The sequence below is a fragment of the Urocampus carinirostris genome, chromosome 9, assembly GCF_059441175.1.
Source record: "Urocampus carinirostris isolate Australia breed hairy pipefish chromosome 9, RoL_Ucar_1.0, whole genome shotgun sequence".
NCBI classification, from domain to species: Eukaryota; Metazoa; Chordata; class Actinopteri; order Syngnathiformes; family Syngnathidae; genus Urocampus; species Urocampus carinirostris.
Window position 1 is genome coordinate 8,411,004 of NC_142357.1, and position 58,630 is coordinate 8,469,633.

At 38.9% G+C, this 58,630-nt stretch overlaps 4 protein-coding genes and 2 long non-coding RNA genes across 8 annotated transcripts; 2 read left to right on the top strand and 4 right to left on the bottom strand.

The window, feature by feature from the left end:
- Positions 1 to 1,083: 1,083 nt before the first annotated feature.
- On the bottom strand, positions 1,084 to 11,266 carry xiap (X-linked inhibitor of apoptosis). Its single transcript, XM_088344439.1, has 7 exons — positions 11,123 to 11,266; positions 6,390 to 6,651; positions 3,938 to 4,496; positions 2,995 to 3,094; positions 2,822 to 2,900; positions 1,708 to 1,747; positions 1,084 to 1,593 (listed from the first exon to the last, which is right to left on the bottom strand). Exons 2-7 carry the CDS (start codon positions 6,627 to 6,629, stop codon positions 1,400 to 1,402), a joined length of 1,212 nt encoding a protein of 403 aa, XP_088200565.1. The 5' UTR covers positions 6,630 to 6,651; positions 11,123 to 11,266; the 3' UTR covers positions 1,084 to 1,399.
- Positions 11,267 to 14,867: 3,601 nt separating this feature from the next.
- psmd10 (proteasome 26S subunit, non-ATPase 10) lies at positions 14,868 to 22,042 on the bottom strand. Its single transcript, XM_088344444.1, has 5 exons — positions 21,822 to 22,042; positions 21,608 to 21,706; positions 20,061 to 20,207; positions 18,501 to 18,667; positions 14,868 to 15,244 (listed from the first exon to the last, which is right to left on the bottom strand). Exons 1-5 carry the CDS (start codon positions 21,933 to 21,935, stop codon positions 15,091 to 15,093), a joined length of 681 nt encoding a protein of 226 aa, XP_088200570.1. The 5' UTR covers positions 21,936 to 22,042; the 3' UTR covers positions 14,868 to 15,090.
- Positions 22,043 to 22,256: 214 nt separating this feature from the next.
- On the top strand, positions 22,257 to 26,871 carry nxt2 (nuclear transport factor 2-like export factor 2). The gene is made up of 4 exons (XM_088344445.1): positions 22,257 to 22,420; positions 22,542 to 22,628; positions 25,222 to 25,366; positions 26,410 to 26,871. Exons 1-4 carry the CDS (start codon positions 22,406 to 22,408, stop codon positions 26,592 to 26,594), a joined length of 432 nt encoding a protein of 143 aa, XP_088200571.1. The 5' UTR covers positions 22,257 to 22,405; the 3' UTR covers positions 26,595 to 26,871.
- Positions 26,662 to 45,152, bottom strand: acsl4a (acyl-CoA synthetase long chain family member 4a). Of its 3 annotated transcripts, XM_088344443.1 has the most exons (16): positions 45,005 to 45,152; positions 41,733 to 41,898; positions 41,377 to 41,623; positions 41,113 to 41,290; positions 40,915 to 41,024; positions 37,634 to 37,772; positions 33,708 to 33,858; positions 31,963 to 32,086; positions 31,818 to 31,889; positions 31,607 to 31,746; positions 31,301 to 31,473; positions 30,207 to 30,281; positions 29,920 to 30,108; positions 29,718 to 29,832; positions 28,465 to 28,622; positions 26,662 to 27,516 (listed from the first exon to the last, which is right to left on the bottom strand). In XM_088344443.1, the coding sequence occupies exons 3-16, from the start codon at positions 41,602 to 41,604 to the stop codon at positions 27,359 to 27,361; spliced, it is 2,010 nt and encodes a 669-aa protein (XP_088200569.1). In that variant the 5' UTR covers positions 41,605 to 41,623; positions 41,733 to 41,898; positions 45,005 to 45,152; the 3' UTR covers positions 26,662 to 27,358. The 3 variants fall into 3 exon arrangements, with proteins under 3 accessions (XP_088200569.1, XP_088200566.1, XP_088200568.1); XM_088344440.1 differs by having other exon boundaries at positions 41,377 to 41,898; XM_088344442.1 differs by lacking the exon at positions 45,005 to 45,152 and adding an exon at positions 44,202 to 44,348 and having other exon boundaries at positions 41,377 to 41,898.
- An 840-nt stretch (positions 45,153 to 45,992) lies between these two features.
- LOC148359240 (uncharacterized) lies at positions 45,993 to 47,492 on the top strand. The gene is made up of 2 exons (XR_015851392.1): positions 45,993 to 46,388; positions 47,117 to 47,492. It is a non-coding gene; the product is annotated as an uncharacterized LOC148359240 (long non-coding RNA).
- An 83-nt stretch (positions 47,493 to 47,575) lies between these two features.
- LOC148359241 (uncharacterized) lies at positions 47,576 to 48,993 on the bottom strand. The gene is made up of 2 exons (XR_015851391.1): positions 48,752 to 48,993; positions 47,576 to 48,042 (listed from the first exon to the last, which is right to left on the bottom strand). It is a non-coding gene; the product is annotated as an uncharacterized LOC148359241 (long non-coding RNA).
- Positions 48,994 to 58,630: the final 9,637 nt, after the last annotated feature.

The following is a 58,630-nucleotide window of genomic DNA, read 5'->3' on the forward strand; positions in this document are numbered from 1 at the left end:
AAAAACACAGAAAAGACGGATACAAAGAAAAAATGAGATAGGCAGAGGAGAAATAGAACTATAAACTGAGGGAGGGGAAAAAAAGAATAACGAAGACAGAGTAAATGAGCGAAAAGAAAGAGACTTAGAAAAGAGGGAGATAAAAGGGTTTGCGAAAAAGAAAAAAGTGAAAGACAAAAGAGAGGAGACTGAGAGGAAAATAAGAGACAAAGTAAAGGTAAGAAAGGGAGAAATAATAGGGTTGAGAGAGGGCGAAATAAGAGAAAGAGAGAAAGAAATACAGCTACAGTTGGAGTGGCGCCTGGCTTTGGTGACATCCCGTCGACATTTTTAAAACTGCAGCTTTTTCTATTGTGCTTCTCAGTGTTGCCTCACCGGCCAGTCAATGTATTGGCGGGCCTGATAGGGCCCCCATGTTTGACGACCCTGATTTAGACACAAAACAACATATCATGAATTAACGAAAAGGAAAAAAATGATTTGCACAAAGCAGCTGTTGAATGTAATTAGAATACAGCACAGAAAGATGTGTTCTGGTCAAATGAGATCAAAATTGAACTTTTTGGGCTGAATGCAAAGCGCTGTTTGGCGCAAAAGTAACACTACAGATCACCCAGAAAACACCATCCCCACAGTCAACCATGGTGGTGGCAACTTTATGCTCTGGTTTTGCTTTTCTTCGGGGACAGTGAGGATTATAAGAGTTGGTGGAAAGATGGAAGGAGCCAAATACAGGGCTATTCTGGCGGAAAATCTGTTGGAGTCTGCTACACATCTAAAAATGGCGCACATGCTCATCTGCCAATTCTGGCGAGGAACTGTGCATTATATTTATTACCCCCAAATCTCTATCTATACAATAGCTTAAATTTGGCACTTTAAGTTGTTGGGATACTTTCTCTACTCTCCTCTTAAAAACCCAAAGTTTGATATGTAAACAAAATAAAAGTATAGTCAATGCCATTTTTTCGACCAATTTGTAAATTTCATCGCTGTAACTTTTCACATTAAGTCAAATTGACTTGGGAGTATTTCTATTATACATGTTTTTTTTTTAATTCATACCAAAAAAAGGCAAAGAAAAACACTTTAAAATGTATTTATTAACATGAGAAAAATCAAGCAAGAAAGTAAACAAAATATACAAGTGATTTTTTGCTGCACTAGGGACATAAAATACAAATAGCAAAGGCACCTCAGGAATGAAAAAAAAATAGTTTTAAGTAATTTAGTGTTCTGATCTTAATATTTACACATTAAAATACATTTTATCGTAATCTTTTGATAAGCTTATTCAACCTCTCTGGCAACGTCACAAGCTATCCACATTATACAAACACACAGTCATGAATTGCAGAACGGAAGCACAGTAAATGTAATCGGCAAAGGTCAATTTTTCTCAAGCTATGAAGGTCTTGACCTTCTGTGTAATGGCCCCACAACAAATTGGACATTTAATAAGCGTATTGGAACATTCCTCACAAGTGGCAAGATGACCACACGGGATGAAGACGATGCAAGTATCTCTGTCCATGCACACTTTACACAGTTTTTCCCTCTGTAGTTGCCGAAGCGTTTCCAATGGGTCCTCATCTGAAAAATGGGGGAAAAAAATCATTTTGCAAACACACTTAAAGTAGAATGGGCACATTTTTTGAAAACAAAAGTATTCTAACAAGAATAAGAATAAGAAAAATATTTGTTTACCATTTGTGTGCGTTGTAAATCCATTTTGATGACTTGTGATCTACAGAAAAAAAAAATTGTGTTTAGAAACATGGAAAAATCTGGACCATAGACTACATATGAATATGTGTTGCTGCAGTTATCGTCCTTAAATATAACAGCAATAGGGGCAAATCTTGGAAGTAATTAAACTTTTTTTATATCTATATTTATATAGTGTTATGGCAGTAAACCCAATCAGTCATATATCATACATACATTTTATTCATCCTGGCATTATAATTTTCTCACTTTTTTCCTTCTTTTGGCCAATGGTAAATCCTTGATTTAATTTAATTTCCAAGAAAATGTAAACGTGGTATAGTTGCTAAAAAATGTATGGGAAAAGATTTCACCCCAAAACTTTCAGGAACTGTTGGGAAAAAAACAATGGAAAGAACATTCTTGAGCAGATTAATAACATTATCCATGGTTTGAGTGCTTAAAAAAACAAAGAAAAAATATTTTCTCAACATATAAAATCTACCAAAGATCAGGATACAGTCTCAACTTATCTAAATGAGATTACCATTTATTGTTGCTGCTTAAAGCCCATGTAGAGGAAAATAGGCATTAATATCGTATTTATCGACTTCTTTTGTAAAGAAATGTACATCTTACCTATACATCCTATTTAATGATTTGTTTTGGAATTGTATTGCTTCTAAATGTCGTTGCACTATTTGTCCTTGCACTCTATTTACAATGCACTTGCAACTCGGGCCGATTGCCCATCACTGCCTTGTCAATATTTTTTGCCTCTTAATTCCGTACATTCTTTTTGTCTTATTTTTTTCTCTTTTAAGTCTTTTTTACATGTTTATCCTGGAGTGCAATGTCTAATATCACTTCACCCAAAATTAAAGCATTTTCCTACCCTTAAAAACACAACATTAAAATTCAAGTATTTAACGATTTCAAGCACCCATAGGAACCCTGCACTTACATGTTAAAAAAGGCTTGTTTCTAAAACTAAAAAGGAAAAGGTAAGATTGCTTGAAAATGTGTTTGGTGCCGTCAATATTTTTGATTGCTACTGTATTCATCAAAAAGATTTACCCAATTCGAGTGACAAAAAAACCCGTAGGAATCTTACTGTGCCATTTTTTTGGGGATCTTGAAGCTGGATGGAGTTGACAAATTCGAGTCCTTTTTCTGCCAACAAGAAGCTGCATCTGGTTGAGAATGTTGAGGTTCATTAGTCAAAGTTGAACAACAGCAAATAAGTGAAATGCATGCCGTAAATGTTGAAATTAGGAGTATCGTTACCCAGGATAACTTTTGGCATGCTCTTCCCATGGGTCTTCTTGAGGCTGCCAGCCCTTGAGCCCACCGCCACAACGAAAACACAATACCCTGTCGCCTGTCCCTACATAAAACACAAACAAATATGATATTCCTTCAGGACATTAAGTAAATTCAAATCGTCCTGAAATTACATGTAAATCTGGTGCAAAAGTCGAATCAAAAGCAACAATACTGCTAGATTGCCAGTCTATTGCAGTGTTTCTCAACTGACAAGACTTCAGGACCTACAATCCCACCCTACTTACAACCGAGATCCAAATATAGTAAAAAGATAAATCCACTTTTTCAATGTTTTGAATGACAATATTATAATTTCAACAAACAAAAAAGTGCAGTACTGAGATGGTTACATTTCAAATCATCTTAAATTATGTACGTTTAGCTGAGAACTGTCACACACAGAACCCAAACAATCAACACTCTATTTCCTATGGTACATATTTTATCGACAAACTTAAAATGCATTCAACAAAATATGCAATTCAGATTACTCCAAGTACGCAATTTTTTTGCTGATTAGCGTATCAACATGTAAATACTCTGACCAAACTGTACAGATCTTCTTTCTGTGGGTGTCCACTCGCAATTGCTGGGCATTATGCCATTAAAGAATGTATTTGACCCTCAGTTATTTTTTTTCGTGATATAATCTTTGCTAAGTTTATGCGACCCATTGAAAAGATACAAAGACCATTTTTGGGTTGCGACACACCAGTTGAGAAACACTGGTCGAGAGTTCAACCAAAAAGCAACTCATTGTATTGTGATGCGATTCCAATTGGGCTAAATAAATCGAGAATAACTGAAAGCCTGGTGATGCTAATGTAGTGTTAACAACAAACATGGGAGTGACTCGCATCCCCAAATATTTTATGTTACTTCTCTAAGTCAGGTACATACGCACCTGTGCTGTAGAAACCAGCCCTTGCAAGTCGAGCAGGATCTATTGGGTGCTCTATCCATGCAAAGGTGTTCAGCCTCTCTTCAAAACTTCCCATTGGGATGTAAGCGCTTCCTCGAAGTTGATTGCTACTATTCTCCTCTGCTGTCCCTCCCTCGGACGGGATGTTGCCCACATCGTGGCCGAGGATAAAGAAGCAGTGGGGAAAATGTCTGCTGTGTTCTCCCCAGGCAGTGTCCCCTGCTTCCCAGCCACCGAGCTTGCCGCCACAGCAAAAACATTGTACCCGGTCACGCTGACCCACATAGAAAAGGCCAGCTTGTGCCAGATCTCTGGGTGTCACCGGAACCGTTTGTGGCCAAGAGGAGAAGGTCTGACGTCTGGCCTCCTCCCTCCTCATATGGGGAACCATCGGATAAGTGGACTCATCGACCACTTCCCCTGTTCTCAAACGATATTCCATGTCTTCCGCTTCTTCATTGTATCCGGTCCCCGTCAACTGTGAACTGTGCTGGAAACTGCCGTGATGGGTGCAGGTGAGAAACTTGCACACTGGTGAGACCTGAAATTCACATAAATACATTAGGGCTTTAGGATTAGTCTACTTCGACAAAAAACAAAAATAGAAATAGTCGACAATGGAGTTCAGACTTTTTGTCAACAGAGTGAGGCATCTTTTCATGAATGTAATATGTGCTTAGAGTTCCAGAGGCGCATTAGCGTCTGTCTTTAGCAGTAACAAACATACAGAAATGGCGGCGTCAACAGTAAAAATACTACTTGCAAAATTTACAAAGCAGACCTTGCGTATCATGGCAGATGCTTGATGCAAAAAGATTTAAAGAGAGTATAAGAAAACAGAGTCTGAATCGCTTTGATAAGATTCAAGTCAAATTCAACATGGTTCGTACACACTTTTCATGGCCAAATTCAAGAACCTTTTAAATAATAATAATAATAATTTCCTTTGTATTGTCATTCTTTGTAACAATGTACACAGAACGAAATGTCGATACACCTGACCCGTTGTAGCGGGTCGATGCAGCCGCAGCCAGAGGGCGCCGCCATTATACCAATTAGGTATGTCTCGGTCGAGGCGCGAACCAGCGACCTCCCAGTCTCATAGCGGGCACACTACAGCGGGCACACTACCATCTAGGCTACTGAGCTGGTAAGGACCCTCAAAAGGCAATTTTCCAACTTCTCAAGTATCATTAAAAAAAAAAATCAGTGCGAATCATGCATTTTGTTGAGCCACAGATATTTCTGCGATTTATATTTGTGATTTTCAATCTTGCTTGTGTATTTATCAAGACATGCTTTTTCTTGCGTGTGCATTTATGAAGACATTAGATTTTAAGATCTTGAGTAAGTCGCAAATATATTTTTTGAGACATATCTCTCCTCATTTTAGTGTTTGGTAAAAATGAAAGTAATATTTAGCTTACTTTTTTAGTTGCAGGAATTTCCTTCCAATACTGTACAACGTTAATTTTCTTTTTTTGCATGGCCTACAATAAATGTCCATGATTTATATGTGATCTTTTCACAAATACACGTTTGATAGTGCTCTATTTAGGTGTAGCATGCACTTACACTCTCGGGCGCCATAAGATAATGCCGTACAAACATCATCATCATCATCTTTAAGTGGACGTGTTGAGAAACATGGCAACAATTTAAAGCATTTTCAAGCACTTCACCCCAAATCAAAGCACTTTCCAACCTTTGAAAACAGGACATTAAAATTAAAGCATTTTCAAGGATTTCTAGCATCCGTACAAACACTGATTCAGGCCGATACGGTTTTGAATACATTTTTGTACATTTTATACGCGTTTATTTCGCTATAAAAGTGAGCATGAGCGTTATGCCGGACTGTGAAAAACTTATTTGAAATTAAGTGCATGCAATCGGAAGGTCAAAAAAATTGATTTTTGTTGAGAAACATTAAGTTCTTGTGTAACCAACTTTGCAGTTGACCCCTGATTTTTCTTTACAAAAATCACATAATATTTATTTCAATTACCGTTCCACTGCTAATAAGCCTGTCATGGTTTACAAGGATTAAAAAGTTTAATTGATTTTAATGTAATATTTACTTAACTGTCCTTAAAAAAAAAAAAAAAGAGTTTTTTTTAGTTTTGTTTTTCAGAACTTTACTGACCGAGCACTGTGCCAAATTGCTTTTTTATTGAATATTTTGTGCAAATCAGTCATATGTTCCACATAAGGTGTATTTTTTCAGTGTTCCTATTATTCTTGAGATTGTTCTCATTTTGCACATATTTAAATCAACTCAATGCCAAATTTAAGAAAATAATATCTGATGATTCGACTAATCGTTTCCATTTTTGGTGAATAGTCGACCATTAAAATAAAAATTAGTTGCAGCCCTAAAATAGGTTGAAGCAAAAGTGATGAATGTGTGCATCCCATTTCCTTGCCATCTTACCTCTCTATGTCTCTCTGCAGGTATGTCTCCACTGCACCAGTTTTCTACAGTCACCCTACAGCTGAAACAGCGAACACGATCGGCATGACCGGTGTAATAGAATCCTGCCCGGGCCATTCGCTCTACGGGCACCTGCTCAATCAGACTGGAACCACTGAATGAGCGGAGGCGGTTGCTGATCAGAGAGAAGTCGACATTGTCGTCACACTCTAGTCCGTCGTCTTCTCTGAAGTCCGTCATAATGGCAGCAAGAAGGGTGTAGCTACAAAAAACAATCATAACATTCTTAAAAGACCATTACACACCTTATTTTTCATGACAAACTCTGTTGAAGTCACAAGGTCAATTACAAAGTCAATTAAAACAAAGGTTGACCTAAAATGGCTTTTGGAAACCCCAGTCAACCCCTGACTTAAATATGCATCAATCTTGTGACAAGACACAATTTTTCATAAAAAATTCTCGAGGCACACAGCCAGTTAAAAATGTTAAAAGAGTAAGTACCGGGATCAGGTTCATGTTTGTAGGTTAATCATTTTTGTCAATAATTACTATGTAATTTGTATTATTACTTTATTTCTAACATGTTTTGCTGTAAATATTATCTTTTTTTTTAGAAAAATAACAAAACGTAAAAGAGCTATCCTGAATTTTAAACTTTTCTACTCCCAGTAGCCATCTCCTTGCTTCTGTCATCATTGCAGCCCCTGACAACTCGCTCATGATGTTCGTGCATTTCTTAGATGTAAACTTTTTTTCATCTTTCTTAGGTTTGGGTTGCCGTTAGGATTGTACTTGAAGATGGCCTTGTCTTACTTTCACCATTTTCATGCTACACTAACAAATAGAAACAAAAAACAACCCACAGGGACAAGCATGATGTCTCCAGCACTATTCCCCTTACCTAATGTGATGTGCTCCAAACAGCTTTGCTAAAAGTAAGATAAAAGCAGATAGGCGCAGTGGGCAAAAAAAGCATAAAGCCTTTTTCATCTCAATTGGGCATTGTCAATACATGACCGCAGATTTCAACATGTTTTGGAGTTCCTGCACCAGTAATTCCCATTTTATCCAGACTAATTAAATAGATCTTAATTGTTTACTATTCTTTGTTTTCAAACGGAACATTCCCTTGGTTAATAAAAGTGCAATTGACTTAGGTGAGCAATTATTAAAAATAAAAACAAATCAACTTAAAAAAAAAGAACTAGCCTTTGCACAAAATCGTAAGGTGGCGTGGGCCTTGTGGTGTGTCGTCCAGGGAAATACGCATGCATCCACATTTGCTCATAGGTGTTGGGACATGAAATATTTGTGTGTGTAGGGGGCAAATACTGGTGTGAGTCACGTTTCCTCTACACAACTAGCTCAGCACACACACAACAGAACAGGGTGTATAACACTGTCACCCAGCAACGCGGCTTTGTCAACAAAGACAAATACTATTCATTTATTAATAGTTTTGTAGAGCTGTATAAAATAATTGTAGATTTTTTATCAAAATTTAAATTATACTCAATGCACAGTGAAGCGTTCCATAGTGTCCGGAAAGAAGGTCCCCAATGGTTTCGGCAAAAAATATTTTTGAATTATAATTTGATGCTTTCTTGTCCTTGAGTGAGAAGAGCCTTAATTTGCACAATACATGTGTTCTGAGCCATTGTACCGGTACCAGGACTTGATACATGCCATCATCTCGAGCAGAAACGTCAAACATATGGCCCGTGGGCCGGACCTCGCCAGTTGAATGATATAATGTGACCTGCCATAAATGTCTGATTATGTCAAAAAGGTAGCAAGTTTCTAGGTTATTTCAAAAGTTATGATTTTTTTTTTTTAATAAACACAAACCAAATGCTCTTTATGGCCGCTAGAAAGCAGTAAAGGATATACTTCCAGCCTTAGTAAGCCCAGCCTAGTAGTTTTATCTAATGTACTCTCATTTTATTGCTTAAGCACTGCTAAACTTTGTTATATTTCTTTTGTTTTAATTTCAAACCAGTATAGAAATGAAAGCAAACATGTTATATTTTTTCCATATCCCGCACTCGAGTTTGTACATAGTGGTGAGTCGATACAAGTGTGAAACTGCACTCAAGTCAAGTACATTTTTTTTTGTACAGCCATTAATCACAAAATGGCTTTCAGAGCTGCACAGACCATCATTACAACATTTCCTGATCTGAAGCCTACATGAGGGCAAGGAAAAACTCAAAAACCTCTGAATGCGAAAAAGAAGAAACCTTGAGAAGGAGCTGCACATAAGGTAATGCCCCTTCCAGGATGACCAGGCTGCATGTTGCAAGGGCATTCAAAGTCATTAAAAGAAACCGGCAGCATTATAAAATCCGCCAGACAAGACCAAACAACATCACATTATTTGCTTTTTCCTTGCTCAAACATATTCACCATACGCAGCTAATGGGACAGTGTGTATTATTTAACAAATTCAATGCCGAACATGATATCCATTATTTTCCTATTGTTTGTGAGTAAATGTTTTATGTTTGCATGATTTCTGTTATTCATGGTTCCCGATCCCTTAACCACCAGGGTCTTCGGGGCACCACTTTCTGTGGTGTGTCTTGGGCAAGTACAGCTTAGCGGCGCACATCACTCTACAGTTTTTTGGTTAAGGTGGGGGTGGATGGGTCGCGTGCTCTCATCTAGATTTCAGATCAGGGGACCATGTAAAGATGTGTGTAGCCATTTGAGACTTTTGGTGATTAAGGGCTATACAAACAAACGTGACTCGAACTAAAGGCTCCTAGCATGTTATGTTTTTGAGAAGGGAACAGCTGCATCAGACCACACATTAAGGGAAGAATCGAAAAACATACTCTTCTGTGATCTTCGGCTTGAAACCCTGAAGCGTGTGCCGAGTATTTAAGATGAGTGTATCATGAACCACACTTCGAGGGGTGTGTTGGTAATGAATCCGGTGACGTTTGAGAATAACGAAGCGGCTGTACCGCGTGACTGATTCAGGAAACAATTTGCTACTTTAGAGTGTGGTTCGATATAAAAGCGGCAATGAAACGCCCCATAGTTGAAAGTCCCCTTCAGTACTGGGAATCACAAAAAAATGCAACTCCAAATATTAACAAACTTGCTGTCACACATCTATACACCTCTGCTTCATCGGTATCTTGTGATTGTTTTTCCAAAAACAGGTGAAATTCTCTGGGAAAAAAAACGCCTGGGGCCAAAAACTTTGGTAAAAATATTGGTCTGAAGTAAAAATGAAAAAGCACTTTACCATCCTTTTTTCACGTGTTGCATAAGCGCAAAGTAACACAGAAACATTTCATGATACACTTACTCAGATACTCTCTGAATATACACACTTCAATGGTTGTTGTTTTTGAGAGTAATACCGTATTTTACACAAGCATGTTATACGTTTTCTGTCCACATGATAGCATGATCGAGGTAATGAATTATCTTGAAGCCCCTATGTGTGTGAGGAGCGTTTGATCCCAAGAGCCAAGAAGAGATCTGCAGGTTCGAGAGAATTCTCCATTCGGGTTCCGGTGCTGTGGAACGCTCTGCCCCCCTGAGATTCGACCTGCAACCTCAGTGGAACTGTTTAAATCTAGGCTTAAAACACACTTATTTTCTTTAGATTATGAATGACCTATATTTCATGGTGACAATATCTATGTATTATTATTTAGGGATTACCTCATGTGCGGTCCCTTCTCAAGGTTTCTTCATTTGCCTCACGTTGAGGTTTTAGAGTTTTTCCCTTGCCCTCATGTGGATTTTAGATCAGAGGATGGTGTAATAACAGTATGTGATTTGCAATAATCTGGTCTTTACAGCCCTCTAAGACTCCCTTGTGATTAAGGGCTATGCAAATAAAGATGATTTGACTTGACATTTCCCTTGGAGGCTTCACTGCTTTCGGGCTTCATTTTGCCATCACTACCTCTGCTCATTGATCTCCTCATCATAACCCAACTGATTTTTCAAACTAATATATATATATATATATATATATATATATATATATATATATAAATGCTGTATCTGTTTTTATATTCAACTGTACTCAAATAAAAACACCACAATTTTTGGATCGATTCTGACTTCCCTTTTTGCGATTCATTTAGGAACTCCAACGTGTCTAAGGCTCCCAGTATGTTTTTGATAAGGGAAACGATTTAACGGTTGCGTCAAACCACAGTGAAGAGGGAATCGAAAAAAATACTGTGCTCTTTGATCTCACTCTGACCAAACTTCATTTTAAATTCTATATATTTGAAGTCTGTTTTTATACTCAATTGTACTAAAAAAATAAAAATAAAAACACCTTAAAATAAGCGTCGATTCTTACATCCCTATATAGATAGCGATTTATTCACCAACTTTAACGTGTCAAAGATTTGGTTTCGCGCAGTTGTAACCAAAACATCCTTAACGTCCCACTCCCAAATCTCACATGGCATTCCACGAGCTAGCTGTCACGGCCTCCGTAGGAAGGTGTGGAAATAATTGGTGCTGTTCGCCAAGAAAACAAGAACACTGTTCGCCTGGTGGTTCGACATAAAACTATGAAAATATAACACAGACCCGTGCTATACTGTACAGTACTTTGCAGTTAGCGTTAGGACTCAGACATGAGATTACGAGTTTCGTGCTAGCTGTAGACGTCGAGCTAGCATCACTATCAGACGTATTCCACAACTTTATAGCTTTATATTTGATCACTAGAGTCGTAAATGTATTACCTCCGTCCAGTTTGCGAAGTTCGAATCCACCTTCAACTTCCACAGAAGATCCTCAGTCGTAACAGAAAAGAGGTGTTTCTAATGACGCGACCCTTTCAGGAAGTAGTGGATCAAAGGTTGACTTGTGCGCACCATCTTCTGCGCATTTCACGTGACATCGAAGACTGATACAATACACAATTTACATCGCCAGAGGGCAACACTGTATATGTATAGTGTACATAAATACAATCTGTGCTTTATTGTTTGATGATTTTACCGATAGGCATTATGATATAAATTGTTTGATTTCAGTTTGAAACATAACATAATTTGGTCTCTGGTGAGTGCACTGAATAGTGTGCCATTTAATACTTTTTTTATTCGTAAATTACAAGCATTTTTAATTGTAAATCAAGTTCCCATGAGAAGGTTTACTACGACCCCTGGGATTATCTTGATTTAGTTTTGCATACCTGTGTACTTTCCCCGTATTTTATATGTTTTCAATCATTAAAAATTTGTGTACTGCTGCATAAAATAGGAAGCCCTTAACATGCTGCAAGTGGGGTAATAACTAAGAAAGATGCTCAATTAATTGTTTTGTTTGTTTTGTACATGAAATAAATTGCACGCATAAATGATCTTTATTTTTATTCCACATAGTCTGTCTTCCATCCATCCATTATCTGCACCGCTTATCCTCAGGAGGGTCACGGGTATGCTGGAGCCCAGCCCAGCCAACCCTGAACTGGTTGCCAGCCAGTCGCAGGGCACACGGAGACAGACAACGTACTCGCTCGCTCTCTCATACTCAGGGACAATTTGAACCGGACAATTAACCTTTTTGGAATATGAGAAGAAACCTGAGTGCCAGCAAGCACAGGGAGAACACGCAAACTCCACACAGGGAGGCTGTTAGCTGGATTTGATCCCATGACCTCAGAACTGTTCCGCAGATGCGCTAAACAATAATCTGCTGTGCCGCTCATAGTCTGTCTTGCTGTGAGTAAATCGGGGCCGCATTGTGTTTGTAAGGTTCATTATTGCTTATTAAGAAAATTGCAATCATTAATAAGGGGAGCAATTGAGGTTGACGGGAATGCTATTGTACATCGAGAATCGTTGCGTTTTTTGTTTTTTTGTTTTTAACTGTATATGTTATATTTAACTGTATATGTTAAAATATTCATTTTGAGTGAATGATAGAAAATAGCATGTATTGTCAGAACCCGAACAGACGGAGGACCCGGACGCGTAACGTTTTCACACAAGCTTTATTTAACGGGAATGGGGCAGTAATGCGCGTGACCACGAACGCCAGTGCTTCGGCGATCGCTGGGTGGAAGGAGTGAGACAGAAGTCAAACACGGGAGAACAGGAAGCCAGAGGCAGATGAGATCAGAAGCGGACAGGACAGACGGGATCGATACTAGATACAGGATACACGAGCAGATACCGGCCAGAACGGAACAGACGGAATCAATACCGGATACTGGAGCAAGATACCGGACAGGACTGGACAGACAGGATCGATACCGGATACTGGAGCAAGATACCGAACAGGATCGATACTGGATACTGGAGCAAAATACCGGACAGGATGAGACAGACGGGGTCGATACGGATACTGGAGACTGGAAAAAGATACCGGACAGGAAGAGACAGACGGGGTCGATACCAGATACTGGATAAACAAGCAGGATACCGGACAGAGTCAAAATACAAGTCTTGCTAGTGCAGAGGTTCGTTGATGGACTGAATGAGAGCACCGAGTTTAATTAGGAGGGGAGCCAATCAGGCAACGAGCAACAGCTGGCGCCAAATAAGCAGGCCCAAGTGAGGGCAATGGGAAACCATGACATTACTACTATTATGTTTTTCTCATCTCTCATCTCATCTCATTAGCCGTACCGCTTATTCTCATTAGGGTCGCGGGGGGCGCTGGAGCCCATCCCAGCCATCTCCAGGCAGTGGGCAGGGGACACACTGAACTGGTTGCCAGCCAATCGCAGGGCACACGGGGACAGACAACTCACTCGCTCATTCACACCTAGGGACAATTTGTACCGGGCAATTCACCTGAAATGCATGTTTTTGGAATGTGGGAGGAAACCGGAGTGCCCGGAGGAAACCCACGCAAGCACGAGGAAAACATACAAACTCCGCACAGGAAGTCTGGAGCTGGATTTAAACCCACACAGGAGGTTCCCATGACATGAACTGTGCCGCACAAGCGCTAACCACTGCGCCGCCGTGCTGCCCTATTATATTTTTCTTTGTATTAAATTCAGCCCACTTTTGCACAAATGTAAAGGTTCCTGATGGTGCCTGAATAATACAGGTTTATTTTATTTAAATATTGTGTGATGGGAACTTGTATACAAAATGAATGCATCTTTGACTGTTGAAAATTATTATTACTGGGAGATCCATAAGAAAATATTTCCCGATCTAAACACATTTGAATATATTTGTTAGGTTTTCAGTAGGTTTATTTACAATAGGTTCTTTTTAAAGTATAAAAAAAAAAAAATCAAAATTCGATCACCCTTGGTTTGTTGTCAATCATTAACATTTGGCTCTTTGTTATTTTGACTTTTGCGCCCCTGTTGTAAGGGGGTAATTTTAGGACTAAGACTATTCGTCCATTTTCTAAAACGCTGATGTGGATGAAGTGGCAGGGATTAAGAGGGTTTGGGCATCTCCTCTGAGATACTAAGCAGAAGAGAATGAATGGATGCACCCCAGTAAAACTATCCTCTAGACCAGTGATTCTTAACTAGTGGTTTAACGACCCAAAACTGGGGACTGTTTCATCATGAAACAAGGTTAACAATTTTCAGGGAAACAGAAAGTGCTGCATAAGTGGAAAGTTTAATCCCTTAACCAGTAGGCCAGTAGGGTCTTAGGGCTTCATTTCTTGTAGTGTGTCTTGGGCAAGTACAGCCTGTCATATTCCAAGATTGATCCCAAAAAACAAACTTTGTTGACAAAATTTAGAAAAGTGGGTTTTTACATTTTGGGGGATATAAAAATGCAACACATGACATGTATTGCTCTTTCCCTTTTGTTTTGTAGGAGTCCAAATATGATATTATCTTTGAATAAGGTGGTAGGAAAAGAGTATCTTACATATTTGCAGGTGCATAGCATATATTTGTATGTACTTTTGTTTTTGGGTGGATGGGTGAGTCCCCTTCACCACTAAGTCCGTAAGGGCACGATTTCCTGTGGTGTGCCTTGGGCAAGTAAATCCTAGTGGCGCCCATCCCTCTCCAGGCCAACAAATGTTTCCACCCGGTCTCAAGCCGGGGACCTCTCGCCTGTTTGGCGAATGTGCTAACCACTCAAGATAAATGACAAGCACTTGGATTTTGTTATTGTTTAATATCATAGAATTTTTTTTTTTGTGTGCACTATTATTCAATCTGTCCAAAACTTAAATTTTTGAAGAGGAAATTAAAATGTCTCGATTTATCGAAAAAAATAATCAATCGATTTGAATATTACAATAATATTTAGTTGCGGTCCTAATATTTATATTCTGTTTGTTACATGTAAGTCCTCAAAGAGAAACCAACTCGTTTTTCATTATCAAACCTTTCTTAAAGAGCACCGGGAACCACTAAGGAGTGCCAAAGAGCCAGATGTGTCTTCAGAGGCGCTTGTTCCTACCTCTTGGCTGTTGGACAATGTGGGTGTGTCCATTGTGCTGGAAACAAACACAGTATATGGAATAAAACCACAGGCACACACATTGTAAACAATCTTAAGATACATTTTATTGAGTTGATTCACAAGTCGAACTTCACACAAGGTGGACTGCAGTTTTAGCCAGCGTGTTAGTTTTTTTGGTCGGATGATCCGCTGATAGGAAAGCCAAACACTTCAATCGAGCCCAAACTGGTGAATAATCATGAAAAGCTACTGAATGAGGAAGGTGGATGCAAATGATTTCAAACTATAAAAGCACTTTTTGGTTGAGATCATCCTTCAACGATTCGACGAAGTAGGTTGCCCAGACTTCCTTTGGCCATCTGGAGCGGGGTTTTCTCCTCCTTGTTTTCGATGTAAATGCTTGCTCCGTGTTCCACCAACAACTTTGCAGCTTCCACGCGCTCTTCGTCACACGCCAAGTGCCTTTTGTTGTTGGGTCAACAAAATTGAAAGCGAGTTACAATTTTTTTTTTAAATCCCTCATTAATTCGAGCATTGTTCACTTCATCATAACTTTAACTCAACTGCTACTGAATGGACTGGCAGTGAATATGTAATGTAAAAAAAAAATGTAAAAAATGGAATTCAAAAAAATATGAGTCGGCGAGCTACTTATTTCATATATAAGGCGCACCTGACTAAACAGCACATTCAATTATAACTACAGGGTTGCGTTAAAAATACCCATTTTATCGAACATAAATATTAGAAAATCTGATTCCACAACTCAATTAACTTCATACATTCATAAATGGTAACTGTATGTAATATAAACTTTTTACTGTTATGCAGTTCTGATTTGATTTACTGTATTTCCGGACTTTAAGGCACACCTGATTACAAGGCCCACCCTCAAAATATTTCTCTGTGAGCTATTTATTTCATAAAAAGGCGCACGTGACTACTAGGTGCATGAAATTAAAACTACAGAGTTGCATTAAAAATGTGTTTCATAGAACATATGTGGGAAATGTGATTCCATCTTGATTCATTCATAAATAGTTAGTGTATTTAGAACGATTTCTTTGTATTGTTATGCATTTCAAATCTTGTGACTGTATTTACGGGCTACAAGGCGCACCTACTTATAAGGCGCTCTTTCTGATTTCTGCAAAAATTTAGTGTTGAGGTGTGCCTTATAGTTCTGAAAATACAGTACTTCTAATAAAAATGTGTCAATTTGGTGTCTTGTCCCCTGTGACCCAAACATTCAGAGATATTTCATGCAGAAAAATTAATTCGTTACTACTTCTTTTGCATTTTAAGTTTTTTTAGTGGTCAGAAAAGGTATGAACAGTGAAGAAAATATGTACCAGCATTTGAAAACCCTGTTATTTAACTATTTCTCCCACTTAGAAATCATGGAGAGGTCTGAAATTTTCGTCATAGGTGCTATCCACTTTGAGAGAGATAAACTAAAAATAAAAATTCAGAAATCCCAATGCATGTTTGTTTTTTTAACAATTTATTTGCATGATATAGCTACAAATAAGTATTTGAACACCTGAAAAATGAATGTTAATATTTTGTACAGTAGCCTTGGTTTTCCATTACAGAGGTCAAACTTTTCCTGTTGTCTTACATCAGGTTTGCACACACTGCAGGAGGGATCTTGGCCCACACTCCTTCACACAGATCTTCTTTTGATCAGTCAAGTTTCTGGGCTGTCGCTGAGAACACGGAGTTTGAGCTCCCTCCAAAGATTTTCGATTAGGTTCAGGTCTGGAGACTGGCTGGGCCATGCTAGAACCTTGATATGCTTCTTACCGAGCCACTCCTTGGTTTTCCTGGCTGTGTGCTTCGGGTCATTGTCGTGTTGAAAGACCCAGCCACAACCCATGTTCAATGCTCTGACTGAGGGAAGGACGTTGTTTACCAAAATGTCACAATACACGGCCCAGTCATCCTCTCTTTAATGCAGTACACTCGTCCTGTGCCACGTGCAGAATAACACCCCCAAACATGATGCTACCACCCCAACACTTCACCGTGAGGATGGTGTTCTTCAGATTGTTCTCTTTATTCTTCTTTCTCCAAACACGCCTAGTGGAATTATTACCAAAACGTTTTATTTTGGTCTCATCTGACCACAAACCTCCCATGACTCCTAGTCCAAATGGTCAAATGCAAACTTAAGATGGGGCCTGACATGTGCTGGTTTAAGCAGGGGAACCTTTTGTGCCATGCATGATTTCAAACCATGGCGTCTTAGTGTATTACCTACAGTAACCTTGGAAATGGTGGTCACAGCTCTTTTCAGGTCATTGACCAACTCCTGTCGTGTAGTTCCAAGCTGATTCCTCACCTTTCTAAGAATCATTGAGACCCCACAAGGTGATATCTTGCATGCGGCTCCACTCCAATTGAGATTGACCGTCATGTTTAGCTTCTTCAATTTCCTAATGATTGCTCCAAAAGTGGACCTTTTTTCACCAAGCTGCTTGGCAATTGCTCAGTAGCCCTTTCCAGCCTTGAGGAAGTGTACAATTTAATCTCTGGTGTCTTTGGACAGCTGTTTGGTCTTCATGTTACAAGTTAACGTTTACTGATTGTATGAGGTGGACGGGTGTCTTTATGCAGCTAATGACCTCAAATAGGTGCATCTGATTCAGGATGATACATGGAGTGCAGGTGGACTTCTAATGGGCGGACTAACAGGTATTTCAGGGTCAGAATTCTAGCTAATACACAGGCGTTCAAATACTTATTTGCAGCTGTATCACACAAATAAATTGTTAGAAATCATGCATTGTGATTTCTGGATTTTTATTTTTAGTTTATCTCTCTCACAGTGGACGTGCACCTACAATAACAATTTCAGACCCCTCCATAACTTCTAAGTGGGAGAAATAGCAAAATATCAGGGTGTTCACATACTTATTTTCTTCACTGTAGGTATTACTTTGCACCAAAAAAAGAAATATAAATTGTATATGTTCGTTTTGCTCTCTTTCATCTCTTTCTTTGATTTTATTTTTGGCTTTCTATCGTTCCTCCCTTTCTAATTGATCTCTCTTTTGTGTGTCTTGTGTCTCTTTTGTCCCTCTGTCTCTCTTCTCTCGTCTTTTGTCTCTTATCTCCTTCATCTCAATCAGTCTTTTTTCCGTCTCACTTTTTTCTCTCTTCTCTTTCATCTATTTTCTTTTTATCTCTCTTCTCTTTCATCCCTCTCTCTCTTTTGTCTCCCTCTCGTCTTGTTGCCTCGCTCTCTTTCACCTCTCTCTTGGATCTCTTGCTTTCATTTCTTTTTGTCTTTCTCATCTTTCTCCCTCTCTTTCCTCTCTTCTCTTTCATCTATCACTCTTTCTCCCCATCTCTCGTTCTTTTTCCTGTATTACTAGTCCGGCCACTGCGAGATTGTTTTTGGTACCATGGGGGCCCCCAGCACAAAAACATTGAGACCCCTGGTTTACAATGAACATAAGGCTTAAAAATGGAGAAATGTATTTTTGAAATAACCGTGACGATATGAGAAATTCCTACAATTTCTTTCCCCCTCATGTATTGCTAAGGTATCAGATTTATGACTGTATCTGTAGATACCACAAATAAAATCAATATTGTTTTTCCTCCTGGTTGTGCCTTTATCATTCTTTTAATCAAATGCATCCCACCACTGTAAAGATTTTCCCATCTCTGCATTAGGGTTATGTCAAATAAAAGCAACCTCCACACATACAGCGCTGTGTTGCCCTGCGAGTCCTGAATGTTGGTCGAAGCACTCTGCTTAAGAAGCAGCTGGATCAGACGATAGTTGCCCTTGGCGGACGCTCGATGGAGTGGCGTGGAATCCAGTTTGTCCGTGGCATTAGGGTCTGCTCCATTTTCAAGCAACAACAAAGCAATCTACAAGGAAGGAAGCACAAAACTGAGAACAACTGCCTTTTATGTACTTAATTGACATTAGATTACATAGTGTTGACGTTGTACAATTTCTCAAAACAAATATGAAAGCCAAAACTTTGATTTAAGGCTATTGAGCTGTTGATTGAACTGTTTTTAATCAAAAGTTCATTTTCCGAACCGCTCACTCATGCCTAAAGACAATTTGGACCCATACTAAACCTGTCATTTACAATTTTGGAATTATATTTTTGGAATGTGAGAGGAAGCCTTAGTGCCTGGAGAAAACATTACTGTCAGATTTGCTATATGCACAACATACAGCGCAGAAGAAATTACTTTCTCCTCCCCGCAACAAATAGCACCAAAAACCCACGCAGGATGTCATGGAAAATCCACAGCCAGTAGCTGTGACTGAACCCAGGACCCCGGAATTGTGAGGTGGATGTCCTAACCTGTCCTTTACCGTGCCACCCAACAAAGACTATTTTTAACCATTTTCATTTTGATTTCTCAAAGTTAAATATTCATTGATTTCATTAAAACCAATCATTTCTGTTAAATTAAATTAAAACATTTTGCTGATGACAGTGCCAAGATCTATTAGTCACAACTTGGTTAATCTTACTTTTTCCTTAACATTTATTGATATTAGTCAGCTAACAAATGTCTGCATTATTTTTATTTATTTAGGTATTTACGGTTTAAGTGTTTTTTTAATACTTTATTTGGGAGAAATATATATTTTAACCTTTTAACCGATTTTGCTTTTACTTTGTAAAAAACTGAATCAATTTCTTTTTTTCAGATCTGGTATGGGCTAACTAAGTAACGAAATGTTTATCAATATAGGTTTCATATCATTTTTCCCATCTGATTATTTGTTTCAATAAGTGATGGATCAAGAATTAAAATTAAAATAAATGGAGTCATCTGATAGATGCCAGATCATGACATGACATATCATATACCACAGTGGAACAGTTATGGTGTAGTTTATTGCTTTTTTTCCACAAGGCTGGTTTGGCGCCGCATCTCGCCACACTGTTAAGCTGGGAATAACGCCAGACTGCCTCATTTTTTCCCACTAGAAAACACATGCCCAAACAGAAGTGCCATTTTTCCTGATAACCATTTTTACTTACGTTTTGGTATTACAACTCTTGCATCTAATGAATGCAAACACGAGTCCTGCGTTACAAGTTACAACATAACATATATGTACTTGATTTCTACGCAATCCAAAAAGTGAAATGGGAAAGAAGGTCCAACAACGGGTGACGGGGTACGGAACCAGAATTGTGCAAGTAAGGCAAAAATGGCAAGCTACTTGAATAAGAAAACATCCATGGTTGGAGAAAAGTCATCTTAAACATTAAGAAAGTTAGATCATTACCTCATATCTGCCCTTGGAGGCAGCATAATGCAGAGGCGTGCATCCATTTTGATTGACAGAGTTTAACTGAGCCCCTTTGGATATGAGAGCTCTGACAATTTCTTCTCGGCCTGCAGATGATGCGATGTGAAGAGGGGTCCATGCGGTCTGAAAAGAACATGTCTAACAGTCAAGTGGCATACACATTGAGACATTTTTGAATCACTTTTAACGTCCTATTCTTTTTCGCATGTGTCAATCTACTATGCAAGTGGTCGGCAACCCTTTCTGTACCACAGACCAGTTTAAGGTTTGACTATTCTTGTGGCCCGGCTCAAAAACAACGTGAGTAATAATAACAATAATGATTATAAGAATAAGCCAATATCCGCTGTTACATCCAGTGTTGAGCAATTGAGATCAGTGATATGAAGTTGACTAAACATTGAAGTTGACTAAACATTCAACGCTCAATTATGGTAACATACTCAGACGCGTCTATACACAAATACATCCAGTATAAGCAAAAACTAAGGCAGCTTTGTTTCTTTTTGTGTGGCCCAGTACTAAATGTCCTGAGGCCGGTCCTGGTCCGCTCCCTGGTGGTTGCTGACCACTGTATTATACTGCTTATTTTTCTCAAAGGTTCAGTTTGGAAATTTGAGCAACAAACTTTACTTGAGATAATACAGTTACTTTGTTAGTAAGATAATTACTGTTTTTAGCGGTTCTTACAAAATACCATGACCTCAAACTCAATGAACAAACTCATCCAATTATTGTATACAGTGTTTGTACACCTTTTTCATGGCCCAATTTAAGCACATTTTAAAGACTTTTAAAGCAACCTTTTCAATTTTCTAAGTACCATTCTCTGGCGAGAATCATGTATTTTGCAGAGCCAAAAACATATCTGTGATTTAGATATGCCTTTTTTAATCTTGCGTGTGCATTTATCAAGACTATGATTTTTAGATTGTGAGTAATTTGAGAGTATATTTGTTTTTGAGACAGATCCCACCCACATAAGAAAGAAAGGAAAATTGTCTGAAATGTGTACCATACATTTTATTACAATTTATCACTGTGAAATGCAACCGTAATGTTTGCGCATACCCCATAATTAGTTTCCAAAATGTATTGTTTTTCAAAGCTGTTGATTTCAAAACATTAGACCCTTGTGTATGATGATCAGTGGAAAAAATAAAAATGTCAATCAATCATCCCAGCAATCATCGAGCAGTGGGCAGGGGTTGCCAGCCAATCGCAGGGCACACGGGGACAGACAACTCACTCATTCACACCTAGGGACAATTTGGACCGGCCAATTCACCTGAAAACGCATGTTTTTGGAATGTGGGAGGAAACTGGAGTGCCCGGAGGAAACCCATGCAAGCACGGGGAGAACATACAAACTCCGCACAGGAAATCTGGAGCTGGATTTGAACCCACGCAGGAGGTTCCCAAGACATGAACTGTGCCGCACATGCGCTAACCACTGCGCCGCCGTACTGCCCTGACTAAAACATAATTGATATAAATATAAGAATAGATGTTTTGGGCCATACGTCGTCTTTCAAGTTCACTTCAACCCCCAGGTCAAGTAAAAAGGAGACAATGTTGGTGTGGCCAGCCGAACAAGCCCAGTGTAGAGCCGTTCTGTGGTCCTAGAGGAGGGAAAAAGAAAGAGAAATTGAAAACATATTTGACCACATGGAAAATTTGGCAAAGCCGAGCTTTCACCACATAAACAAAAGAAGTTGCTGGGTCGTGAATTCTTACCTGGTCTGTTTTGCAGGCAAGGGTTTTATCTGATAAAATGCATTCCTTTAATTTCTCGTACTGGCCCAAATATGCTAAATTGCACACGTCTACGTTAGATACAGAGCCTTCCATTCCAGATTGAATTACTTTAATAATTAACAGGGGGAAATAAACAATGTGTGCAGGAGCGCACAACACCGGCTTTCAAACACTGGGGCAATGACTCAGGAAATTCATGACTTCTACTTCCGCATTGACAAAATACACTCACCACAGTACAATACAACGTAGAAGTCCTGCAATATAAGTGACACTAAAACGCAGTAAATATGAAAGGAGTATACTACTAAAATTAATAATTAGTGATATATCAAATAATAAAGAATCAGTCGGCGTATAGGTGTTATTTATTTCTTAAGTGTTTTATTTTGAAAATAATAAATAAAATAAAGTAAATCTATCCGGAAGTAAAATAGGTATCGACGACTCCACAGAGTAACAGAAGAAAACAAGCTTTTTTACTATTTAAAATACAACATTATACAACTTTGTGTTGTATTCTCTCAATCCTTCTCAGTGCGCTTAAAAACAGCGTTTTGCCGATGGCAGCTACATTGGTAAGCAACAATCGAAACTTGCAATAGTTATCAAAATAGCACATAGTAGTTAGCCTCTTGTTGGAATATTTCATGCACGTGTTCAGAAATCATTCCCCAAAAACTTGTTTGCATCTTGCAGGATTTCAGAACCCACGTGGACCAGTCCTGTAGGTACTCTGAAGAGTTTGTCAACATTTATTACGATTGTATGGATAAGAAGAGAAGGGTGAGTAGCAATAAACGACATTTCCCGTTTGCGTCGGTGGGCATGTCACACTTTCAATTGGGAAAAGGACGACCTCCACCAATTTTATACTTCAGAACGTATGTATGTAAAGCAAGAACTGCATTGGAAGCGAATTTACACTAGTATGTGTGTCGAGATTAGTATGAGAGATTCATTCTGAATGTGTGTGACTAAACCTCTACTCCGCTACATTATTTTGCCGTCTACAGATTATCCCTAGGTAACTCAAATACATCTTATCATTACATAGAGTTCGTAGGAGTGTTTGAAATTCTTAAATGCTTGAATTTTAATGTTGTTTTGTTGTGTTTTCAAGGTTTGAAAAGGGCTTAAACTCTAGTGGAAGCGCTTGTAAATGTTTGAAATTGTTGACATCTCTCCTACCGGTAGGTTTGGTGTTTGGTTAGGGTTTGGGCTTCAAATAAGGGTTTTCAATCTATTTTAGGGTTGCAGCTAGACTTTGATGTAGGGTTGGGAACTAGGGTTTGAGCTCCATATTAGGGTTCTAAACTGAATGGAGCTAGGGGTTGGGGCTGCAAGTTAGGGTTTTAAACAAAGTTTACAGTTCTGAAATAAGGTTAGGGCTTGAGTTAGGCATTGAAACTAATGTTTAGGCTCCTGTTCTTTTGATCGGTGCAGGTTATCTTCTTTTAATGGTACTGGGGAAAATATCGAAAATGGGCTTTGAAAGTCCTGAAAAGGTGCTTCAATTTGGCCATTAAAAAGTTTGGGAACCCTGTCTACAATAAATAAAAATAGTTCTGCTCCTTCCCATTATTCATAATGCAGAATTCTGATGACCTCAAATCCGTGTTGAGACTGTTACCTAAAAACAGTAATTAGTTTCATTTAGCAGTTACTTCATTTATAGGATAATTCTAGTTACAAATTTCAGTATACACTCTCATAGAAGCCTCCCCCTTGTTAGGAAATAATTATTAAAATGTATCGTTTACCAAATAGTTCAAATTAGTTATCTGACTCCATTAACCAAACACAACCTGCATTCTCCTAACAATGAGCGCTATTTTCTTGTAGGAAAAATGAACAAGAGACTGGCATTTCCACATGGGGGCAGATTCAATTTCTTAAATAATTTAGTTAAGTGAACTCCATCGAATATATGGCCGTCGCTCGAGTCTCTGTCAAGCTTCCTCTCTCGATCTTCTGCTTTTCTCCTCGGACCACGGTTTTTCCGCAAGCTGGTGTGCCGGCTCCTCCCATGGGCGTGCGAATGAAAGGCCCCACGTGGCCCCACCATTTCGGAGAAAAGCGTCCCGATGTCTGAAAAACTCATAACAGCAGAGCGCTTATCAAAACAACTTCTCCAAACAATGCCTGCCGTCCTGCGTCAGAGTTCTGTTATCAACAGAACTAAACAAAACATTCCGCATTCGGATCAGCGTGACCTGTAGCCCACTCAGTGAAAATCTTCATTGCATTCAATAAATGTAACTTGTATTCAATCGTATAAAATCCCTTATAGTCAAATGTATAAAATCCTTCACCCTCAAACTGCTTTAAAAAGCCACATGATAAAAGAAATGGAAGCAAACGTGTGCAACTGTGGAAGCAGTGAGCCTTTCATATTGCTTGACTTGTGCAATCTTGAGAGCTTGCAAACAAACACTCAGCCAAGATTCTCAATATCCATTTTGTCTCTGCTTCAAACCACTGGAAGATCTCCACTTCTGGGTACTGTCCCAGAACCTTTCTTTTTTTCCAGGCATGGTGTTTTGCAAAAAAAGATTTTATCAAAATCCAGCTCACTTTTACCGTAATATTAGTGCTAACATTTGCCCTATTGATTTTGTTATCCACGTATAAGCCATGCCCCCTCCTTATGGGATGCCCACAATTTGCTATTGGTGACACGCAACCAAAAAAGCGCATATAGATTGACCCTTTCCTTGGGCAAGACACTGAATTCCTAATGCCCCCAATAAGCAGGTCGGTGCCTTGCATGACTGCATGGCCGCTATTGGTGTGTGAATGTGTGTGAATGGGTAAGTGTGAAGCACATTGTAAAGCGCTTTGATAGGTCTTCATTGACTTGAAAAGTGTTGTATAAATGCAGACCATTTACGGCTTAGATGCAAGTAAATACGATAAGGGGAATATCTCCATGAGGAGAAATTCAGCGTCCTCGTACTCTGCTTGAGACGGTGCCACCTTAACTATTCGGTTGTACTTTGTAGGTAAATATAGACACGGTCTTGGCAGATTGAGGGTTGTATATGACATTGTGAGGAGGAGGAACACTTTTGGATCAGAGGACATTGTAATTCATGAACTGCTTTTAATAAGAGCGGAGTAATGGCAATAAAACTGGCCTCAATATCGACAAGAATTTATGCGGATAAAAGTTAATGAGTCATCCATTTATTCTGACAGTAATTTGTACCGAGTACTAATTGACAGACACAAATGTTCTTTTATCCCACCAATTTGTGAAGCAACCAAGCAATTACAAAGAAGTGCACTTCTGTGTCCATTGCAACCGGCTGATGGTCTTATGATCAAGATGTAGGACTATTTACTAATTTCTTACATATCACTTGTTGTGTTGCAGAACCTCACCCGACTTTATTTAGACAAAGCAACGTTGGTGTGGAATGGGAACACGGTTTCCGGACTCGATGCCCTCGGAGAATTTTTTGAGGCGCTGCCTTCTAGCGAGTTCCAAGTCCATACACTTGATTGTCAACCAGTTCATGGTAAGTGGAACCTCTAGAAGTTGAATTGACGATGCAATGTGGGTCAGTTCCGTCCATAGATTTGGCCTTTATTTCCTGTTTCATTCATCCATTTGTCTGTAGAAGGATTATATCTTTTATTCCCTCGACCAGGGGTGGGTAAACGAGCTTTTTGATCTGGCCCCCCCAAACGAAAATGGTCAAAATATAATGGTTTTGTTTTGGTGTAACTTGTCTGTAGTGTCACTTAAATGTTTAAGTTCTCCATTGAAAAATATCTAATTTCATGAAGCCATAATGTTTATAGATGGATGATAACTTTTTTCTCTAGATTGATACCACAAATTTAGTGGTCCCTCTACGGGCTGAGAAATTTGAGATACAAGATGTTTTTGAGCAAAAATCTTGCGTGATATACAAGAAAAATCTGCGCTCAAGTCCTACACGAAAACAGCTGGCTACATGTTTCTTTACTTGCTTGATTTTTATCATGCGTTTAGAATTTTCCAATGCTAATCAAGATTAATGGTTAAAAAGATTGACTCAACAAATCATTTAATTCTGTTTAAAAAATAATTTGGTGAAATAAACTCTAAACGAAAAAATGACAAATTGTTGACCCCAATATGGCCTGTAATCCAAAAAGTTATCCCACGCTTAGTTGTTGCGTGAAGCCTGTGCTGGAATTCTCGGTGGAGCAAAACGCCAAACGAATCGTTTTACGTCATTAATTAGCATGTTAAGATGGCAAAAGACTCTTAAAAGATATTTCAGCATATCACGTTTTCCTTTAAAGGGGTTGTGTGTAATATTTAGTGCCTCTTAGTGGTAAAAAAAAAAACACATTTCCATACTAGGCAAAAATAAATGAACTGTCATACAAATGTTAGGGTTTTTTCATAATTGAAATAAAATAAATCTGTCGAATTGTTTTTACATATTGGAACTTAAAATAGTTTGACACATGTGGCACTGGTTCTTGTTGGGATTAGACAACAGTGTCATCTATGGACAAATATACACACTGGGGCTTTAAGACTTGTCACCTTTGTCCCCCATTACAGAGCAAGCGACCCAAGGTCAGATGACGCTCCTTGTGGTGACCGGTGGAATAGTGAAGTTTGAGGGGAACAAACAACGTTTCTACAACCAGAACTTTCTGCTAACGGCTCAAGCTTCACCCAACACAGACCAGCCAGTGTGGAAAATAGCTAGTGACTGTTTTCGTTTTCAGGACTGGAATAGTTGAGTGATAACAGCTAATTTAATTTTTTTTTTTTCTAATCTGTATAGTAATGCAAGAAAAAGTCGACACATTATAAAAAGGTTTTTATTTCTAGGAAAACTTTGAACAGCATGACCTGTGATCATAATGAATATACATATGATCCTTTTCCCCTAGCTGAAAGTGTAGTTGCGTTTACTGAGATAATTCAGCCAACCACATTAAACAGTTGAGTGCTCTGCATTTGACTAAGCAACTCACTTTTGGCAGTATTCGAAAAATGAAACCTTCACTCCTGGTGTTCCTGAGTCATTTGGTCTTTTTTCAGCATGAACATAAATAGCATGAATAAAATTAGCCTAAATAAGTTAAGTCAAGCATATTTCTGGATAGGAGTGTTGATGACCTAATGCTACATGTAAACATCTCACACAGCCTTACAAAAATGCTGGACGACTCTCATACACTGCACAATCCTGCCGGTAACAGGAATGAAGGCACAGTAACATCAGTACTCCAAAGAAAATACAGTATTAACATCACAAAATGTTATCAACATATGGAAGGATCTTTTTTTTTTAATTAATGGCGTCAAAATCCTCCCAATTAATTATCCCCCAACTTTCTACTTGCACACTCCAGTGGCGCAGGCAGGTCAAATTCCCTAATCAACCCATTTTCACGTGTGCTTCCGTGACACAAAGCAAAAAAAAAAACTCGCACACTTCACAGAAAACTACAGGCAAAATAGTGGTCAAGCTGAAAAGTCTAGGCAGGAATTACAAATGTCATTTGTCCCCATACATTTTCTGTATATGTTGGCGATAATGGTTCTTGAGCTCTTTCCGCTTGAGCTTGAACGCATCTGTGACAAGACCCATTTCTGGTGTCCACGGCTCCGGACTCAAGTGGACCTTTGCAGGAGTTTCAAAGCGCTGGAGTCTAACTGCAAAGATGAGAAGACAAAAAGTTAATTCATGCAATTTAAGGGTTGCAAAAAGTTGTAATATTATCCGCACCATAAGGCAAACCGGATTTTTTTCTTTTCATGTATAAAGGCACACAAGTCTAAGGTGCATGGAATTAAAATTACAGTCAAGGTTAGGGTTACGGAAAGTCCCATCCACTTTACGAATGCACTACATTGGATGAAACGGGAATTAAACCCAATTCAGGACATCGAGTGCGTCAGATCTGGTACAACTTGGGACACAGACGACATGAAAAGCAGTTAGGTCTTAACAGTATTTTTTGTCAAGGCACCAAATTGTTTTACTGGACCTGGCTGCAATAACATTGTTAGGCTTCTAACCAGTCTGTGGTACAACCGACTTGCAAAGTCATTACAAAGGGCACGAGATTCTGAAAATGACAATACGGGCATTGCGGGAAGTAATTTGGTCATCCTGAATATATAAATAAACGCATGGCCGCACGCAGTCAAAATGATTGTCACTTAAAATGCTTAGTTTGAGCTGAGACTACGCGAGACATTCCCTCCGATTTATCTGGTATTGTGAAAAAAATAGTGTGGCAATGAAATAAGACCTGGTGCCTTTTCATAGGTCGCCTGTATCTTTAGTAGTCTAGTGAATAAGATCCAGCACACTCCACACTGCGATATGGTTTTGAATCATTACATTCAATGTTATGCAATTGTGAAATATCCACTTCAGCATGGTGGTTAGGTTTCAGTGCTTTAAATATTTGTTACCCGGTTCGATGCCCCGATTATTATGCAATTGTGGTCAGCAAAAACATTCCCAGACTATCAATAATTGCACCAATTTGGTAACAAGTTTCCATTTTTCTTTTCGCATATAGAGGGCAACATATTATAAGGCACATGTAAAAATCCTAGCCAACACGGTAAGAGAACCAAATTGAGCTTTACTTTTAGCAGCCATCTCCTTGATCTCCTTCAAGACCTCTTTCTCCATGTCGGCATGGGTGCAGATATCCTCCCAAGGTGCGACCAATCCCTTCCGCTTAGCCAGATCTGTCAGACGTTTCTGATTTGGCACCACAAAACTGATCACGTAGTTCTGGTCACTATAGGGGAAATGGAATGCATGAAAAACATGGGCAGGAAATGAAAACATTATAATTGTTTCAGTTTGGTGGCAAGAAACAAGAATACAATGAAACACTACTGTTGCGAAAATGTTACTGCTGGACTTCCTCAGTTTGAAACAGTGAATTAGATACTTTTAAAACATTTTTTTTAATTTTAATGCGTATGCTTGAAATTTATTCTGTGCCGCTGTTGACATCAATAATCCCAAGTTTCAATGGACAACACAAAGGTCCCAAAATTGAGGACACAAATTTATCTTCAAGCATGAAAAGCCATCATTTTCATCAAAATAGTAGACTTGTAAATTAATGGCATAAAAAGGGCGCCTTCGCTGTAGGGCAGGGGACATTTTGGAGGCTCACAATTTCATTGATATTATGATTAAGGCATGATTCAAGATTCAATTATAAAACAAATTTGGAAGGTTTTTTCCTCCCCTCCATATTTTTTTTCTTCACTAAGATTCCCTCTTTCGGTGTTAACAATTTATTTAACTCAGGGAAACGTTGTAAACTGGAGAAAAATAGCACAGTAATACTAATTTTAGTGTAATTGCTTTAGTGATTTAATAGTCTATATGCCTTTTATATCATCACACATTCTTATCTCAATTCGGGAACTTTGCAGTTAAATTATAATCTATGATAAAAAGAAGCTAAAGCTCCTTTGAACACATGCGGTTGGCATTTTTCAATGTTCTAATCCAGGTGCTCACTGATCGGTTACAATAACGGGATAAAAACGTAGATTAGTGGCAAATGCTCGAGGTTAAAGTAAATAATATAGCCTTAAATCAGCGTATATACAGCCTTGAACAATTATTTTAAGTATAATGACATTGGAATTGGTGTTTCCCCAAATGCTTTCTGGTAGATAAATGATATTTAGCAAAAACAGCTACAATTGATGGTTAGCTTTTGAAGTATTGCCTGGCTTTGGCGACCTTCAGTGGACATATTAAAAACTGTAGCGGGCTGTATGTGTGACACCCGAGGTTTAAAAAATTAGGCCTAGAAATGAAACCCCTTTGACACATTTTCAAAAACTAGCACATTTTCCCGGTGGCTCACCTGTTTGCGTAAACACAGATATTGTCTATGAGGGCGCTGTTCTTTAAGGCGGATTCGACTTTACCGAGAGACACGTACTCCCCTGCCTGTAGCTTGACAAGATCTTTTTTACGGTCTGGAAAAAAACGTATTAAGACACACGAATGTTTAACACAGGCCGAGCTATGAAACTTGGCTGTAAGCCATTTGCGCCTTCACACACCTACTATTTGCAGACAACCATCTGGGTGCACTTCGCCGACATCTCCGGTGCAAAACCATCTTTGACCATTCTCGTCCACAAAGAAGTCCTCATCTTTACTCTCGTACTTGAAGTAACCCATGGTAACGTTGGGGCCGCCAATCAGGACTTCGCCTCGGGGGTTGGGCTTATCTTTGCTGGTGTAGCCGCCTGATTCAAGTAGCAAAACGTATAATCAAATCCAACCACGCTGCGGTGAGTGGAATTCCGAACAAGAGGCAACAAGTTAATTAGTTTGTCAGGCATACCTTCCGCCCAGTCCCGCAGTCTGATCTCGCAACAAATCAGTGGAGCTCCAACTCGGCCGGTGCTATTGTCAGCAACTGTGTGCGAGTGAAATATACATTGCATCATGATTACCCAGAGTCACGAACAAGCTGAAGCTAAATATTTATTTCTTATATATGTTTTTATACATATTTATTTTGCACCACTTAGTGGTAAAAAACAAAAAAGTGACAATATTTATTTAAACTAGAATAAATTAATGAACTACCATACCAACTTACATTTTTCAAAATACTCTAAATTGTGCATTTATTAAAAATAACATGAGCTTCACCTAGAGGGAATTGAAACATGTATCCGCCATCTAGCTGCTACGGTTACTGGAAAGAAAGAAAAAGAAATGAAAAAAAAAAAAACAGCCTAAGCCTTAGAGCGGTGCGGTACACCACTAACGAAAAAATGAGAAGTGCATTTTGGTCACTAACTCTCAGTAGCATTCTTCCTTGTGCTTTTAAACACTTGTTTGACGTCGCAAAACATAATACAGCGACATCTAGTGGTCAAATGATGCACACTAGCCCTTTAACAGTGAATTGTGGTCTCACATCGCTCCATCACCCGTCCCCGTGCCCTACACTTTGCAATAATTTAACAGACGGATTTGCGGCCACGCGGAGCACCGCTTAAGGAGGAAATCTGTGGCAAGGGCCGGCGCGTGTCTGCAATTTCTCCGCCACCACCCTTGCAACAGTTTGCCTTGAGGACAAAAAAATTAAAAAATAAGCCGCATCTTATTGGAAGCCGCAGTGTTTAGAATGTAGAAAACCGTATCAGGTTGTATTCCAAAATTTATGGTAGCTACTTCATTGGACAGGCTATGAGTCTTTGGTTTTCATTAAAACAGATTTTTTATCAGTTAATCTTGTCAGAACATTCTTTCATACAAAAAAATGCAATGTGTGTTGATAGGGTGGTAGGATGTTCTTTAAAATAGATTATTCATCGAGACAGACTAAATAAGTAGATAAACTACGTATAAGAATAATTATGTAATGTGCTTTCTTTAAAATGGTTTATTAATGCTTAAACCTTCTTTATGCGAGCACGGCCTTACCCTCAGTGATGGTGCCCGCTCCGCATGTTTCCGTGAGGCCGTAGCCCTGGCCAACCGGGCAGCAGAAGCAAACATTCATGAATCTCTGTGTTGCCGGAGACAGAGGAGCTCCTCCTGACAGCATCAAGCGCACTCGCCCTCCCAGCAGCTTCTTCACTTTGCCAAACAAAAGTCTGCACAAAATCACACTTGTGTCACACCTTCAATTCATTTGAAGAAGTTCAACCTGCTGCTCTACTTTTATTTGAATGCTTGCAACACTGAACTTGTTTCTTTACGTCATAAAAATAAAACCCAAGTCCTTACGCATTGCAGAGTGGTGCGTCGTAGCCTCGCTTAATCTGCTTTAATTTGTATTGGTAGCCCATGTTGAACAGCATCTTCTGACCATAGCTCATCTCCTGCACTTTGTTCATTACATTCTTGTTGATGCGATCCAAAATTTCCTGTTGGTAGGCCAAACAAAAACGAGATGAGATGCAAAAGAAATTGACAACGCAAACAAAGGAATACTTACTGGAACAGCTGCCATCAACGTGGGTTTAAGCACAGAAGTGTCTCCCTTGCTTCCCCTCTTTATTTTGGAGGACTGACACAAACACAATACCACACGCATTAATCTTATATTTCTGACAATAAAGACTGCATATTGCAAGACCCACCTGGTCGGACAGCGTGTGTGGGGACGAGTAGCCTATCGGGCATCCGTAAGAGACACAGCTTATTTCCGCTGTCATTTCCAGAACATGGGCCAAAGGTAGGTAGCCGATATAGACATCTTTTGGTCTGTCGGAGCAGAGTTGAAAAGAAGTTGAGCATGTGAAAGTGTGGCCACTTCTCGTTAGGGTGGTCCTTAATGGGGGTCGAAATTTTTTTTTTTTGAAATATTGGGCTCTGACCCCCCGCATATGTTCTTATATCGATAAAAACACACTGTGTGCAATTTTGAACAATTTGGATAATATTTAGAGGTAGCTCAACGACTTTGAAATTTCCCAAAATGGTAAAATTTTGGCAATTTTCGAGAAAAAACGGAAATCTTAACCCTATGTGTACGGCGTTTTAGAACATCCAATTTCAGTCCATTGCTTATAATTGTAACACAAGAAAAGTTACAAGTAACTTTGTACACTAGGTCTGATATAATGTGCGAAAAATCCTTATTTTTCATACCAAAATTTCAGAGGCCTTGAGCGACCTCTAAATATCCTTTGATTTTGATGAAACTTTGCCTAATTACGTTTTGTATATATTGGAACATATTCAAGGGGTCAGAGCATGAAATTTTAAAAGTCGAAAAATAAGGACCACCCTACTTCTCGTGGTATGGTTTGAAGTATTAAAACCAGTGGTTCTCAAACACCGGTCCACAGACTGGTATTTGGCCACACAAAAAGAAAAATATGTTTCATTATTTGTTTGCAAATCGTTTTGACAGGCATGGTACAGTGACCAAACCACACCAACACTTTTCACGAGGGTCTGTTTGTGGTTTTGATAACTTTGCAGGCGGCTCGACGTGACATTTTGTGTCAAACGTTACGGTAGCGGCCAATGTTTTGCAAGTGAGTTGGGGCAGTTTCCAATGTTATGTGATGTTGGTGCAATGTTACAAGGACACCCAAATATGACACAGGATTACACACTGGGGTCATTTTGTCCCTCCCAACCACAAGAAGCATACTTAATTTTCTATGAAGTCTCTTTTGAACAGAAGGGTTCCAAGCAACAAATTGCTCTGGTGGTCATTTGGGACTGATAGAACCCTAGTAATTTCGTAAATTTCGATTTATGCGTATTATTGTTGTTATTAATGTTATTGTTGTTAGTATACATGATTATTTCAGGGAAAAAAACAATGCCCATCTTGGGTCAGCCCTTAAAAATATTATCAGATACTTAACCATTTCCAGTGGGTACAACTGATTTTGTTTGTAATTAACTCCTGTTTTATAAATAACTTTCCAATTATATGCAAGGGTTTGTGGTATTTTTGTCACACATTTGTAGACTACAACAGGTCCACAGAGTTTGGAAATACTGTGGATAAGCATTTCACTTCCTGACAGAAATTGAATTTGTGAAATATGTGACAAAAGACCATTACCAAACAGTGAAATGTCTCGTTACCAATTTTACAATTACATAACGATTATATATATTCAAAAATAGCATTAAGCAAAAATGGGACATGCAGTGTGTGTCTATTTTGTGGTTTGCTTGTCCATGTTTTCGGTCTACTGCAAAAAGCATTTGAGGTTATCCTGCCTACCAATGACTGACTTCTAATTTGCATAGTCAACAATTTTTCCCATAAGGGTGTGGCCAAGTAACTTAGACTGAGGTTCAGGATTTGCTTGTCCGTTAAGTTCAGATGAATTAACGTTTTCTATCCATTCTAGCATACCCAAGTCCAGGGATGCGTTCACATTGGCCTGTCATTCCTGCAATCAAATTACTGTGGATAATCATCACTCCTTTGGGACGCCCGGTTGACCCACTGGTGTACATGACCACAGCCAAGTCGGACGGTTGCGGCTTCACAAGTTCTTTTCCCGCTGTAAAACACACACACACACACACAACTAACATTACAATTGTTTCCGTCTTCACATAGTTTGCTAGGATGTTATCAGACCATGTGAGAAACATGTTACCTTGACTAAAGTACAAAACACAATCTTGGAAATAAAAAAACCCAAACATTATATTTAAAGTAGGGATGCATGATAAGATTTGTTTCTTACGAATATATTAAATTTCTGCTTCTGTAGACAGATACAGAAACGTATTGCTACTTAAGATTTATTTTTATTATGAAAAAAAACACATGCACAAAATACAATTATTTGGAGGCCCATCTTTGTTTTAGTTTACAATTTACACTACAGAGCTATAATAAACATCTCCGGGGAGTAGTGTTGAAGGGACTAGAGCTACTCTTTCATCACTCAATCAAGCTTATCTTGTCAATAATAACTATAATGATTGTAATAAGATATTTTTATGAGAAATATAATACTTAATTACTGTATACGATAGATAGTGCAGAAAGTGCTTATCTTTAGGGGCTTGTTTAATATTTTGAGTACTAATGTGTTGTTCTGCAATAAACAGAAGATTCTAGAGTGAATACATGCAACTTATAGTCATTATTAAAGTGTTTTATTACTTAATTAGCTAAAAAAATACCATACATACACCCAATGATCTTGGATAAAGGGGAAACTACATTCTGGAAACATTACATTTGACCAATTTTGGCCATGGAAGGCGCGTCATAATGTTCCAAGTGAATCATATTTATGGTCGCAGTGACTTCTCAGGAGTAGAAAACATAACAATATGCACACTATACTATAGAGCAGTGTTTTTCAACCTTTTTTGAGCCAGGTCATGTTTTTTAAATTTGAAACATTTTGCGGCACACCACTAACCAAAAATGTTATAAAATGACACTGAACATTGTGTTTAATTACAATATACAGGGATCAGAATGGATATTTTCATTTTCAGCTGAAATAGCCAGGGTCCAGGGGCCGCAGGGCTCAGGGGGGCAAACCCACCCGAAGCCAACGGCATTTATCTTATTTGCTATGTGAAAATTGCACTAGAATGAATTAAATCCAACAAAACAGAAACCATGTATTTTTTTCAGTTTTAAGATGTTTAAAACAATTGGGGGATTACAATGTTACAACCATCACCATTGTTGCTACTAATCAACAATATATGTGAAAATTCAGATTCAGATCTTCTTTATTGTCATTCTAGTACACGTGTATACAGAACGAAATGTCGATACATCTGACCCGCACAGTTTCCTTGAATGTACAGATATAAGTAAAAGTTGTATTGTATTATGGCTACGTATAGTATTTTACCATAGTGCCGATAATATATACATATATATACATTAATAACCATTCATCATTAATTTGAAAATAGAATGCACAAACTGAACATGCTTAAAGAAAATACATGTCAGTCTGTGACAGTCTTCTCCAGCCATGACCACTTAAATTTATTCTTGATTCCTTAATCAATCTCGGAGACAAAAGCCTCGTCTTCTTTTCTTAGTATTTTCATATTTACTTTTTCAAACACTCATTTCACCGTTTGAAAAGACCGGAAGGAGCGCCATGTTTGAGAAAGCCAATGCTCTGAACAAAAGCTCCGCTGATTGGTTATCAGCGAACCTATCGACCAATGGTAGGAGTCGATCTATTTGTTGTGTGTTATAGAGCTAATGCGCTGCGCTTCTTTTTGCCGATTTTTCTCGCGATCTCTAACTGCTAACTTGGGGTGATGAAACAGTCACGTATCATACCTCACCCCCCCAAAATATTTTCTCATCGAATTTAGACGATTTACGGGAATGACCTTTGGGGTTCAAAAACAGCGGAAATCCGCGGATCCGCGGAAAATTCTGATCCCTAAATATAATTTATAGTACCTCCGTTTTTACAGCACAGACACTTGACAATGACATAATATTTGCAGAAAATGATTCATAAATGTTTTATAAAATTTTAAATTTTAAAACGTGACATTGGATAATTTCTCAAGTCACACCTGACGATCTCTCACGGCACACTAGTGTGTCGCAGCACAGTGGTTGAAAATCACTGCTTTAGAACATCCTTATAAACCTAGTGGGTTTTTTTCCTTAACAACTAGGATCGTAGGAGCACCATTTCCTATGGTGAGTCTTGAGCAAGTACAGCATCGTGGCACCCATCTGTCTCCAGGCCAACAAATGTTTACATCCAGTACAGATAAGTAACCCTTTGCGTCACAATAAAGACACTCGCTTATTCTGTTCACCCATTGCACATGGAGGTGTCAAATGAAAACAGCATTCTGACACAAACACATGCAGGTTTGTGACGGAAAACTCTACAATAAACAATACTAACTTTCTGAACTCACTTAAGTTCAGAAGCATTTAACAATCACAACAGCGTAGTACACATCCCTAGCACTGCGATCAGTAATGGACAAGAGTACACACGGTCAAGTTGGGCTACTACTATTCTATAGAAAAATGATAATGAGGAAAATAGATACTTGTAATCTTTCTAACAAGTAGTGCCAGCTGATTAGATTTTATAGGGTGGCTTCAAGTGGCCCATTCTCGGGTGTATTTGTTTTAGCCATCAGCCCAATAATTATCATGCATCAGTAATTTACAGAATTGACAATTTATATAAAATTTGACTAACTGTTGGAGGACTATGAGGCAAAAACAGGAAAGGCCAGTAATCAAACACTTAGCATTATGAACCGCAGGCGCAATTGTTTAAACTTTAAATATAGCACCAATCCAAAAACAATCTGCAGCCTTTACAAAACATGCATGCCAATAACATGACATTTTGAGTGTGCTCTCCTCCAAGAATTCTTCAATCTAAGACACGAAACATGTAGAAAATATTTAACCACAGAATTGTGCAGAAACAAATTCGTATAAAAAATTAAAAATAAGAAGGGAATGTTCTTTTGGCAGTGACATTATCCGTTCGTCCCCAAAGTGGATCAGCTGGTGCAGAGAATGGTTCACTTGGAGCCACCCAATAAAATTCAATCAGCTGACAATACTTGCTAGAAAGAATCCAAGTAATTATTTTTCCTCATTTTCATTTTGCTTTTCTATAGTAGTAGTAGCCCAGCTTGATCGTGTATACTCTTGCCCATTACTAATCAGAGTGCTCAGGATGTGTACAGTGCTGTTGTGATTGTATTGGATTCTGAACCTTAGCTTTCAAAGAGTTTTACTTTGGCAACATCTGCAATTGTGAATTGTTAGTTGTATTAGATGGTAATGACTACTGCACAACCATAATTATCGGTTTGTTCCCCCTTCACCCATTTTTGGGGCACTGTACACCATTGTCCTTCAAATGCTAAAATGCCCTAAAATTTGAGTTATACTGCTTGGTGTAGCCATTTCTTTTTCATCATTACCAGTCATTTTACTCCAGTAATCAATTAGAATTAACTCCCTTGTATTTGCATTTTAGCTATTTCAACAGTTTCTTTATCTGATGCACTTTCTTGTCCAAGAGGAAATATTTGAAAGCACTTCAACGGTTTTCTTAGTTTAATGAGAATCAAATTAAAGGATTAGAATTCAGCATTAGCAAGTTCACTGTTGTGTCAGCTATTTATCATTTTGTATTTATTTTTGTCTTTTCTTATGCTCAGGTATTTTGGTGTTGTCATTTTTGTTTTGCGTCCCAGATTTTAACATTATTGGTTTCAACCCAAAATCTTACATCTTTTTGTACATTCCTACTTTTTAATGTAAAAGATAAAAGTGTGAATGTGCACCGTTCTCAGGCAGGGCGCCCAGGTTTTGCACTTCTTGCATGCTGTGTATGGAGAGTCCTGCTGGGTAGCCCTCTGTCGTCACCTTCTTCTGGTCCACGTAGATAATGTGTTTAAGTTTAGGGATATTTGGAAGCACATTCTGGACAAACAAACACATAAGATGAACATTCTTTTAGGCTAATGTTTTGCTCCAAATTTAGTACATACTTGACTTTCATACAAAAAAGTTTTTGTATGAAAGAAATTCATAAAATGCACAATGAAAACTGGCTAGACGTTACACATGGGCAAACGGTGAAACATACAATCAAGCACACATCACTGGAGAAAATCCTACTTGGATTCAATTCCATCCAAATTTTGTTTATAGTAGTGCCTTGGCATTTTCATTATTCCTTTTAGTAGAGACCCTGCAAGTAGTATTTATATTGGGATCTGCCCATTTTATTTTAAAACAGTATGTGGACTTTAGCATTTGATATACAGGGAGTGCAGAATTATTAGGCAAGTTGTATTTTTGAGGATTAATTTTATTATTGAACAACAACCATGTTCTTAATGAACCCAAAAGTCTCATTAATATCAAAGCTGAATATTTTGGAAGTTGGAGTGGGGCTTTTTTAGTTTTAGCTATTTTAGGAGGATATCTGTGTGTGCAGGTGACTATTACTGTGCATAATTATTAGGCAACTTAACAAAAAACAAATGTATACCCATTTCAATTATTTATTTTCATCAGGGAAACCAATATAACAGCTCAACATTCAAAAATATACATTTCTGACATTCAAAAACAAAACAAAAACAAATCAGTGACCAATATAGCCACCTTTCTTTGCAAGGACACTCAAAAGCCTGCCATCCATGGATTCTGTCAGTGCTTTGATCTGTTCACGATCAACATTGCGTGCAGCAGCAACCACAGCCTCCCAGACACTGTTCAGAGAGGTGTACTGGTTTCCCTCCTTGTAAATCTCACATTTGATGAGGGACCACAGGTTCTCTATGGGGTTCAGATCAGGTGAACAAGGAGGCCATGTCATTAGTTTTTCTTCTTTTAGACCCTTTCTTGCCAGCCACGCTGTGGAGTACTTGGATGCGTGTGATGGAGCGTTGTCCTGCATGAAAATCATGTTTTTCTTGAAGGATGCGGACTTCTTCCTGTACCACTGCTTGAAGAAGGTGTCTTCCAGAAACTGGCAGTAGGACTGGGAGTTGAGCTTGAGTCCATCCTCAACCCGAAAAGGCCCCACAAGCTCATCTTTGATGATACCAGCCCATACCAGTACCCCACCTCCACCTTGCTGGCGTCTGAGGCGGACTGGAGCTCTCTGCCCTTTACCGATCCAGCCACGGGCCCATCCATCTGGGCCATCAAAACTCACTCTCATTTCATCAGTCCATAAAACCTTAGAAAAATCCGTCTTGAGATTTTTCTTGGCCCAGTCTTGACGTTTCAGCTTGTGTGTCTTGTTCAGTGGTGGTCGTTTTTCAGCCTTTCTTACCTTGGCCATGTCTCTGAGTATTGCACACCTTGTGCTTTTGGGCACTCCAGTGATGTTGCAGCTCTGAAATATGGCAAAACTGGTGGCAAGTGGCATCTTGGCAGTTGTACGCTTGACTTTTCTCAGTTCACGGGCAGTTATTTTGCGCCTTGGTTTTTCTACACGCTTCTTGCGACCCTGTTGACTATTTTGAATGTAACGCTTGATTGTTCGATGGTCACGCTTCAGAAGCTTGGCAAATTTAAGAGTGCTGCATCCCTCTGCAAGATATCTCACTATTTTTGACTTTTCAGAGCCTGTCAAGTCCCTCTTCTGACCCATTTTGCCAAAGGAAAGGAAGTTGCCTAATAATTATGCACACCTGATATAGGGTGTTGATGTCATTAGACCACACCCCTTCTCATTACAGAGATGCACATCACCTGATATGCTTAATTGGTAGTAGGCTTTCGAGCCTATACAGCTTGGAGTAAGACAACATGCATAAAGAGGATGATGTGGTCAAAATACTCATTTGCCTAATAATTCTGCACTCCCTGTACAAGAGTTCCCACGGTGTCATTTACCAAACCAGCCACACTAGTCGGTAAAAATGATAACTATGAAAAAAGTATGCCAGAAATCAGTGGAGGGTAACCTATTCTCTACGGACCTGTTTAACTTCAGAATATATAAACTCACAGCCAATTATTTAATATCATGCAGGACCTCCAGTGAATCATACATTTTGCAGATCCACAAATATATCTCTTTTACATATGCGACTTTTGCATGTGCATTCATCAAGAAATACGATTTTTAGATTTTAAGTAAATCAAAGTGTATATTTTTTTCATGTCAACAAGACGTGTTTGAATATTTTTGTGACTACTCATTTAGGTGTTAGATAAAATGACATTAATATGTAGCTCGCATTTGCAGGAAATTCTTGCCATTAAAATTTAATACTGGGAAACGCTACCTTATTTTCTAGCATGGCCCATTATAGACACGTAATCCTTGCAATAGTACACATGTCAAAGTGCCCTGTTTGGATGTAGCATGCACCTGTCCCCTGGGGATGACCCATAGGGGAAGAAGACTCTTCATAGATAATGGCATAAAAACTAATGCTCGCTGCCATTAATCTCGAGAGAAGGAATAAAAAGGCAACGGAAGCCACCAGATAGCCCTGTTAGCACAATTACTAAGAAGAGTGGTTGTTAAACATGGCAACAATTTCAAGCATTTACAAGCACTTCAACCAAAATTCAAGCACCTTCAAATCTGCAAAAAACAAAAATTAAAATTTAAACATTTTAAAAGATTACAAGCACCCTTACAAATTGTGTAAAAGACATCGGAAAAAGCATTAGATTTTATCTCATCACCAATGTTTTTACTCACAGTACCACGTCGTACACAGTTTTGGCTGAACCCTTCTACCATAATGTTCCATTACAACATGGTATATAGTGTGATTAGATGAAATGTAATGCATTTTCTTTCATCATCTACAACCCCAGTAGCCTAGTAGTTAGGATTCGGGCCGCCATGATTTGGGTTCAGTTCCCGTTGCATCTGATGCTAAACAAATTAGGAGAGCGATATTTGTCAAGTGACCAATCAATGCTCGATTACGGTGGTATAGTATCAGAAAACCTCGGTACAACGTGAATAGAAATGTGTGTATTCATGAATAAATATAGTGTAGGTAATAAACTAGGCAAATCTTCTTTCCATGTGCCCAGTACCAAACGACAAACACATCAGTCATATTTCATGAAATATACGCACTATTAATTTAGTCTCAAGCAGCTCCACACTGGTAACGAGATGTGAAACTCCAGTTTCATTCAGTCCAAATGCAATTGCATCCTCTCCCAATGTTGCGTAGAATGTCACCACTGTGGAGAAACCAAAACTGATTAAATTAAGCCTTGTCTTTTGAAAAAATAAATCATTAGAGTCAGTCACATACTACGTGACACGCACATGGAAAATTATGCCTAAAGCAAGTTTGGGCGGTTATCATCCACTCAGCTCTGGTTTCACAGAAAATGGCAATGTGGCTTTTGGGTTGCTGGCCGAGAGCTGTCAAGCCACTTCCGAACTGGCTGACGAGCGTGTCAGTTTGATTGTAGGAAAGCCATTTGTAATCGCCAAGGATCAACTAGCAGGAGACAAGATGAAAAGAGCCATTATCATTCAAATACAAATAACAAATAAGGTGATAGGCAAAATTAAGTCTGCACAAACTTTTTTAAAAACTTTCCCGTTGGACTGGGTCTCGTTTTCCTCACTCAGCACATCTCTGGTTCCAAGACACGGCGCTTCTCCAAAGCGCTCTACAGAGAACGTGAACAACTTATCCAAAGTGTCTTTGCCTGGCAGGTCGTCCTTGGCCAGAGCATCAAATTGGTCCACTGAGCGGTAAGGTCCTTCCGCACAGCCTGAAGTCGAGCGGGCCTTGACCCGCTTGGACATGGTGTTCTTTTGGCCCGCACTGGTAAAGTAGTACCATGGTAGGAAGGAGAGGACAGAGTAGAGCCACACAACGAGGTGGACTGGAAAAAGGAAGACAGATTGTAGAGTATCTGACTGTAAGCCCATACCGTCACAGGAGTATGTGGGGACAGGCGGGAGGTCGGGGTAGCAGCGATGAGCCTTGCTTCAGCTGGGGAGCTCCTTTAAAAAGTGGCAAGGATCAAATAAACTATGTGCCTTAGAAGAATAGCAAGAGCTTGAAGTCCACTGTCTCTTCAATGGCAGAATATTGAACTGAAAAAGACAAAACACTAAAGCCTGTTACAAAGCATTCAGACAATGATATGCTCAGGTATATTCTATACGCAATCAAGAAAAGTAAATAACTTTTCTTAAGCTTACTAAACGTCAAGCTTTGAAGTAAGTTTGGTTACAAGTTGCACTTCTTTGCTGCGTTCTAAATAGAGTCAGCTGTATGATCAGACGACTTTGGATGCCGTTTGGCAGCAAAGTAAAATTGGCCATGGGAACTTTGTTGCATCAGGAAACAAATAACATTCATTTTGTTGTCATTATGGGACAAGGCAACAGACGCCAAACTGCCTCAAGCATGATGTGAGCTTGAAGCTTCTGTCACACTTGCCCCTCCACTTCTTTGATTTTGATATTGTCAAAGAATCAACTTCAAAAGGTAAATATGGGGTTATCAAAGCCATTTTTTAGGTTCCCTTTTTTTAAAAACAGGAGTTAATAACTCTGTTACACTGACTAATACAACAGATAAACAAGCAGAAAATGTAACATAAGTAACATTTATTTTGTCGTCATTATTGGGCAAGGCAAATGAGATTCCAACTGCCTCAAGCATGATGTCGAGTATTAGGCATACGGCTTAAAGCTTGTGTAGTACATTTTGCATTTGCGAATTTAAATCCAAGAAGAAATAGTCACCCGTTTTAAATCGGGATAGGTGGAAATGAATTTTGATAATGCTAGCGAGTGAGATGACATCTCCGTTGCTTAAGCTTACAAGCTCAAGATTGCACAAGACAATAATTATAAACGGTTAACCTCTTTACATGTAGTGCACACGTTTTCTTCTATTCCTTTTTTTGTAGCCATTTTTAAGCAATTTATTTTAATGTGAGCATAGGCTATACAGTAATTTGCAACTAGATATTTACTTTTAGAGTAATGCAATACTTTTGGGTTCCAGTAGTCCAAGGGGAACGCAAACACCTTTTAAATCAGGTACCGTAAAATTCAGACTATAAGCCACAACTTTTTTCCCCAAGCTTTCAACCCTGCGGCTTAAGCAATGATGCAGCTAATTTATGCAGGGTTTTTTTTTCGATCGGGTGAGTATCAGGGGGCGCCCGAGTATCAGAGGTAAGAGTAAGATAGGGGGAATATATGTGTAGTATTTGCGCATAAATAAAACTAGCATGAACAAACTCTCATCATGGAAAAGTTGTCAATCGAAAGGACAGGGCTAACTACCATATTGGGAATCATTTTACAAGTTTGTTTATTTGTAAACGGAACCAATGTTGCGAAACAAAGAGATTACAAGAAGCAATGTCTAACGAAGCAGAAATATTTAAGGCGTATTTCTATTTATTTGTCACATTGTAGTGTATTTTGGAATACATATTTTACACGGTTGGATTCTATGAATTGTCCTTGATGTAACAAAGCCACTTTCGCAGACAATCAAACAACTTGAGGACGGCCAGGGGACGTAATGGTGAGTTACTGATCGTGATGTTTCTATCATTAATATATTTTGAAATGCTCATCATATATCAAAGCCCAAGCGTTTAAGCTTTGCCATGATATGTGGCATGACATATTTCAGTGACTGGTGACATCATACAGACAAGTCTTTAATTAGCAAAAGTCCAGGGACCCGCAGGGCCGTTGAAAGGTTAAGGTACAGTATACTTTCATAATTATTTCTGTGTAGTGTCTTTTATTGTAAACATGTCATGTTTCAATGTGGGCAAATGCGGCCTATGGTCAGGTGCGGAGTATGTATAAAACGTTTTTTCCTTTTAAAAAATTAATGGGTGCGGCTTATAATCAGGTGCGTTCTATAGTCAAAATTTTACGGTGACTTGTAACTGTAACTAGATACTTAACTTCAGTAACACGCACAACACCACTTACATATATCATGGCCTTCCCCTGAGATTGATAATCAGTGGATTTTCCTCACACGGAGATCTATGAAAGTTCTGATTAAGGGTTATACATGTGTCAAACTCCTGGTCCGCCACATCGTTTTATGTGGCCTGCAAAAGCTTAAAGTGTCTTGAGTTTCTGGAAATAAATGGACCGGGTGTGCTTTAACCAAAATTACTATTTCCCACAATGCCTGTTGAATATGAAACTTACCAAGAGATTGATCAGCGCCACTACACATCAATGCTTCCATGACAATGCCAATAAGTGGAAATGAGAAATATTCCAAAAATATCCAATAGGATTTGGTGTATTATTATGATTGGTCCATAACATATATGCGTGTAGCTATTCGTTTCCAGTGCAACTGTAATGTTTTTGCAACAAATAAATAACAGAGTTATTTTACCTACCATTCACTAACAGTTACATTTATAACTTGAGTGCAGCTATTATGCCTATATACAAATGACGAAAATGAGTTCGACACCCCCGATTTTAAGACTATTACTGTGGGTGTTAAACACAGAAAGGCAATCATCCAGTACCATCAAGACACGCGAGCCTTATAGAGCTTAGTTTCTGTGAGCACAGAGAGAGATGCGTAGCTAAGGACCTTAAGACCCCCTCTGAAGGTCACCGACTTTGAGGTGAAGATCACGCGAGGACGTTGATTCATTCACGAATGCGACCGTAAAGGAATGATTTCATTACATCACTCACCTGTCGCGTGGTATGCTGAACGTCAGAATCACTAAAAGCACTATCGCAATCATGTTATAGGCAAACGTATGAAAGAGCGAACTACGTGTGTGGAAAATTGAGTGGGGTGTGAATCACTGTGTGTGTGACGCAAATGATGCCAGGCTCTTTGTATGACTTCACAAGCATAGACACTTGAGCACATTTCCCGTTGATATGCGCCATATCCAAGCTGGCCCACCTGAACCATACCGTGGGGAGTAAAAAATAAACTAAACAAAGAATCTCCATTTTGATGACAAAGAGAACACAAAGCCGCCCCTGGGTCAAGTGTGCCAGCTCGGCTTCAAGCGACCGTTGATGCCCGCCAAACAGCGACAGGGAACACTTTTACAACCTAAACCTTTTTACATGTCCGTCTTAATTTTACCACAGTATTAATCAACAAACAGATGAACAAAGTAATAAGATTAGAGCGATACCTTTCTTAAAAAGAGGCTGTTTAGAATCTTACCGTGGACAGCGTGTACCCGGCTAGTCGTGACTCGTGTCTCCATCCGGAATGACCGACAGTTACCTCTTTCTAAAGACTCGGGAACCCGGAACTACTACGTCATCTGATTCCATTTCCCTCGACCAATCAGCGAGAGTAATCATCTTCCCCCTCTCAATCACTCACACACCCCAATTTCTTCTGCCCTTCTAGTGATAGGGATTCCGGCTCTTTTTAGAGAACCGGTTCTTTTAGCAGGCTAAAAAAGAGCCTGTTCTTTCGGCTCCCAAACAGTTCTTTAGATCTTTGTTCTGTTTTTAATGATATATTTCCAAAAATAATGAAATAGTCTGCACCAAATCAATATTGAAAATTGATGATGCTACTACTTGTATATTATAGTAACCTTTATTATTTCAACATGGAGTGAACTTTTACCTAATTACTTGTGATGGCTTTGACAGCACTACCCACTGTCACTAGTGCTGTAAGCAGTTATTTATGCTAATTGGTCAATGCTAACTGCAAATTATGCTAACGGCTACTTGCTAACAGTTGACAATTTATGCTGACAGCTACATGCTGACAAATTATGCAAACGTATAAATGTTAACGCTTCATGCTAACAGCTACATGCTAAAAATTATCCCCCAGAACCAAGTTAAAAATTACAAATACGGCTCTCTGAGTTAATAACTTTATGCTAACAGTTACATGCAAACAACTCAAAATAGAGAAGGACTGATAGAGAAGTCCTCTTTAATGTCAATTTTTGTTGGAAATGTAACTATACAGGACCATACTTGGTTTTCTTAGATGAATTCTCTGAACTGCGTCTGACCTAGTAACTTATGCAGACAAACTAATAATCATGGGGGACTTAAACATTCATATGAAACCCCCACTCAGTTCACTTACTATTGCGTTTCGGTCTCTTATTGACACATTTGGTTTTAATCAATTGATTGATTTGCCGACTCATAAAGAATGAAACACACTAGACTTAGGCCCAATCCCATTTCTCTCACTCGGCCCCGAGAACCCTCCAGTGAGGTCCCTCGATAGAGGAGTGCCCTCATCGAGTCGAGTGCAAAGTGGAAAAGGTTTGGACAAGACTTGCAAGGTTCCACCCCTGTCCAGGAGATGGCGGTAATATTAATTGGCTGTAGACCTTAGTGACGTATAGGCCTACGTCACATGTAAACAACTCGAGTCTCAACCTGAGGCGTGTTCAGTAGTGTGTCAGTTGGAGATTTCGTGCAACGTTAAAAATGCCCGCTACAGCTGTGTTATTACCGATTGCCTGAAAGCTCATCATCTTTTCCGTGTCTCCAATCAACGGAGGAGAAATGTGCTATACTGAAGACAGCTTCGGCGCTATGTAGTGCTGATTCATCTTTACAAGGTACGTACACTCATTAAAAAAAATGACCCGTTCGGTCAAATACAGTAAAAGTTAGCATACAATGCACGTTCACATAATACCTTATGTTTGTGTAGACATAAATGGCAATCTACTTATTAGTATCTTAATGCCATTTTATGACATATAGTAGGGGTCTTTAGTGTGTGACATGATGAAAAGTAAACAAACAAGAACAGTCCACCTGACCCTTAAGCTGACATAATATCGTCACCAAACTTCCCTGTACGACCCAAAAACCTTAGTTCATAAGGAATTTAATTCAAAAGAGTTGTCATTGGATATAAAAAAGGTGCTTGATTGCTGTTGTTTGGTCATGATTGTTTTCTGTTGTTGGTGTCAATGGATTTGTTCAGACCAAAAAAGACAATCGACTTTGGCTTGGACAGATCTATTGACACTAACAAAGATATCATATAATGAAATTGTGAATATGCTTGATTGCAAATAGGATTTTCGAGAAGGGTTGTTCAAACCCTCACATTGTGTTTGCTGTTAATAACATCATATTGGAATATAATATTGTGAATGTGCTTGATTGCTGTTGTGATTGTCATGATTGTTTTTTTTTGTTATTAGTGTCAATAAATTTGTTCAAACCAAAAAAATTTCAACATTTTTTCATGATGCTTACATCACAGTTAAAGCGGTCTTTTTCTTTTCTATGCCCACATTTATGTCTAAAATGTTTGTTTTCTATTGTGTTCCAGAGTGGCTGTCCCATAAGCATGGACAGGTTGGACAGGAATGTTCCCATCCTGTGCTTATGGTTGAATGTGGAGTCAGAACTCATTCAGGACTTAAGGTTGAGCAAGAAGGTTATGTGGGCCCTGCAGGAGCTGCTAAAGAGGGAACAGGGCCATGGCTGGAGGTCCTGATCTACGTGTACTGGCTGGCCCACACTCTGTCCTACCGTGTGGTGTCACGGGTCTTCAGGGTTCCCAGGTCCACCGTACAAAGAATTGTCCACAGTTAATATGGAATAAATTGCCCAAAAGCCATATTTTAGGCTCTTTAAGTCAGACCCACATTTGCATTATGTGCTTTTCTGCATTACTATTCAATAAACATCTTCATTTTGAGTAACACCTTGGTGGTTTATTTCATAATGATGTGAGATACTGCGTGTGAACTATGTGACTGTTGGACAGAAAACAACTACAAATCACTCCAGCTTAAATAATACTTTACTTTCAGAAAAACAAACTCACATTGGGCCAAAATACATAATAGTAAATAAATAATGTGTCACAAATTTTAACAAAAATATACCAATACTTCCATGAAGCTGGAAAACACAAACTGGAACTTCATTGAGTTCTTAATAAAAAAAAATATTTTCCTTTTATAAAACAAAGGGAAACATTGCAGAGATGTCACTGTTCTGGAAATTTGTCCACGAGCTTCCCAAAAAGGACGGGAACCGCTCAGTTTTGGCCACAGTTTCTTCGAGACTTTTCCTCACTCTGGCAGACTCCACTTTCAAAAAGTCAAGGAGTGTATCGTGCTTCCTTTTTTTTCTGGGTGATTTGGGGTTTGGCGCCGGATTAGAAGGTGCCAACGACGTGCCCGGTGGTGTGGATGGCGTGGTAGCTGTGATGGTGACCAGCTCTTCCACGGGACGTTCTACAATGGCCTTTAGGTTGGGTGGAAAAAACAAGAATTACTTAATGCTGATGTATTGTACAAAAACAACTGTGTATACGATGCTCAACTAGTTGATGTGAGACATGAAATTGACATGTTATTCTTATGGCTGTATGAGCCTTCTATTGGCCAGCATCACATATGCTTTAGAATTGTCTCCACATTTGGACAACATTTTGAGAAGGTAATTCGTTCACTTAATATGTGTTTACAGAGAAGACAGTGAACTATGTGATAGTAGTTTGTTTCAACTGTATTTCCATGTGAAATTCGGAGACATTACTCGTAATGCATGATGAAAACTAATGCATTCTGATCTCACATGAAAGAATCATATTGTAAATAAAACACGACACCCGAAATTGTGTGCAGTAAACAAGCGCTTATGTCCAGAACGGTATTCTGACTATGCTCCTTTAGCGACTGGCCATGTACATGAAAAGCACGACTCGTTTAAGATAAAAACAGGGATGGGCTGAACCGTGATTTTCTGCACAGTTATCCTACTTTACAGTTTGTAGCGTGAAGGTTTTTTTTTTGCCAGCTCCCTTGGTAGATTAGTGCACTTCGTAAAGTAGCGATTTTGCAATGTTCGTGTTTTAACGCGAAAATACGATTTTCTATTGCATTTACGTCTAACTAAGATATCTCAATACATTTTATTGCAAATACATGCGTGGTTGTGGAAAACTACTTACATTTGTGTGGTTCCTTTTCGGGCATCTTTGTTGATATTGAGAATTCGCAAAGCCTTCTGGGTAGTCACTTCGCTGCCAAGTGAGGTCGAGAGCCCCCTCGGTCTTGAAGTGGTTACGACTTGGTTTGAGGGCACTTCTGCCTCGGTCTTGAGAGTATCGGGACACACCCCATTTTCACGTGAACGCGCAAACCGAGTGACTAGGGCACATAGCGAGTGAAAGTGCGAAGAATGGGACGCAGCCTTAGTTCTGACTCGAAGAGTTTCAAACTCAAATGTGACGGTGTTACCGCGTACTAACGTTTTTTCTGATCATTATTTAGTTACATTTGAGGTGCTGGGCTAAATGTATAAAAGAAATCAGAGGATTTAGCGGACGTAATATTTGCACTGGTATAGTTTCTGAGCTCTCTGATCTTATTTCAGGAGACATTGTGTTGTCTCCTTTATATAAAGGCTCTATTGACTCTATTGTATGAGTTTAATACTACTCTGGCTAGTGTCCCGGATTCCGTTGCGCCCCTACGGCTTAAATCACGGCCGAGAATATGAGCGCCTTGGTTTACTGATAAAACTAGATCGCTTTAACAAGACTGCAAGAAATCTGAATGAAAATGGCGCGCTACCAAGCTTGAAGTTTTCCGTGAAAACTGGTGTGACAGCTTGTTAAAGTATAAAGCAGCCATTGTCTGCAAAATCAGCCCATTTTTCGAAGTTGATTGCGGCACAAAAGACTAACCCCAAAATCCTTTTCGACACTGTAGCATCACTAACAAGGCAACAGATTATTCTAGAAAGTACTACCCATTCAACCCATGACTTTATGTTCTTCTTTAATAAGAAGATTCAACGCTTATGGGAAGAGATTTCTAAAGACCATGTAAATACGTCACATATTAGAGGTCTGAAAATTATAGATGCGCGACGTGGTGGCTGTCAAGAAATATTTTCCCAATTTAGTGATCTTGATCATCTTAAACAGGTGGTGAGTACGGCCAAACCGCCTTCTTGCCTCCGGGTTCGCTGATTAAAGGTCTTTGGGGTCCTTGAACCTTCAGTTCTAAATATTATAAACATATGACTCTCCTTAGGTGTTGTTCCAGCGCCTTTTAAGTCCGCTGTTATTAAACCTACACTGAAACGACCCAACCTTGATCCAGAAAGCTGATGTATTTATATGTAACGGGTGTGATAATAACTTTTATTTTATTGAAATTCCTGCTAAAATATGGGTATAGTTTTTGGTAAATGTCCTGCAATGCTGAGTCCAACAGTGCCATCTGCTGGTATGGGGTGGGGTTTGGTTTTGGCTTCTAACATGTGACCAGGAGGTGGGGTTTGTTGTCAGTTTTACCAGAGTACTACAAAGGTAAGACATATCTTTTGGTGCTCCACAAAATAAGTTAATTTTAAACTTTATAACCCCAGCTGACAAATCTCTCAACATGCATAGTAATGTGATTGATATTGTCAAGCTGTTTAGGTTTATTTTCGTTTTGTTTCTGTTTTACTAAATATTAATTCCCCTTGTAGAGATCAAAGAGATCTGACCCAGCAGAAAAAGCTAATGTTGTGACTCATCCATTTGCAGGTAAATTGTACCCATTTTTATACTCATTATTGTTTTTATTCCTATTTTTCATATACATTAAAAAAAAGGATGATGTTGGTTAAAATTCAGAGTAAAGAAAAACATGTTGAATTCATTGTAAACGTTAAAAATCCACTATACGATCTCTTGTTAAAAGTATCCTGTTAAAATGCAAAGATTTATACATGTATTGTGATATTCTAAAATGTATTTTCTGTAAAGTGAAAAGAAAGCTCTTTGATATGCTTTGTTGTCAGTTTTACCAGAGTACTACAAAGAGATCAAAGAGATCTGACCCAGCAGAAAAAGCTAATGTTGTGACTCATCCATTTGCAGAAACTGTAATTATAAAAACCTCATCATCCAGTCCAGCGTGAATGTGCATCTTTGGTGGGACACGTACACCGCGGTTACATATAGACCTGTGTCAAACCTACCGTTTCTTTCTAAAGTACTTGAAAAAGTTGTGGCACAACAGCTGAATGACTTTATATCCCAGAACAATCTTTTTGAATCAATGCAATCAGGATTAAGGGCTAACCACTCTACTGAGACAGCCCTGATTAAGGTAACCAATGATTTTCTACTGGCAATGGACTCCGGCACTTCATCACCCTTGCTGCTGCTGGACCTTAGTGCTACCTTTGACAGTGGACCATAATATCTTACTAGAACGGTTGGAAAAATGGATTGGTCTCTCAGGAACCGTCCTCTCATGGTTCAGATCCTACCTCTCAGATAGGACACACTGTGTTAAATATGATGAAATTACATCAGAGGCCTTTAGTGTTACCTGTGGTGTTTCGCAGGGTTCAGTACTTACTCAGCCCCCGTCTTTTCAGCATTTACATGCTTCCATTGCTGCCGAGGACCTGTGGACAATGGCCGACCAACTAGGAAAATTCCCGGACTTGCCAGCAGGGGAGGTCCCTGACACACAGCACGTGCTTTACGGGTTGAGTCGGTCGAGTAGGTCACAGAACGACTTTGCCAGGCACTGGCTCACTCCAAACGCCATCAAGGACGCCATCTGGACCTCCAGAAACCTGCTGGTATGGAGGTGCAGGCAGATCCCCCCCGTGGCTGTGCTCCAAATGGCTGCAGATACCATAAAATCTGCGAGCGGCGGACATAGGACGCAGCCATAGAAAAGAATCATCTGCCCCACCCGGAGGGGGGGACTGGAGCTACACTGTGGGGGTCCCGGCAGCAACGGCCTGGTTGTGGAAAGTAGAAATAAGAAGGGAGAGGACCCACACAAAGGACTGGAGGATGCTGTTTGGGAGGGTGGGATGGCAGAGCTATGCCCTTGCACAATAGTATTGCCCTTTACACGTTGGTTAACATTGATGTTGAAAATGTCAGGAAAAATGTTAAAACGTCATATTGTCACGTCATATTGTTAGATATAACAAAATTGTGAATATGCTTGTTAGGTCGCTGGTTCGCGCCTCGACCGAGACATACCTAATTGGTATAATGGCGGCGCCCTCTGGCTGCGGCTGCATCGACTCGCTACAACGGGTCAGGTGTATCGACATTTCGTTCTGTGTACATTGTTACAAAGAATGACAATACAATGGAAATTATTATTATTATTATTGATGTTGAGATTGTCGTGTTTGTTTGCTGCTGTTGGTGTCGGTGTATTTGTTAAGAGCAAAAAACAATCAATTTTGGACTGGACGGATCTATTGAAACTGACAAAGATGTTATATAACGAAATTGTGAATATGCTTGTTTGCTGTTAAGATTGTCGAGAAGGGTTGTTCAAATCTCACATTGTTTGTTTGATGTTATTGGTGTCAATGAATTTGTTCAAACTGGACAGATCTATTGACACTATCAAAGATGTTACATAACGAAATTGTGAATATGCTTGATCGCTGTTAAGATTGTCGAGAAGGGTTGTTAAAACTTCACATTGTTTGTTTGCTGTTATTAGTGTCAATACATTTGTTCAAACCAAAAAAAAGGTGATATTATTCGCAAGTATAATATCAGTTTCCATTGCTTTGCAGATAACACTCAACTATGTCTTTCGATGGAGGAATCTGCCACACTAAACTGTGGAAATTTGGAGGCCTGCCTCCCTGAGATAAAACAATGGATGTCACTCAACTTCTTGCGCCTTAACTCTGAAAAGACTGAAAAGTTAGTGTTGGAGTTATATACATATATTTATCCTACAGTTGACACAAATATGTTATAAGTGTTCCCAGCCCTTTTTGTATAGTTTTCAGCCTAAGCTGTTCTTCTAGGCCATGAGTTGTTTTTTGTTTCTGTCGGTTTCACATCCCAGTGGGTGCACCCTGACCTGTGCATGCCATAACTCAAGTTGTTTTTCTCCAAGAACCTTAATATTAGAAGGGAGGGTTCGGGGACTTGTTCAGAGCGAGCGAGGAGGAGATTCTAACAGCCTGGTCTCCGGGGCTCTCATGATAATGATTAATAAAATAACCCATTCTAAATAACCGATTCTCTTTGTCTTTTATTTCAGAGCGTTTTATTAAAAATGTTGGGGACTTAAACCTAACATTTAATTGGTCCTTCGAAACCGGATTCCAAGATACCTAAAGATTCCAGGACGCGAGAGGAAAATCCAGGAAAGACTGTGGCCACAGCATAAAGACCCTTTTTCCGGGACTGGACCTTCCCTCGCGGGCTGGGATCTGACGGTTGACGGAAAGCCAAGGACTTAGAGAATCGTGAGTGAAATTTATTCATAACATGGTGTGCATGTAGATATCCGTCGAAAAGTAAATGTCTCGCGGGGGGTAGATTCTTAAGGTTTAAGGATCCTCCGTCGAAAAGATTAAGAATACTCCATAGAAAAGGAAAATCTACGGGGGGTAAATTCTTAACAGAAAAACCCTGACAATTCTAGACTCTATCAGGTAAACAAGCGATGTAAGAGCGTGATCACGATAAAAAAAAATAAAAATAAATAAAAAATAGACGTCTGTGTGATTGAGAAAGAGCGAATGAAATATAAAGTTGTCTCTGGGCAATTGTATTTTATATATAAAAAAATAAAAATAATAAATACTCGATGAACTCCAATGTGAAGACTGGAGAGTCATTTATAGGGAAGATCCAACCGCAATCGAGCCTCTGTGTTACTGGATAAGAGTGAGAAATTTAGGAAAAATATAAATGAGCTATTTTAGATGCGTTAAATCAAAATAATGCCAGAATAATACCGAAAAAGATAAAATATTCCTGTTTTCAGTTCAAAAAATTGGTAAAAAAAAAAGACTGGGAAGACTAGGAAAAATCTAATTGAGTGAATTGGAATAGATTAATTTGAGATAAGGGCATTTTTATACAAAAAATATTGAAAAAATTGTTTATAAATACTTTTTTTTAATGAAAATGGAAAAAATTGATTGAGTGGAATTCAAATGAGTAAGATAACTCGTAGATCAATACATGCCATTTTCACATTAAATAGATGAAGCTAAAATAGTAGATTTAATTGGTTTAAAGGAAAAAACAAAAAAGAAAGAGAAACATAAAGGGGAAAGTTAATTAAATATTAAAATAGATAATTTGTTGAAAATTAAGTGAGACTAACCTTAATACAATAGATTGGGACAAATAACCTTACTTTTTCAACATTTAACTGTTAAATCTAGATGACTAAGTAAATGGGTGAGAGTGGAGCACATTATAGAGTGCTTTTGGAGATCTTCATTGACTTGAAAGGCGTTGTATGATGCAAACCATTTGCGATTTATGGCATTACCTTTGTGGAAATGCCGTGGTGTATCATAAAAAGGAGAGTTTTCAGAAGATAACGAGAAACTGATTGATCCTGAGTAGGTAGGATCATAGGAATTTTAAAAATAGCAGATTATTATCTTGAGACAGATCATGAGAATTTAAAAATATATCTGCATGGATAAAAAATAATGTCTACATGGCCATTTAACTAAAAAAAAAAAAAAATTGTTTTGTGTAAAAAGTTGTTAGAACACACACGTGTGGATTGAAGAATGACGGACGTATGGTCTGAGATAATTGGTCATCGTGCAAGGTTGGAGGCGCAGTTAATTCACGGGATCAAGAGTGAGTAAATCAAGAAGAAAAAGGAAGGTACATTTTTGGCAGATCCCCGAAAAATGAAGGAGGATCATAGGTCATAGCACGGCCTTGGCAGTGATTAATTAAAAGGGAGGACGTGATAAGAGAAGAAAAAGGGAGTATTTTTCTGGGTTGAATAATGGTTTTAGATGTAGAAGGGGAGGATTCACACGTGACACCGAGCAGGCTGTGAATAATAAAAAAAGAGGTGAAAATGAGGGCGCAGGAAGTAAGTGGACACTAAATTAAGGAGAAGATAAGGTTATAGTTATAATTGATACAATATTTACACAAAAATATTTGCATGTAAGATGTTACATACAGTTGAGATTTGTGTAATATGCATTTGGTGAAAAATAGTCACCGCAGTAAAAAAAAAAAAAAAGAGTTGTCAGCATTGTGCAAAACATGTGACAGTAATTCTATAGATAAGCTATAAAAATAAAAGAGAATTATATAAAGGATGAAAATCTATTTGAAGGCAAATGAACATAGACATAACATATTGTTTTGCTTTAGAACAAAAAATGAGAGAAATGCAAAGTATTACAATAATATAAATTCGACTACAAAAATACTGTAGTGATACAAAAACTACACTATTTTGTTGCCATAATGGGAAATATTATAGACTACAGAAATATTATTAGGGAACTATCGTGAAAACACTACGAAGGAACTAAGGTAAAATTTGATTTTACAGCAAAAGTGTTGCTCTAACGATGTTTTAGAATTTTGGTTCTTGTCTCATTTGGACTCAACAACCCGCTGAGGAGAAAATGGAAGAACGGTGAGGGAAAAGTAACACTAATAACGATGATGAAGATATTACATGGGATGAACAATGGTAAGTGAAAAACCAATTTTAATGATATTAAAGGAATATGTCAACAATAAGGGCGTTACAGGTGAGATGCAGAAAAGTTTTGTGTTCATATTCGGCCGGTATAAACCATAACCTTGATAGGTAAATCTCATCAGCTACACCGCTTGTCCTCAGTGGGGGGGCAGGAATGCTGGAGTCCATCACAGCGATCATCGAGCAGCGATTGGAGGACACCCTGAACTGGTTGCAAGCCAATTGCAGGGCACACAAAGATAGACAATTCACTAGCTCATTCACATTTCGGGACAATTTGAACACACACACACACACAGGAGGTTCCCAGGTCCTTAGTAATGCCGCACACGTGCTGGCCACTGCGCCACCGTGCTGCACACACATATATAATATATATATATATATATATATATATATATATATATATATATATATATATATATATATATATATATAAAACAATTTTAAAACTGAACTATCAATAATGATAATATGATAGGAATTTTGAATTCCGTGTACTAGCTTGCTAAAAGATTTATAGATCTTGGCAGAGATCTAAGAACCCCTGAAATTTAGTGATACAAAGATTGAAGTTATGAATCGGTGACAAAAATAGTAGATATCTGCGTATTCATTCAGTTTGATCATCAAATTATTAATTTATTTTCTGCATTTATTGATGGTAATTGCGAATAACAGGCTTGTCTTTTTCCATTTTTCTACTTACTGTACTTTTCTTTAACATCTTAGTACAACATAATTCGTGATATCAATCATCAAAGCAAATGAGCCGTTTAAAAGCAAGCTCTCTTTGATGAATTGATTTTCTTTGTCTTTTATTTCTGAGCGTTTTATTAAAAATGTTGGGGACTTAAACCTAACAGTTAGTTATTAGTCCATCTAAATGCCGTGACTTGTTCTCATAAACTGCTCTGAACATTGACAGATGTAAGATCACCTTGAGTGACTCAGTCAAAAATTTAGGTGTCACATTTGACCTCAATCTGTCCTTTATTTGATATTACTAGAACAGCTTTTTTCCATCTTCGCAACATTGCTGAAATTCTTCCCATGCTGTCTCAGTCAGATGCGGAGATTATAATTCGCGCGTTTGTTACTTACCGTCTCGATTACTGTAATGCACTACTGTCCGGTCTCCTAGAGTCCAAAATCAAGAGGCTTCAGCTGGTATAAAATGCTGCAGCAAGGCTTTTAACTTTAACTTTATGTTTGATCACATTACCCTGATTTTAGCTAACCTGCATTGGATCCCTGTTAGCTTAAAATGGGATTTTAAGGTTCTGCTGATATTATACAAAATCATGCATGGACTTGCTCCCTCATATTTTTCAGACTTAATTTCTCCCTATTTTCCGGTCTGGAACCTTCGCTCTGAAAATGCTGGTCCACGAGTGATCCCAAGAGCCAAGAAAGTAACTGCAGGTTCAAGAGCGTTCTCCATTCGGGCCCCGGTGTTGTGGAATGCTCTTCCCCCTGAGATTTAATCGGCAACCCCAGTGGAACTGTTTAAATGTAGGCTTAAAACACACTTCTATTCTATAGCTTATAAATGACCTATATTTCATGTTGATTATATCTGTGTATTATTGTTGTTGCAGCATCCATTGCAGCATGGTCATCCTGGAAGGGGGATTACCTCATGTGCAGTCTCTTTCTTCATTTTCCTCATGTTGATGAGTTTTTTTCTTTCCCTCATGTAGGTTTTAGATCAGGAGATGGTGTAATAAGTCTATGGTTTGCAATAATCACCACAATAATATGTGGTCTGTGCAGCCCTTTGAGACTCCTTGTCTTGCCCAGAGCGTTTTAACAGGATCTGGCTCAGTTGTTCACTTCAAAGAGCCGTCTTAAAAATATGTTTCGTTCCTGAACGACCCACCACTATGCCCTTCCGCTCCCCTCTACTAGTGGAGCACGTGCTGCTACGTTACGTGTCCCACCGGAAGCATCACATTTTTAGACAATCGTGCAAAACTACAAACAAAAAAACAAATTGCTATTAGAATAGAATAGAATAGAATAGAATATACCTTTATTGTCATTGTATGGGTTGAACATATAGTGACAACAAAATTGGGCGTTGCACTCCAGTTTCACATTTTACAGTGAGGATAAAAGAAATCAAAGCAGATAAAGGAACAAAGAAGATTAGGTTATAATTTACACAATATATTAGGGACAAAGAAGATAAGGTTATAATTTACACAATATTTACACAAGAAATGTGGGCATGTAGGATGTTAAATACAGTTTTGGGATCGTATTAGTGCAATATGCGTCAACATTGTGCAAAAATAGTCAACTTGTGCAAGTGAGCACAGGCATGAATACAATTTTACATCTGTATGAGGTAGTGTGTTTGCAAGAGTTTCAGTTTTTTGTGCGGTGTGTGTTAAGGGTGGTAATGGCTCTGGGGAAGAAACTGTCTCTGAGTCAGTTTGCTTTTGTTTTGTGTGACCTGTAGCGCCTGCCGGAAAGCAGCAGGTCAAAGCGGTGGTAGCCGGGGTGAGAAAAGTCCTTGATGATGTTTTCTGCTCTGCTGAGGTAGCGAGCGCAGGCAATGTCCTCCAGACTGGGTAGAGAGCAACCAACGATTCTCTGGGCTGTGTTGATGACCCTCTGAAGCGTTTTCCTGTCTGCTGGCGTGCACCAAGCATGCCACACCTTAATGCAGTATGTTAGAATGCACTCCACTGTGGCTTCGTAAAAGGACACCAGCAGCTGCTGTTTCAGATGATCTTTCCTGAGCACTCTCAGGAAATGGAGTCGCTGCTGGGCCTTCCCTACCACCGCTCTGGTGTTTGCAGACCAGGAGAGGTAATCGGAGATGTGCACACCCAGGAACTTGAAAGAGTGGACTCTTTCTACACAGTCTCCTTTTATAATGAGTGGTGCTGGGTTCCTGCCTTTCCTCCTGAAGTCCAGTATGAGTTATTTTGTTTTTGTGGTGTTCAGTATGAGGTGGTTTTTTGAACACCAAGTTGTCAGTGACTCCACCTCATCCCTGTACGCCGCCTCGTCCCCTTCAGAGATGAGGCCGACCAAGGTGGTATCGTCGGCGTACTTAACAATTGTGTTCGTGAGGGGGGTCGGTGAGCAGTCGGAGGTGTAGAGGGTGAAAAGCAGGGGGCTCAGTACACAACCTTGGGGGGAGCCAGTGCTCAGTGTTAGGGTGGGACTGTGGGCGGTTTGAAAGGAAGTCCATTATCCAGTGGCAGATGGAGGAAGAGAGTCCTAGGTGAGAGAGTTTCTCCACCAGGATATTAGATGCATTGTATGAAAATCATTGCAACATGACTCCAGACTGATGCTCAAAAAAAGTCTGCATGTTTTATATAAGC

What these genes read in the sequence shown, in the direction of transcription:
- xiap (XM_088344439.1), bottom strand. Translation starts at nt 6,629, where the DNA reads ATGACGGACTTCAGAGAAGACGACGGACTAGAGTGTGACGACAATGTC. An exon ending in CTGCAGAGAGACATAGAGAG is followed by an intron (nt 4,497 to 6,389) that starts GTAAGATGGCAA and finishes TGTGAATTTCAG; the next exon opens with GTCTCACCAGTGTGCAAGTT. An exon ending in CATGCCAAAAGTTATCCTGG is followed by an intron (nt 2,901 to 2,994) that starts GTAACGATACTC and finishes ATTCTCAACCAG; the next exon opens with ATGCAGCTTCTTGTTGGCAG.
- psmd10 (XM_088344444.1), bottom strand. Translation starts at nt 21,935, where the DNA reads ATGGAAGGCTCTGTATCTAACGTAGACGTGTGCAATTTAGCATATTTG. An exon ending in TTGCCTGCAAAACAGACCAG is followed by an intron (nt 21,707 to 21,821) that starts GTAAGAATTCAC and finishes TCCCTCCTCTAG; the next exon opens with GACCACAGAACGGCTCTACA. An exon ending in CCTCCAAGGGCAGATATGAG is followed by an intron (nt 18,668 to 20,060) that starts GTAATGATCTAA and finishes CCTTCCTTGTAG; the next exon opens with ATTGCTTTGTTGTTGCTTGA.
- nxt2 (XM_088344445.1), top strand. An exon ending in GTATGGATAAGAAGAGAAGG is followed by an intron (nt 22,629 to 25,221) that starts GTGAGTAGCAAT and finishes GTTGTGTTGCAG; the next exon opens with AACCTCACCCGACTTTATTT. An exon ending in TGATTGTCAACCAGTTCATG is followed by an intron (nt 25,367 to 26,409) that starts GTAAGTGGAACC and finishes CCCCCATTACAG; the next exon opens with AGCAAGCGACCCAAGGTCAG.
- acsl4a (XM_088344440.1), bottom strand. Translation starts at nt 41,730, where the DNA reads ATGGGCTTACAGTCAGATACTCTACAATCTGTCTTCCTTTTTCCAGTC. An exon ending in CACACACGCTGTCCGACCAG is followed by an intron (nt 31,890 to 31,962) that starts GTGGGTCTTGCA and finishes TGTTTGTGTCAG; the next exon opens with TCCTCCAAAATAAAGAGGGG. An exon ending in AGCGGGCACCATCACTGAGG is followed by an intron (nt 30,282 to 31,300) that starts GTAAGGCCGTGC and finishes ACTCGCACACAG; the next exon opens with TTGCTGACAATAGCACCGGC.